Here is a 72,089-nt window from a genome sequence, read left to right as displayed (position 1 = left end):
GCTGGCTAATTAGCTAGTTAACGAGCTAAGCAAACAAGCCATGTATGGTGAGCGTAGACACCGATATCTGCTAATTACTGCGAACATATAAATAAAACAATACTAGAGTTTTACTCACCTCAGAAAACAGGAGCACAGACTTCCTCATGTTCTGTTTGTTAATTAACCAACAACAAGTCAAATTATCTGTCTGATATTTACATGAAAAATCCTCCAAAAGACACCAACACCACAAAAGGTCAAGAGCTCACATTCAGTGACTTGAATTAGCTGAGGTGACACCGAGCAGCTAGCTAGTGGTTATCCACCTTGGATGACATCCGCCTGTCTCTCAAAGCGCCCACACCCTTAACGTTGCATAACTTTAAGCCTTAATAAAAATTTAAACGGGTGAGTTATATAAAAATTCACCACATGGAGGTTGCCTCTTGTTGGAGACATGGGGAAACAGCTGACTCGTTCTCTCCAAAAGTGAGAAAATCCCCAATCAGCAACTCTAAATTTCATTAAGTAACAAATGGTTTATTTGATCAGTGTAAAAACCAACAACAAAAGTGAAAAAAACAAGTCTGCTGTTTTATGAGGGTCAGAAAATGGTCAATTGTCACTGACCACTTTGATTTTTGTACAGATTACACATAATATGTTACATAATGAACTTTTCAGAGGCACGAGTAGATGTATTTTGTTATCTTAACAGTGTCAGGCTAACTGTTTCCCTATGTCTCTAGTCTTTATGTTGACATAAACTAACAGTGAGCAGTAAATGTAGATGTCAAACTGCACCTTTAAAGGACAACATAAAACAAACATTCTTCTCTTTTATCCTCTGTTTATTTCATCCACAATACTCCCCCGAGTCTCTCCGCACCGACTGATGTTGGATGGACAGGAAATGTCAGCTGTATTGTGGCAGCGTATCTGGAGCCGCAGTGACCTTGAATACTCACTCACACAAAGCATTTGACGCATTTCTGTGCCTCCTTCCCAAACACGCATTATGTTCAATACAGGAGCTGCAAATGACTGGATTGACAATACAGAAATTTTTAGCTGCCTTTTGTTCAGATCCTCCGTTTCTGGTGAACGTCCACACTGCTGAAGTGTCTCTGAGCAAGACACTGATTCTCCACTGGCTTCGGGCGGGAGGGAGGGATAAATATGATTAACTCATGTGACCACAAAAGGTAACTAGAGGCTACCTTTGTCAGTCACATGGGGACAAAGTTAGCTAACAGTTATTTTTAGGTGTGAAAGAGAGAGGTCTGCTTGTTGGGTCTTGTGTCAGAGGCTTGTATTGCAAGGTTTGAATTCCCCCAGATAGTATTTATTTTTATATAGGAATGGTTATATTACAGATGGTGAACTCTTAATGGTTACGTTATTGCAGTGTGCTATACTTAGGTAGAAAGTTAGAGAGAATAGGTTATACGAGGAGATTTGAGAGTGAAAATGTCAGTATCGGGTTAGAAAAGGTTGGTATTCATTTACACTCAGTTTGGATTCTACAGTTTACAGTTTCAGTAGGTTGAGCTGGTATGGACAGTGAGATGGTCAGCTCACTGAGATTTCAGCTACATGACACTGATTACTTCTCAGGCTCTGCCCCTGCTGCACTGACCTCGAAAAGAAAGGGAAAAAATAAGTACCACATTATTAATTACCAGTTGAGAACAGACACTTAAATTCATTTCGCAGAATAAGCCAAGGATCGGAAAAGAAGTAAACACCTTAAAGTTTTTGTTGAAAAGTAAATGTTGAGTACACAATGTAACAGCCACTATCAGCATAAGATTAGTTCCCCATGTTTTTTTAGCTGTCTTTAACAAACAACATTTCTCATAAGGCCTTGATGCTCACAGGCAAAACATCAGGGTTCAACAGAAGAGGTGAGTCCATCAGTAAGACAAGGGCTTTCAGCTGGTTCAGACATAATACTAATACTAATACTAATAATAATAATAATAATAATTACTTTATTGATATAGGACACAAAATTCTTCATAGAAAAATGATGCAGCATTATGCAAAAGGATCTAATGATAGATGAAGAGTGGCAATAAAATATGTAAAAACAATAATTACGGGATAAAACAATATCAATTAAACATGTATCAAACATTTCCAAAGGCTGATACGAGTTTTAAGAAGAGATTTAAAAGAAGTTAATGAGTTAGAACATCTGATTTCAGTCGGGAGAGACGTCCAGTGTTGGGGCTCTAACAGCAAAAGCTCGGTCACCCTTAGTCACAAACCCTGACCTCGGATGGGCGCATACCATGTCAATAAATCTGAGATACAATCAGGGGCGAGGCCATTTAAAGTACAGTTGTGAGGTAGAAGGGATAAGTGATTTTCCCTTGAAACTTCTCATGGTTTCAAACAATGACTCAATATCCACCAAAACTCAATTTAGAAACAGATTTGTGTATTAGAACTTTGTTTTTTCTTCTTTCCTCATCATCTCATGACCCGTCAGATTGGTATCCCTGTATATAAACTGTATATAGAGTAGTTCAAACTAGCTCCACCTCCAGCCGCTACAACATTTACATGCTGCTGACACACTGATGATTCAGTATTAATCCTCTAATGATGTCATATATAATGATATATCAGTCTGAGGGACCAAACTAGTACTTTAATACTTTAAGTACATTATTCTGCAAATACTCATGTACTTTTACTTAAGTAGGATTTTTCATGCAGGCCTTTTACTTGTAATGGAGTATTTTTACATTACTGTACCAGATTGGTACTTTTACTGAAGTAAAGGTTGTAAATACTTTTTCAACCGCTGCTCCCATCAGCCCCGTTTCCAGCTGTGAATCATGTTTTTAGCCAGTGAAGAAGACTAAAAATCTAGCTAATGTTAGCTAACGATGTTAGCTAAAGACCCACACATTCCCACGTTGTTGTTGACAATGAAAACAGAGTAAAAAGGGGAAGGAATATCGGCCTTACATTAGTCAAGTTCATGTTCACACCACTTTTAATTCAGGTTTAAAATATCTGTGCCATTTATGGGCTACGTCTTCTTTCCTGCCTGTGTTTCCAGAAATGAATAAATGTAATAAACAGTAAAAACATGTCAGGGCTTTCCATTTCCCTTCTGACTTACTGTGACGCCATGAAGACACACAGACAACACCGACAATGTGAATCTAAATTTTAAAATGTCACAGCAGATGGCCTGTGAATCACTCTTTTCTCTGCTGTTTCCAAAGAGAATAATGCTAACAACAACAAAGCAGATAATGTTGACGATCAGGAGGACCAAGCTGTGCAGTAACTGACAAACTGCATGTGTCCCCTGTTTTCTCCAAACTCTCTGGGACACGTGCGTGCCGTGGCAGCGCACCCCCCACCCCCCCACCCCCAGACCCAGCCGACCGTTGGCCTGTTTGGGTTTGTCGCGGCCGGACCCTGACAGCGGGAGAGGAGCAGGGGGCTCCTTTCATGACCATGTGAATGTCAACAGAAGCCCCGGCCGCGAAACACCTACCCCCAGACCCATTAGCGAGCAGGGGCCAGAAAAATAGATGTCGGAAAAACACATTGCATAATATCTTATGTAACTAGCCTCAGAAATTAATAGCTGAAGCAGAGAAGCGGAAGAATCGGGAAATTATGTTGAGGCCTTCTAGTATTGTGTTGTCGCCCTGGCATGAGGGGCACACAGGAGGGCTCAGAGGATTCACGAGCATGAGCGCCAAAGTTGTGGCCAGACACTCAGAACATTGTACAAAAGTTCATGGATTTCCGAAATGATATACGCCATGATTTCTTTTAACATCCTTTCACTTTTTTTTTTTTGTTTGTTTGTTTTACAATAAATGGTGAAGATCACCAAAAATGTATCTAATCATTTATTTTCAGCACTTTTTCTTTTTAAGAAAACTTTTATCTAAGTTGCTCTAGTGTGTAGCTGGGGTGAAATATGTCATAAAAAAGCCTGTTAGATACAAGATCTGTGTTTAATGTTTGCAAACACACTTCAACCCACACTTTTTTTTTTTTAGATAAGAAGACAGTTTACTCACGTTGGTTTTCACAGTGTCAAAGGTAAATGACATTTCTTCCCTCGGAGGGACGTGAATGATTACTACTGATAATGAAGCTACAGGTTCACGTCCATGTGGTGCAGCACATGCATGCTCATGTGCAACACAAATACATGACACAATATAACACAAATAACATAATACTCATGGAGGAGGAGGAGGACCTGCTGCCACAGTGTATGACTTTTTTTTTTCAGTTGAATAGATCAACAAGATCAAAAGAGAAAAAAGTGACAACTCTGACATCTTCATCAGGTAAAATGACGACTATATAAAGTATTTCAAAGCAAATTTACTGACACAAGAAGCACCTGTTTAATAAGATTGAAATAAAGAGGGTCAGAGCTGACCTGCTGACCCACTTTCAGGAACACGGCGACACATCCGATGATCAGGATTCTAAGTGGGCTTTTATTTATTCTTTATGCTAATGGATGATAGTCGTGCTTCTCCATTGGTGAACAGTGCTTTGTGCACAACCCTAGTGACTGCTTCTCATGCTAAGACATAAAGCTGACTTTTAAATATTTCTAGCAAGTGCAGATGTGTCAGTCATGTTTATGAAAGACTTACGAGCACATTCGTACAACACATTCAAATATATCCATTGGTATATTTCAGTGAGGTCCACTGTGGGTGGCAGGACTCACCCATCAGAGCTTTATGACCTTAGACTGCGGTTGTATCGTGTGAGTCCCAATGTAACGTGTGGATGCTTAGCAGGTAAAGTTTAGCATGTTCACCATCTTAGTTTTGTGTGTTATGCTCAGGAGGTAGAGCGGGTTGTCCACTAATCGGAAGGTCGGTGGTTCGATTCCCGGCTCCTCCTGTCCATTTTTCAAAATGTCCTTAGACAAGATACTGACCACCAAACTGACTCGATGTATGATGGATGATGGATGGATGTGTGTGTGTGTGTGTGTGTGTGTGAATGTCGGTTTCCTAAAACTGGAAAACCGTTAGTTCAGTCCATTTATCAGGAAATAAAGATTTTCGGATTAGATCTAAACACACTGTACAGATGAGGCTAAATGTCAGTAGTTTTGCAGGTATTTGGTCATAAACCAAAGAACCGGACTGGTTAAACATGTGACCTAATGTTGGTGCTATAAGAAAAGTTAAGGAATATCAAAATCATTAATATTCATCCTCAGGGGGATATTAACATCTGCATAAAATTTAGTGTCATTTCTCATTCTCCCTCTCTCCACTGACTTTTCCATCTCTTTCTACTATTGCTATAAAATAAAGCAGAACTGCCAAAAAAAAAAGATTTAGTGTCAATTCACCCAAAAGTTTTTGAGTTATTTCAGTCTGAATCAAACTGGGTCCAACTGGTGGACCAACGAAAACATTCCTCCTCAGACACTGCTAGCACGACTACATAGGTAGTTTACTGTTTTTGGCAACCCTACATTTGGAAATGAATCCACCCTGTCACTGTTCATTTAAAATGAATACAAAGGCCAACGTGTGCACTGTAGACTGTTGATAACTAAGTACATTATTTATTCGCAGCAAAGTCTCCTCTGGACCTCCATGATCCGAGCTTCTGACAAAACAAGCCTCCTGTCTGTTGTTAATAACTGATGTTTAGCCGTGTTGTGGTGTGTTGGAACTTTTTGTTACTTACAAGTTAATTTGGTTTTGAGGTAAATTCCAGGATTTATTAGTGTTCGAGACTCATGGCTATTCTTAGACTGTTTTTGCCCTCATGGTCAAAACATCCATCTGGATAAACATCCATTAGTAAGAGGTGAAGGGTCTTTGTCGGGGTCTATGGTCTTGGCCTCTAACAGATGAGGACTTCTTTTATACTAAATCAAGCAGACAGATGTTGGACTCAACAAAAACACATTCACTGGGTCTTAGCATTTGCCCCTCTGTGTTGTTTGTCTGTCAGACTGTCAACTGCAGGAAAAACACAGATGTGGTTATTATGCAGGAAACAGGGGGTGATGACTCCTCTCTGACCATGAGCCAGGCACTGCCACAGTTAGAGGTTCAATTCCCCGTGCAAATTTCATATTTTACTCTTTACGCCTTTTTAAAGTGAAGTTTTCCCAGTGATCACTTCCAACACAAGAGCAGAAATTGTGTCATTTCTGTGCCAGTTACATAACGAGGGCTTTTGTTTGACCGGTTTGCTCAATGGGAGTTATCCCGCAGTAACAGGTATGTTCCAGTCTGAACATTATGTAAGCTCTATTTGTCACTATTATGCTTAAGTTCAAGCTATCGAGTTCAACAGTGTTTGAACAGAGTGGACAGGATGGCTGCCGCTGGTTTAGTTGCACGTCGCTCTTCGGTTTTAAGTCTCAGATACTTGGAGAAACGCCATTGCCGGAGCGGAGTCACACTCATCCACTAAAGTTCTTCACAAATTTAGGTTTTATTGCTAAATTTTAAACATGCTGATCTCTTGTTAAAGACTGTGTGTCTTACTCTTGGTCATTTTAATCCAATTTGTCAAGCAAAAATGAAATTAGGCCCAAGATGATGAACCTTCACATGCCTGTTGTGTGGAGCAGAAAGATATTTCCTCCCTTACAGTCAGACATGAAACCAAGGATCAATTCAATGACTGTGATAATATAAAGGCCTCAACATATATCTCATTAAACACTAACAAAAGAGAAAAAGGAGCGACAAAATCCACTACCACATGACTGGAGGCACCTTCATTGTATCTTTCATTATGTAGGTCCAATGTAATTTCAATAAAGAGCTAATGTGAGTTCATTGATTCCATTATCTTTATTGCAAGAGGCTAAAGGGCTAAAGCGTGCATGACTCCTGCAGAAGCTCACATTCATGCACATGAGGACTTTTCAGGTTACTCCTTTACTGCCTTCAGGTCATTTCAGTGTAAAGACAAACACTATTATTTTTATTAAAATGACCAAAAAGTGTCTGAAATTGTAAACGTATCCTCGCAATAAATATAAGTGCAAATATATTGTAAGTATAAACCAACATTTCATGCATTCTTGTGTTTCATTTCATAGCAGACAGAACTTTCACATTATAATTATATCACTCCTCAGCAAGTAAATTTGATCAGTTTCATTACATTTTTGATTAAATTAAATTAACTAATCAAACATAATACTTGGTCACTGCAGAGAGTCCAGCCAGAGACCATTTTTCAAACACGTATAAATCATTGCAAATGGGAGTAAAGGAAATGTACAGTCAAATTGTGTTTTGACTGGTTAATGTTATTAGTAAGTGGCTGTGTAGTAATCGTTACACTGTGTGTTCAAGGAAAATTCTGGCATTTTACAACCTGAGCCTCACTGTCATAGTTTAAACATCGTATAAGAGTATTAAAGGAGCTATTTGTATGTTTTAGTATTAATAGCTGTTTACTGCCAGACTTACAAAGAGCTTCAGCCATTGTTGCTTTTATGATTCAAAAGGTTATGATATGCCCTCTGAGCAGCTACTTCTTCAGGGCAGATTGGATGCTGCAGTGACTCCTTATTGGAAAGTGACAACCAGCCTGACAGGGCCTAGCTGGTTAGCATGGTAACTTCAGTACAAGAAAAGAAGTGATAGAAATAGAAAAATGAGAGTTAACACTAGCATTGCCTTCCACTTTTGGCAAGTAAAGGAATCAACTTTGATGCTGAACTCACAATGTTTCTTCCAGACTGCTAAGTAAACAGCTGTTAATATTAACGTTAGCTATGTAGGAATAGCAAAATTTAGATATAGTTCTGTTAAAAGCTTATTCTGTCTTTAAAAAAGAACTGAAAAGAACCAGCTACAGTGTTAGCTCCAGGTACTGTAAGGAAGGACGGAATGGAGCAGAGTAACATGACTTAAATGTTATTAGTTACACCTGTCATTGTGCTGCTCAAAATGCGACAGCCAGGTGTGCTTCTGTGAACTATCAGTCTTCAAATACAGCCTCTGAAAGATGCCTTAATATTGAAAATATTGATTAGTGAAGCTTTTGAGATTCCATGCCATAGGCGTCCAAATTTCTCCCATGATTAAATGTATCCCATCTCTTTATTATCATATAATATACACTCAAACTTAGTTTTAAAATTCAAGTTATTCACTTCAGCTTTTCTGCTTCCTTTATTTGCAGAACATCAGCATTTCTCCCCTGAGGCCTAGTGTATCTGAGAATAAAATCAGTGAGGCTCAGCAACTCATTGTATGGTGCCACCATGTCAATCCCAGCTTCAAGCCTCTCACCTCTCTCCGACTTCACAAGTGAAAGGCACTTTCTATTTCAGCTAACTAGGTCACCCGGCTTTGTGGGCCAGGTTTCGCACAGTTCGGACTCAGATATGTAGCTCCTTGCTCAGCAGCTGTCATTTAATAATAGTCCACAATATTTATTTGCTGTTGTACATTGAACCTCTAATTACAAAAAAAGATGTCACATGCAGAGATTATGTCTTTACACAGAGACTAAACACTATGGGTAGATGAACATTCAGCATTATTCACTATTGATACACCCTCTGGTGACCTTAAATGGTCACCAGAAGGTACTGATACTAAACCTGATTACTCTCAATGTTGGAGTATTTAATCATTGTCAGCTGAAGGAGACCTCTCATGTGAGACGCTTTACTGAGTTTCTATGATTCAGAACATGAGACAACTCATGTCACGTAGCATCAAAACCGCACTGACAGCATCCCTGCAGCACACGACAGCATTTCTCAACCGTGGAGACTCATCCACAGGTGATAATGGGGCATCCTGAGATTGTAATTCAATGGCTGCGTTAGTGTGTTCTTCTTTTGTCTGTCCATCAACAGAAATACATTGATGAGGACTGTCACCATGTCCTACAACGCTTTAAGTGCAGTGAAACTATGGTAACTATTTCTCAAAATCAGCAGTCAGTCGCACTCTTACTTTTCACTGCGCAGGCACATGGAGGTATCTTTGCTTCATGAACAGGGCTGAATCATTTGGACTTGTTATAATCTGCAGGTTGGCATCTATAATTTGAAGGTTTAATGTTGATATAATATTGTTTTTATAAGCTCTTGTAATAGGAAAGTTCTACTCTATAGGTTGACCATATCTGGCTACTGTGAAATGCAACAGAATATCATTACCGTCAAGAAAAATCTATGAGAAAAAGAAAAACACTCAAGCTCAACGCACTGCAACATAAGAAACAGACAAAACACGAGCAAATACAGAAACAGAGTGCGTGACGAAGGAAGTGTTTCCAGGGGACACAAAAAAGTGATGAACTGGCTGGGATGCACTTGTCCAATGCTTTGTGACTTTTGAAGTTTGTGCTAATTGCAGTGCATTTCTCTATTTGCTTGTGTTGCTTTGAGCTCTCAGGGCCTCCGTAGTTATAGAATCAGAACTTTCACTTCATCTCACTGAGAGCACATGAGATCTTAAAGTCCTGTTACATAGCAGATTCCATCCCCTCCCGGTCCAGTGGCCTCACAGACTAAATGTGATCATGGCAGCAGGAACTAGTGGTAAGAGCATAATGTTCTTATAGTGTTGACATGACCAGTTGCACTCTGCCTGAGAATGACTTCTTACCTTGACCCTAACCATTCTCACTCCTTATGCCTAAACCTAACCAATCCAACCAGCGAAGACAACTATCATTAGCCAATCAGAGGTAGTGTAGGGTGGGTCATGTCAACTCTATAGTAGGGTTCGTAAGTTTATATCCAGCTGCTGTAACATTGATTGCTAATTGGAGGTTAAAATCACAATGGAGAAAAAAGCGTATTGCAGTTATTTTTGGCAAACCACCAGCTAAAGAGAGCACAAATTAAGTCCAGCGCTCCCCGGAGAGCAGCTCCACCAGCATCGTTTTCGTTTGATTGTAGTTTTTCCCCGGAGACAGAGGTTGCCGCCACAGACACCTGCCACCACAGACACCTGCTGGAGTATCAGTGTTACCACTGAGGAGCCTGTTGCTAACAGGTGTCAGGCTAGGACTGAAGTTCGATTTTCAGCCATGCATTTACACAAACTTGTGTTGCTAAATGGAAGTGGCTTCATCACGTGGCAGAGTGTGGTCAGCTTGTGTGTTTTGCTTACGTGAAGAGGCAGCGGAAGAAAACCGGTTGATTTGGTGCCCCTTCACCTTCCGGAGGAGCTGGACCCAGGCCGTCCTGATCTCCGGCTCAAAGTGTGAGACGATGTCGCCAGAGTCTTGTGTCACAGTTCAAGATGAAGCAACATGTCTACCTAAGCTCCATCCACAAACAAGAAAGAGCTCTGTTTACAGAAGCTGAAAAACTCATAGTTATTTCTGTGCCTGCTCATCTCTGTGACCTCATCCAAGCAGACCTTCTCCACCTTGCATCGTGAACAAACTTGGCTACAGCGACACCATGACCCAGAAAAGATAAACTCACCTCTCCCTGACGCATGTCCGCACTGACATTTTGAACTCATTGGACATTCATGTCCTGATGGACACCTGAGCGCAAGGCCACATTTGGATTATTATAACTGCTGGAGCACCTGGCCTGCAGCTCAAGGTAAATTATTTGGTTTAAGCTGCTGCCGAGCAGTTTAATATTCAGTTGTCAATTACTTTTAACATCACACTTTTCCAACACTATCTGTGGTTCTGCTGCATCGATTTTGATCCTTTTTCAACCGACTCACAAGCTTTAGTGTCAGCACTAGCTTAGGCTAACTAGGCACAGCTTATAGCGCTATAGAAAGAAGAACCCTGCTTTTGTTTACTCCTGTGTGAAATCAAACACCTGTTGTTTCCAAAGTTCTTGCAAATTCTGAGTGGTAATGTACCGTTATCATCGGAAACTGAATATGAGCCATGCGAGAAGGAAAAGCTCGACAGGCATAGCAGCAGTCATGAACTTAACAGTTAACTCACCCATTTTGTACTGTACAAATGCATTTTCTATTTAATGATACAGACGACAACTCACATGAAGACAGAGCACGGTTATTTTTAGACACTGGCGATTCCTAAGTGGGGTCTTGTGAGGACGATTAGGAAACTGAAGGGATGGAAATGGTTTTCATGGGACCACACACACCAAAACATAGTCCCACTGTAAAAACAGGTTTTAGTGAAGTGGCGACAAGGTGTCCGAAGGTGAGAATGTAATGTGATGTCTGCACAGTATTGTCTTGTGATAGATGAGGTGACATTTACAGGGTGTATCTTACCTCTCGCTCAGTGCATGCTGGGATGGGATCCAGCCCCCCAAGACCCTGTTTAAATAAATGAATGCATGAATAGATGGAGATTAGGCTGTTAAAGCACAGTGAGAGCTCAGTGAGCTGTGTAGGTAGGAAGGGGGGGGGGGGGGGGGGGGGGACCTGTCAAACATTTAATTGTACATCCTAAAGGAAATGATGTCTGTCACAGTGAAATGCCTGCTGGCACCGAGAGAGGAGAGAACGTTCGGCGGATATTGTCAGCTTCCTCTCTCCACCCTGAATACAGTAGGAGGAAGAAGCAGAGAACCATTGCTTTTAAATATGTCACATGTTAAACTGGACGGTATGTCAGTCTGGTAGAAGAAAAATGGATTTGTTGAATGTGCTACTTTATAATAATAATAATAACTTTATTTATATAGCACCTTTAAAAACAAAGTTTACAAAGTGCAATGACAACAAAGCAAAAGCAATAACAGGCCTCAGGCTCAGGGGGCAACATGACAAGTCAGACAGTGAGGCCTGAGAAAAGCAGGACAGAAGGTGAAGCTACAGAGAAAATACTTTGAATATACTTTTAGAGAGACTAGACAGTAAAAAAAAGCAATAAAGATGATAAAAAAAGATTACATTACATAAAAGCAAGTCTATAAAATGGTTTTTAAGAAGTGACGCTCCGGCAGGGCGTCCCAAAGCCGAGGGGTCCTGTTGGTAAAAGCATGGTCACATTAAGATTTAAGCCTCGACTTTGGAACAGCCAGAAAGGCCCCGCCCCAGAGAATCTAAGGCTGCGGGCTGGCTCATGTGGGGTTAACATTTCAGTTATGTATCTCAGGGCGAGGCCCCAGCGTGCTTTAACAGTGATCAGTTAAATCTTAAAATCAATTCTAAACCTCACAGGAAGCTAATGAAGAAGAGGGAGGATTGTGTTGATCTGATGTCGTCTGTTAAACTCTGTAAGAAGCTGAGCTGCTTTACTGATAAGAGTTTATTTTGTTTTCTATTGTAAAAAAAACAGAAACTAATTCTTTTTAAACATGAAGACTACGTTTACTCCTCAGTTAGGCAGTTACTTGGTGAAAGCCTGTGAGAGGCACAGAACACTCCTTTATGAAGATAAACTAGCATTTATTTTCCTACTACTGTTATTCATTGTACAAGTTGTTTCACGTTTTCACTCTGACAGCACGGGGCACTTCTTTCAATGACTGGCTGCTTTGGCTGAGGCGTGAGGGAGAGCCACCATAGGTACTTCCTTCCTGTTACTGTCAGACTTTACAATAACAATGCTCCCAATAGACCATTCACACCAGACTGACAAATTCACTCATGCAATATCAATACTTTGATGTGCAATTATTTTCGTGCTATCCTCTCTGCTGTAACACTGCAAATGTCCCTGCTGTGGGATTAATAAAGGATTATCTTATTTTAAACATATATTATTTGAAAGTACACAGATATTTTTTCCTTTGTGTTTTGTATGTGTGTTAAGGGAAGTTATATTGTTTTTGATGTTTGATGTACCGTGGTGTTTTGTTTGCCGTGGCTCAATATAAAGACTAACTAACTGTGGTATATTATTGCCTGTTTTGCAAATGGAGTCTGCTAGTCTTCTTAGGACGAAGCTCCGGCACAGAGAAAGTGATGTGTTTTTTTTTCCAACTTTTGTATGTGTAGAGTAAACAAATATCCGGTGACTGAACAGATAAACAAAATCAAAGAACCACAGAACCTCCCACACTGTTTGACTGGTGGCTAAACTGTGGGAGGGGCAGTGCAGGACAAAAGGGCACAAAAGAGCAAGGTAGAGGCAGACTGTTAGTTATAGTGGTGATAATTGCTTCTAGAGCTATCATCATCTAGGTATGAAGTACCCATATATTTTGCATTTATTGGCACCACACTGTAGAAATACTCCATTACAAATTAAATTCCCTTATCATTGTTATATTCCCATGTAATTTATTATATTTGCATATTATTTTTACTTTAATTAATGTTTATTTTCATTATCAATTTGTTAGTTTCTTATTTAATTAATTAATTGTTTTGGTATTTACTTGTAAAAATGATCAGAAGTTCATTCACGTCAGCTGCTGTGGTCAGCGTAAGCCGACTTTTAGTTCAAGGTACTTTTCTTCAGGAACTAAAAGGTTCCTGTGGCCCACTGCTGTCTGCGTTTCCACCGCAGCCTAAAGTCCCAGGAAGATTATGCAAAACTATTACTTGACATTACATTATTCGCAGCACTTTGAGGACATAACATGAACGAGAATATAAAACACAGGACGCAGCATTTTATTTTCAAATACGTGACGATCCCGTATTATACGTGACGGGTGGTAACCCTAGCCACTCCGGTTGTTGTGGTCCTTTATTTTTATTTTTTTGAAGCCCTGTTTCATTTTTTTTTTTTACCTTATCCTGGACCTGTTTCGCTGTGTGGAAAATGTATTCGCTCGCTCACTGCAGACTTTTAAACATCGCGGGTGGACTCGACCAGTCAGAAATGTTCAGCACTGCAGACCACACCTCCCAAAGTTCCTGAACCTTTGAAAAGTACTACCCCCTGACCAGGTACCTTTTTAGGAGTCAAACAATTACCCTGGAACTAAATTTAGACCCTGGTTCCTGCAGTGGAAATGCGCATAGTTCCTCAAAAGGTTCCTGAAGAAAGTTCCTGCAGTGGAAACGCGGCTATTGAGAGGTGTTGCTGTGGAGGGAGAGCCCGACTTACAGCTTGCATGCAGAGCAGTATTGACGAATCCTTTCTATGCAAAGTAGCTAAAGTTTGTCCAAAAAGTTGCTAGATTGCTGCTGGATGCTTTTTTTCAAAGAAAGTAGTTAAAATAAACACTTGACCTGCCGACCAATGGTGTAACCTTATCAGTCCGTCATGCAGCATTCAGCTGACCAGTGGTGTAACTTCCTCACTCAGTCAGTCAGTGACATTCGCGTCTATAGAGCTAGTCCCACTGTGGAAGCCCAGCCAAGAATTAATCATTTAAACAGTATAAGAATACTCTGCTATTTAATATTTAGTTTAACATGGTTTTCCCACATAAAAAGTGGAAAAACAAAAATGAAAATCTGGGTCTGAAATTTATCTGCTCTTACTCCCTCATTGAGAAATCTGGATCATGCCCTGTGCCCCGCCCACCACCTGCTTGCCCCAGGTGGACAGGTGAAAGAGCAGAGAGTATGAAGATGGTTAGAGGAGGAAACATCAGAGAGACTCAGTCAGACCCAGACTCAGATGAGGAGTCTGTTGAGACCAGGACCAGAGACTAGCAGACGGATCAGAACGGTTAGCATAGTTAGCATCTTTTATTTGTTTATGTTGTGTGTTAGCTTGTAACTGGCAGTGACTGACACAGTGTTAGGGGTTGTGCTAATGCTAACTCTCTGTCTCTGTACTGACAAGGTTTCAGGTTTATTTAGCCCCGCCCCCCGTCCCCACAAGTTGACAGGATTGGTTCCTTAGGTTTGTGATGTATGAAACCCTGGCTGTCTGAATCTGTTTTTATGAGATTGTCATTGGTTCACTGCAGGTCAAGGTGGAAATCAGTCATGGTGTTGACTGATTTTTCATCATATTGTCTTGTGTTGTATAAAAAAACACTGTATGGATGTTAACAAGGTTAAAAAGTTGATTTTCATCAGAGGTGGTCTTTAATCTGAATATAGCTGTGTAAACACATTCAGTGGAGTTGAAGAAATGTAATAGATTTTAAGTATAAAGTAGCATCAACTGGAAATAATAAAATTGCACTGAAGCTCAGCACTTTTTTTGAGATTGTCCACCGCTCTTCGTGACCCAAATCGTAACGTTTATGAGGGAAACCACCTCTCATCATCCTCATGTCTTACTCCTATTTTCCCTTTAAAACATAATTGTACTTCTTTCTCCACAACGTGACCAGCCAGTATGTAAACAAAGCATCTCGGCAAGTAAACAGACACAATCATTAAAATAGACCTTTCTTTTAATCTTAAACATTGCGCTGCCGTGTTTTAACCCGTGTAGATATGCATACTAACACTCGTATCTCAAGTTAATATTTTTGAGATGGAGAAGTGTGAACAATTAGACAAAATAAATCCAGTCAAATCGTCAATTTAGGGGCAGAGGCTCGTGGCAGTTTGAGTATCTTTACAAACGAGTACCTGGAAAAGGGGGTGATCGGGAGAACAAGGAGCCCCCAGCAGTGCTTGGCGGTGTAACACGACGCTTCAAGAGTTGCCATCATCACATGGCAGATGGAAAATTCCACTCAGTCTCCTTGCTTGTTAAATGGGAAGGGTCTCCAACTCTTGTTTCCACTAGTGTGCCTCCTCCTCCGCACGCTGCAGCTGTCTGCAACGCCGAAACATTAGGTAAGACCCCAGCCTTCACTTACCCATTCTTTACTTTTATTTTTTATTTTTTTTACCACTCCCGCGTGTGATTTGCTGGTTAATGTTGACCACCATGTTTGATGGCGAGGGAGCGGGTAGTTTAATTCTCATAATTTATTTGACTAGGAAGAAGCGGCTGCGAGCTTCTCATTAGAGAATGTTAGAACATTTAAAAAAAAAAAAAAGAAAAGAAAAAAAAAAAGGAGCTTATTTGTGTGAGTTTGGCAGATATTACCGCCACGTTTCTTTTTTCGTTTACCCTCCATAGAGATAAATGAACGAACTACCCCTGAATGGAAGTTAAAGAGCAACAGTAGCTGTCCCTGGAGCGCTTCCTGCAGGGTGTTGTCTTTAAGTGTCCAGAAGCGCGAAGGCTTTTATTTCTCCAGGAGAATTAAGCTTCAGTTGCTGATTAAAAAGTCTGAAATAAATGTCTCCTCTGAAGTCACCAGTTGATCATATGCACTGAAGCTTCATTTTTGCTCAGAGCTGTTGTCTCCTGCACACTTGCACCGCTGCTTTCTTTTTTCCGCGTTGACTTGGAAGAAAACACAAAGGCGACTGTTATTGTTTCCACTTCGCATCTTTAAACCTTCATCGTGTCAGATCCCAGTGCGCGTGTGCAGCTCGTAAATTATAGGAATAAATAAGCAGCATTATTTTTGCATAGTGGAACAAACAATAAGAACAATGTGGATGGGTTTATATAACAGCAGACAGTGACACGCTGAGTGTGGCCTGCAGGGCTCCCTGAGGAATAATAAATATGTTATGACTGCAATCACAGGCTCAAACTGCTGTCATGCTCCTGTGGAAAATATTGTCCAAAATTGTTGAGTTAATTTTAACTTGATTTCCCAAAAACTTGGCATGAGTTCAGTCTCTCTCCCCTGTGAAAGGATCACCACAGAAACAAGTTTGTCCTTATTTCATCTCTAATGTTTCCCCCTTTTTCCTGCTGTTTAATTAAAGCCCTCCTCTCTTTGATTGACTAAGTGCCTAGTAATCACGCTGAGAAAGAAAATCGATGGATTTGATGATGCTATCATTCAGGTCTTAAGGGGTTTTTCCATAATGTTCCTTTTCTTGGATGCTTTTCAGACATGTGCTCGCTCTTTGTCACTTTGTTTGCTGCAACACTTCATCTTCATCCTTTTCATAAGTCAGTTTTAGCGAAGCATCTGAAGCAGAACACCCTAAATCCCAGTGACACCCAGCGCTGAACCGAACACTGAAAACAAAGACTAGACCCAGACAGGAGAATGTCTGAGCAGAGGCATATTTCAGCAGTGACTTCACTTTCTATCGTTGCCCTTCTGAATGCTAAAAATACTTGGTTGCCAGTTACACAGTGACCGTGCATGTGCCCTGTCTGTTCTCCATGCACCTTACTTACACAACAGTAAGAACGGATGTAGTAATGTCTTCCTGTAATGAAGCTCCACCTATGTTTTTGTTAGATGGCTTTTTAAATGTCTATAGTTGGAATAATACCCAACTGGGTGTGTTTGACTGTCTATGTTAAAGCTTTGATGTGCACACTCACAGAAGAGCTTTAAGTGCCACTTTACAATCAGACCGCCCTTGTAAAGGTTTTATGAATGGTTTATAACTAGTTAATTAATTAGGGCGACAGTGACCTGTAGCTTGCCAAATAGTGAGCCCACAGGCACTTTACTGTTCAGCCTCATCTCTCATTAGTTGCTGAGCTTTCTTTGTTTTCTCCATCATCCAGCATTTGTACCTGCTGCTTCATCACATATTTGTTAAGCTACTAGCAATTAACCACCGTCAGCATCTTAATGGTCAAAAAGTTTCTTTTGACAGATCAAATTATCACATCAAATTATAAAGTGTTAACAACTAATTTAGTAACATAATTATAAAGCATTTATAAATCCTTTATAAGGGTAGTCTTATTGTAAATAGTTTTCTTTAAAGAGATGAGCTTAAATTGGAATAAGAAACAGAAAAACAGGAAAGATGACAAATGCGAGAAAGCTTGTGCGTCTGTGACAGCAGGGTTATTTTTTCAAAACGTGAAAAAGCCTCACAGGACATTACACAACTGTCTTCAGGAGCTGAGTGACACTCCCCATGACCGGTTTACTGTTCTCTGTGTGTAAGATCGGGGGCGTGCCCCTTTAATGTTGCACGTGTAAACATTTTGTTAAAACACCCTTCACTCTGACTGCTCTGTAACTCTACAAGACTGCAGGTGAGGGTTTGAACACCTGTCAGCAGTCTGAGGCATGGTTGTGGATCCTCGGCCCTCATTGGCTGTCACGAGTCCTGAATGACAGATGTAGGTCAGACCCCGCCGGGTGGCCCCTGCTGGGGCGGCTGGAGGCTGAAGCGCTGCTGCTGCTGCTGGCTGATGTAACTTGGAACGCGAATGAGCAAATGAGCTGCGAGCCAGATGCCGAGTCAGTTTCGAAGCAGTGGATATCACTGACACAAAGACACAGTGAGGCAGCGGCACAAAGGGGAGAAGCATTTGGCAGTTCTCCAAAATGCTGTCAACACATTTAGTTGAAATCTGAGAAGGTGGTCCACCGTACGATGTAAGAATCTGCCTATTTTTACCTGCAGGTTGGCACAATTCAGAAACTCTGAATGTGCAGTGAGGACACTTGATGTTCACAGAGTAACAACCCCACACATGTCTGATTGTTTAGAAGCTTTGTTCATGTAAAACTTGTGAGGAAAGTCCCTTTTTTACTCAGCCATCACATGGTGGTCAGAGGTCAGCTACAGGGGTTCATTGTCTTGCTAAAGATCCTATAAATATGGAGAGATGTTTGCTGCGGGGGGGGAGCAGGTAGCACCTAGAGTCTTTACAGCTCACACATTTCTTCCTGTTGAGCCGCTCAGTATTTAAATGTAATCCTTTATCCTGTTTTAAAATCCCCTGAAAGTGTCAGTGTGATGGTCAGAGAAACCTGAGTGGACTCACTTATTCACTTTTTTGCTTTCTTGCTATGGGTCAGTACCGCTCTCATGTCTTAGCTTACAAACAGCTACCCTCAACCTGTTGTTTTTACACTTTGGTTTTTGTATAGATGAAACAAATCTGAATATGACGTATTCCATAGTTAGCTTTGGGCTACATCCACACTAATACGCTTTCATTTTAAAACCAAAACAATCTCCCTCCATACCATCACACCTCAAAACACATACATACATACATGACCATTCACGTACACTGGGCATGTAAACAGGAAGCAGACTATCTACTCTGCAGTTGATTAGTTGCAGAAATTACTACAAAGGAGGAACAAAGACAGTTGTAGCATTGAAATGCAGAATTTAACTGAATAGCAGCTGCTAGCAAAGACAATAGGGTCAGCGACACTTGTAATCCGTTATCCATCCACTGGTAGTTGAGGCCGGTGAGACCCAATCAGGGAGCGACCGTTAGTGTCTACGTCATCATTTCCTATAGTTCTCATTTTTGCCCATTCAGACTACAACACAGCAGTTTTCAAAATAAAACAGGTCCAGCAAAAGTCTCCGTTTCAGGGGCTCGAAAACTACAGAGTAGTGTGGACACCAGTAGTGAATGTAGCAAAATAGATGCATTTTAAAACTAAAAGGTAGTAGTGTGGATGGAGGCTTAGAGGTGCTGGTAGATGGGGTTTTTTTTTTTACCTTTGGACAAAGCCAGGATAGCTGCTTCCCTCTTTATCCAGTCTTTATGCTAAGCCAAGCTAACTGGCTAACTTTAGATACATGTAGCTACATTAACTGTCTTTGTCTTCTTCTACTGTTGCGTTACGCTATGTATTACAGTTCTCCTGTAATTCACAGCGACATGTTCAGAGAAAGTGAAACAGTCATACTTTAAGCAGCGTTTTTTGAGCCATAGACCCAGCGCTGCTTTTTACCTGTCACGGTTTCTAGTTGTCACTCCTCCAGCAAAACTTTACAGTGGCCAAATGCCCAACAACGGGCCTCTTAATAATCAGAGTGCAGCCAGTTCATGGTCACTGATGCAACAGAAAATGAGTGAAGAGTACCACAAATGGAAACACAGAAGAGAATGAAAAAGTGACCCATTTCGCATAATTAAATTGACCTAAAATATGAATTCATGCTTATGTAATGACATCTGTCAGCTTCTTCTGAACTTAATTTGACCTGCCAGAGATTGTAGAGAGGGTCCTGGAAGATTTTTTTTTTTTCTGATCGACAAAATTTTATTTATTTTTTAAAATTCAAAACTGTATGCTTTGATTACAGTTGGACAACATACACGGTTGTTAGAGGCAGGTTCTGACGACAGTCATCTGATATCTTTGGATAAGCAGTCACATTAGTTCTGTGTATTTGCCGCTTTGTATCCTGCTAATGAACTTGGAAATGTTGGATGTTCTGTACAGAGTGTTTGTCATGGTCTGTTTATGTTGGACAGAGTTCAACACGGTGCGGACCAGGGAAACAAGAAGTTTAGTAGATTATTCTGTAAATGTGGCATCCTGCTGAGTGAGCAGTCTGTCCCAAACGTGTGGCAGCCAGTGACATCTTCGTACAGGTGACTTAACAAGCTCAAAATATTTGGACAAAAGCACAAGCTGTGTGCTCTCAGATGGTGTTTTTCTAATGGACACATGGTGGAAAAGAACACAGACTGAACTTTGGGCTCAAATTAGGGTCGAAAACTTTCTGAGCTCATGTGTGATGAAGTGACAATCACAAATTATTCCGAACGTCAATTTTAAAAGCTCAAAATCTTGTTGGTCCTAATCTGAGCTCATATGAACTTTCTTACTCCGTCAGCTCCGGTTCAGTCAAACTTAATCATCGCTTTTGAAATAAGAGGAGAAAAATCTTCCTCCTCCTCCTCCTCCTGCTAAAGTCGAGGTCAAAACCTTGATCTTGTGAAGAATTGCATATCGTGGCAAAGCAAGATGCAGCCGTCGTCATCTGCACACATGAACAGGCGGATCGATACTGACTGATAAGATGAACAGAGCGAGCGTCCACAAACAAGATTAGGACACACCAGGATTATGTACAAAAGGACAATATGATGTTTACTAAAGGCCAACTGCTGTTTAATGTCACATGACGGCACAAGTCTGACTTTTTTGTCAATATGTTTTTTTGTCTTTGGCTCTGACAGCAGATCAGTTTTAGATCTGTCAGAGAATTCACATTTGCTTTTGAATGATCAGGGAAAGTTTCAGCGTCTTCCTGACTCAGACTAACACAGAGGCTCTTTTTCTGCAGAATTAAAATTAGGTGTACTTTTCCTCATCGGTTGAGTCAGTGATAAGAAACAAAGATTAGAGTTGTTAACTGTTGTGTCCTCACAGAGCCGCCAGCATGACTGGAGCTAAGGAATGATGCCTTCGTTTGAGTCCATGAGACAGTCTTGTCTTGTGCAAAGATCATTCATTCATCGTGGGTAAAGGTGTGGCAGAAGTCATTAAAAAACTGGCAAAACATACAGTACATCCACAGATTTTTATAGTTTAAAACACCACAGTTTGCAATCTGTGAATGCAACATAATGGCGTAAACTGAACAAATGAAAGGGTTTAAAATGAGCATACTATCAGGTGTTGGTCTGACACATGCTTTTACAGTACCTGCCAGGTGATAAATCACGACCCTGTCTCAAACACCTCCACACACACCACGTGTGCAGGTTTAGGAGTGAAGTGTTCAGCTGGTGAATCAGATATACGTAGCTGAATATTAGCTGATACAAAGCGATCAGACATTGGTATTTATTTACCATGGTCAAAAGATCTGTTTAATTAGATTTATTTTTATTAAACTTTAGACTTAACTTTAAACCTTATATAGAACAAAACCTTTTTGTGTTTGTACTTTAACTTAAGTACAAAATGCTTCCATTACATATGCCTCCAACATGTAAAATGTATGACTGCAGTGTGTCAGGGAGGAGAAGCTGAAGAAAGGAGGGGGGCGGGACTTTTCTCAATGTGCCACATATACATTAATAAATTCCTCCCAGTGGAAGCTCTGACAGACTGGATCATCTGGAGGAAGGTGTGCAGTACACACACACAGGGAGCAACATAACCTTTAGAGGCTGTGTGATGGTTAAATTTTTTATTACCACCGACTGTATATTACAGATGATAATGAGACCGTGGCGATTTGTGCTGAGGAGCTATTGTGCTTTATCACGTAAAGGAGTAGTTGGGCATTTCGGAGAATACGGTTATTTAATGTCTTGCTAAGAGTTGAATGAGAAGGTTGATACCATTCTGTTAAAAATGAGGCTACAGCCACGAGATGGTCAGCTTAGCTTAGCACAAAGACTCGAAGCAGGAAAAATTAGCCAGTATAGCTCTGTCCAAAAGCTAAAAAAGAAATCAACCAACCAGCATCTCTGAAACTTATGGGCATTTATGGGAGACTACACAAGTTACTTGGTAACTTCACAGTGAAATTTTGTTACTTTTGGGTAGAGGTAGAGCTAGAGCTAGCTGTTTCCCTGATTTATAGTCTTTATGCTAAGCTAAGCTAGGTTAAGTTTGTTGTAGCTTCATTTTTAATGGAGAGTGGTTTCAATCTGAACATCTAAATCTAAGTAAAAGAGTAAATAAGCATATTTCGCTAAATGCTAAATCCCCCGAACTTAAGTCGGGCAAGAATTTTAAAGGGCCGGACACAATCCAAAATGGACCACCCATGATTCTGTTTATATTACACTGGGAGTCTGTATACACTGGCATGTTCACACACTTGTTGGTGCATAACGTTTGTATGGTCTATGTGGAGGCTGGCAGATGAAGAAATTTACATAATGTGAAAAGTAGATATTTGCCTTAACTTGACCTTCATAGACTAAGTCCATTCCATTATTTGAAGGACAGATTTCACCCCTCATAAACTTTGAGAAACTTTGAGAAGCAGGCAGGCTGACCTACATTTTCTTACTTACATTTCTTACATTTATACTTCAGAAATGCTACTTTAGAGTTGCGTTGAGACTTCCAGTCGACAATTTGAAGCTCCTGAGTAACTTCCAAAACAAAATATGTTTTTTTCAGTGTCATTCATAGTCTATATAAAGTTTAAAAATCAAATTAATGTCTTCAAAAATATCATATATATCAGATGTGTGGTGCTTTTAAAAATTAACCCTTAATGTAAATGTCCTGAGTCTTCTCTTTAATGGAGGAAAAACAAGCATTTCTACTAATAATAATGACTTCAGTGTCACATGATGTATGTTACATCATATGGCAGTCGCCTACTTGCAAACAAGTGGAGCTGATACATTTTACACCCAGGGGACAGAAATATCTGATGCCTTAGACCTGAAAGGGGCCAGTTCATCACATTTGTTTGTGATATTATTTTAAAGAAGTACTGAATGTCATCTGGCCAGTGACTCACCATTCACATGGCACAGAGGTTGAGGCTTAATTCAGAGGCCTTGAGATTCAACCTCACAATGAGCGCTAACAAGAGTTGTTGGGAGTGTCGGCTGCACAACAAAGATACTGTGTGCCTGTATGTGGGAGCGATTGATCCATTCAGACAATCAGAGGTACAAATTATTGTCCACAGTGTCATGTTAGAGATGTTTTGGTCAAAGAGGGAGGTTAATAACCCCCAATAATCCATAACGGAAACATGCCTTGTGACCTCGTGTTTACCAGCTGATGACAACACTGTGTGTTATTCTCCTTCGGCACAAACGATCACATTCACACATCCATGTCAGGAAATCCAGTGTTCTGGAGAGGTGGAACTGAAGTGTAAGAGTAGACGAGCAAATAGTGTTACATCATCTCCTATTTGAGCAAGCACCCCACCAACCACTGTGTCAAAACGAAGCTTAAAAAGTAGACACTTCCTCACCGCATTGACACTTGTCTCTGGAAAATGGAGCTCAGCATCAAGTGTACTTGAACACAAAGCAGTCAGAATGTCTTGGCAGGCTGCTGCAGTAGGTTGGACACTGTCAATAAGATGACAAATTTTTACCAAAAACGCTTATTACAAGTAGGGTGGGTTCATGCACAAGGGAGGGAGAGGTGAGCACAGGGCAGACAGTGGGTGCAAACTTGATCAACATTTACTGGAAAGAGTCAGAAGAAAACCGAAAGAGCAGGAGAGGGACCAGACTGTTCCAGATGTGTCAGTAAATAAAAGTCCATGTTTTATTTGAAGGTTACAGTGTAAAAAAAAAAAAAATACTCCAAGCCTTCCCCCATTCCCCCATTCAGATTGTAGCAACAGAATAATTATTACAAATATGCAACATAGAGCATCGAAGAGAAATCACACGCTAACCAAACCTTTTTGTTCTTGTGTGCTCATGTGTGTGTTCACGTGTGTGTGTGTGTGTGTGTGTGTGTGTGTGTGTGTGTGTGTGTGTGTGTGTGTTTGACTGAGTGAGATTTTGTTGAGCTCGGTCACTTCTATAGCCGGCTGCTGCTCAGCTCTGAAGTTTGTGACCCCCCCAACCCCCCAAGCTAACCCCGTCCCTGTTTGGTATGTTGCAGGATTGGTTCAGGGACAGCTTTCTAGTCATAGGTGATTGGCTGAGTATGTGTGTGAAGCCCCCACACACACACGCACGCACGCACACACACACACACACACACACACACACACACACACACACACACTCTTCAAGGTGCCATTTAAGGAATGTCCCTGCAGCTGCAGAGACGATCATGGTGAGGAGTTCTCTGTTTGTGGGAATGTGGCTTTCACTGCTGCTCACTCTGGTTGTGTTCTCTCTGTAGTGATCGTTTTACAGAATATCTTGTGGCTTCCCTCCTCTCTCTCTCTTTCTCTCTCTCTCTGTCTCTCTCTCTCTCTCTTTTTCCTAACATACTGACGCCTGCTTGACTAAATCCAAAGAAAACTCAACATCTCTCATGTGGAAGGGGGGGGATGGGCTGCAAGTCAGTTGAAAAGCAGCAACTTTAACAGACTGCTTGTTTAGTTTGCTTGAAACCTGTTCTTGTATTAGCATGGTCGTTAGCACATTAGGATTTGCTGTTGTCATATAGTGTAGATGTTGACTTAAAGTAACTTTTACAAGATGATATATCACATTCTCCCTCTCACACTTTGTCTAATCTCGTCTGTTGTGACTAAACTTAAGTAAACAGATATTACTGGAGGAGTTCACTGACTTATCTGTGCTGTTGTTACAGTAGGCTTTAGCTGGAAGCATTATGTCATTATTGTCTCTGTGGACGCAGTGGGGGTTTATTCAAACATTCAAGCTTAATAAAAATCAAAATTGAATGATTCTACCTTTTTAATATCACATTACATCGCTGCAAAAAGGTTTCAAATGTAAATATCAACAATATTCATCCTGTAAATATTGTCACATACTTGACAATTGATACAACCAGCCCAATAATTGTTGGCTGTGATTGAAAGTGAGAGAAGTCTTACTGTTGTCTTTTGTGTTTTGTAGCTGTCTCCTCCACAGACCGTTATGAGCTCACTTATAGCAAAGTAAATCAAATACTGGACACTTTAAATTCAACCACACTGGTTGTGTTTTCATGAATGAACCCCAGCTAAATGCTTGTGGGTCGAGAAAATTCATCATCTCATGTTTGAAACCTGCTCAAACCCTCGTAGATAAACTGTTCATTACTTCGAATCAGTTCATCGTTTCATAGATATTCACTGAACAGCTGAGGAAAAAGATGGTGGTGCAGTGTGTCCACACCATGCCGCGTATGTGCGTGTGTGTGTGTGTGTGTGTGTGTCTTCGTGCGTGCATGACTGTGTGTGTGTATTTCTTTTTTTGAACAGAGTTACTAAGTGGACAGAGATAAAACTTCATCCTTGACACAAACATGACCTTGGGCACGGTGACATCCAGACCAACAGCGCTGGCCTCAGATTGGTCAGTTGGTGCCACAGCCTACCCCGAAAACCACTGACAGTTGCCCACAATGCAGTCGGGCATCTGCGTGTCTGTGTGTGCAGCTGCATGTGCAAACGTTCTTATGTGTCTTCTTTGTATGTTCAGGAGAGGTGGCACAGTGACAACACAGTCGGTTGCTCTCGGCGTGGGAGATGCATGTGATCTGTCTGTCCTCAGCCTCTCATCTGTCCACATGTGTCTGGTTTAGCATCAGTATAAAAGAGGATGGTCGTGGTCATGTGATGAGGTGTGACGTGACGTCGTGTGATGAGGTGTTGAAGCGACCACGGGTATTTAACAGCGTTGGTGCCCTGTGGTATCTGCAGTCTGATGGTGATGAACGTGTCAGTCTACCTATCTATCTATCTACCTACTTTATTTTTTTTTTGTTTCCACAAACTGTACCTCTGCTACAGTTCCTGCTTTGCCCTTATTGCTCATTTGTGTTGAGGCAGACGTGTGCATGTGCATGTGTGTGTACTGGGGGTTACAACCATGCTCAAAGGAGGGGCCTGAGTGAACTGTGTCTGTCTGCTCATTGGTCGATAGAGGCCCTCCCTCCTCCCTTTTAAGAGCCTGCGTATTCACCTGAGTTACAAAAGAGCTGCAGCTCCTCACCCATACGTTTCTTAAAGAAGAAAAAAAAAAAAAAGGGAACCTCTTTAAGGAAACTGTTCAGTAAGTGAGTATGTTACCTTTCCTGAAAGTTGTGGTTTATACTATGCATGAAAATACGGCTGCCAACATTCAGACGCAGATTTACGAAAAACAGCAACACGCCACAATATTTTGTTGTCAAGCGGTCTCTTCTGCAAACTTTCTGGATTTCACCCTTTTCTTCATCTGTTACGTTTGCCCCCGTTGGAAGGAATTTTTGGGTGGTGGCTGATGCAAGAGTTTGTTTGTGTGGAGGATGTATGAGCTGGAGTGTTTTCAGAGTGAAGACTTTAGGTTTTAAAATGATCTGTTGGATACAGGATCTTATGTTTCTGTTTTGAAAATGTTGTTTTATTTTGAAACCTTGTGCATAAGTTTTGAGAGTCAGAGCAAATCAGTGGAACTGAATGTATGTGAATTCTTCGTCGGACACTTGTTGACTCAGAACACCAGTCAGCTGTTTGCTCTTAAAGATTATTTTGTGAAACTTGTAGCAACAGGAAGTGTGATTACTGATACCCTTTCTTTGCATTTTCCTGTTTTCTAATCTCACCATGTGTACATTTGCATGCTTGCTTCTGCTTTTAAATCAGTGACAGGACTTTTGCCCTCTTGATTTCTTTTTTTGTTTTTACTGCTAATCATCTATCAAAACCTTGAAAAAAAAAAAGTTTTACCTTAGTTTGTGTAATCCTGCAGAAGCTATGAAAGTCTGGCTATTATTGTGTGCTAATGTTTGTGTGGCCCTGCTCACACTGAGCATTAAAATGAACAGCTGTTCGTTTTAACACTAGTGTGAAGGCATGCCGGGGCACCCTTAGGACAGAATGAGATCCGAATGTACAGTACAAGCATCCTCTCTCTCGTCTCTGCAGTATCATTGGTCACTTTCCAGCTGTTTTGTTAGCATGTAGCATTCATGTATGTGGGTTTCATCCAGTGCGTAAAAGGACTCAGCAGTCGCAAGGTGCAAATGTGTTTCTTCTGTTTGGGCAGATTAAATTAAAAGCAACTTCCAGTGATAAATTGTAAATCAAAATGGACATAACGCACATTAACTGTAGGTACAAACGGCAGTCTGTCATGCTATACAACTTTGTTACTACAGAGCCAGCCCTGCATGCTGCGTGGCACACTGCCAAACAAGTGCTCTCAAATATTATGATGGTTGTAACAACAGTGGCATTGCATTCTGGTATATAAAGTTAACCCACTTAGACAGGTTAATCCTCTTGGCAACAAGAAGTGAAAAACGTCCTCCCTCTCTCTCTCGCCTCACAGCAGAGAGCGACACTGAGAGATTAGGTGTACCGGTGTGTGTGATGTGGTTGTTAACGGTAATGTAGACGCTTAATCTCCGCTGGCTCCAAGATATGGAGGATTTTAAAGCGGCCTATTTCCGAAGAGGAAGATCACAGAGGGAGCAGCAGCCCATCAGTGACAACAACATTATTTAAAAGACAGCCCTGTCCTGTGGGTCAAACTGTTTTAGCCAGGTGGCGTCATGATGGAGAGTTTTAACACCTCGGACATTATTTGCATCTGATTCGCAAAATGGGATGCTCTGTGTGGGGGCATTGTTGCCTGTGGGCTGTAAACAATTCACACATTGAGATGCAAAGATCCTGCTGCCCAACAATTTCCTTCATTGGAGACGGTCTTTTAATTAACAAGCGTCCAAAGGTAATTTGTACCAGCTGATTTTTAAAGTACATTTACTCAAATACAATACCTGTATCAAGTAGTTACTTTGCAGAACAAGATATGCAGATTTACAAGATTTACATATACAACCAATACAACCAACAAAATTATGCATTGTTAAAGTTTCAACTACCCAACATGCATATAAATGAGTTCCACCTTTACCAGCTGCGACCAGCAGCAGTTCCCAGATATGTTTAAGGGAGTGGGAAAACAAGCAGACCAGCATATACAGTATATACACCTAAAAGTGAAACCTGTGGCGCAGCCACTCAGTCACATCCCTTACAACCTCCAGGAGGCTGCAGAGAAACAGATAAAAGAAGTGATAGACATGTATATTGTAGAAAGTGTTGAAGGCTCCACCCCCCTTGTTAAACCCAGTGGTGGTACTCCCAAAGTGTGTGTGTTTGTGTGTGTGTGTGGGGGGGGGGGGGACTACATTCCTAGAAAACATATACAGATATACAGATACAAGAGACAGATATTCAGCATGTCGTCAGCCAGTGATCAATACCAGCAAGAAATAGCAAATACACTCCCAGGTATTGGAGATGTGGAGAACATCTCAGTTGACCTGATAACGCACGATAAGCACCTGCACGCCGTCACAAGGAGACTCAGAATGTGGACTGACACTGAATCCAGAACGGTGAGTGAGAAGCTTCCCGGGACTTGTCGGTTACAGTAGTAGATTCATGTCAGAGTTTGCAACACCGTCAGAGGCACTGCGACGTCTGACCCGAAAAGACAAATCAGAGCATCAGAGCAGAAACAGGCATTCCATGGTCTAAGAGCTAGCTAGAGCTGTTGCCCTAGCATAGTGACAAGGACGCACCAACCAAGGTGATAGTAGATGTTTGCTGGAGTCCTGTAGGTTTATGACCAGGACTAGTGCAGGACCAGCAATTAGAGATGGTACCTGTGTGCTGCACAAGCTTGTGTAGGCTTGTGAGAGGCTACGTCCATATGTATATGGCAGGAAGTTTGATCTAGTCACAGACCGTAAGCCCTTGAATCTTATATACAGTCCCTGATCTAAACCATGTGCACATTAGCACAACGCTAACATGCTAAACATTGGCATCTCCTAATGCGTGTGTTAACGTGCTTACTTATTACATTTCAAATCTTAGCACACCAACATGCTAATATGCAGAGTGTCAAGTACATATATTTAAACCATTATAACATAAAATGACTTGTCTTAATAGCTTAACATTTTGGGAAATACACGTTTGCTTTATTGCCAAGAGTTAACTGAGAAGATTGACACCACTTTCAAGTCTGTAGGATGAACATAAGGTTACAGCCAGCTGCCGGTTAGCTTAGCTTCACATAAAGACTGGAAACAAGGGGAACAGCACCTTTGGATATAGTCAGGCCAGCTGTTCCCCTTGTTTCCAGTCTTTACGATAAACTAAGCTAAGCTAACTGTCACTGGCTCCAGTGTCATGCTGAATGGATGGGATCGAGAATGGTATCCTTCTTCTTTACTTGGCGAGAAAGTCAATAAGTATATTAACCAAAATGTGGAACTGTTACTTTGACTTTGCACTATAATGTTAAATTGTGTTTTGGCCACATTGCACAGGATTGCCACAACCTAATTACTTTTGTAATTACTTTAAAACAAAAGAGAATTTCAGAGCTACTGGTTTCTTTACTGCTCTTTACTGTTCTCTTTTGTTGTGATTGTGTACTTGTTGCCATGGTTGGTTGTTTGTCAGGGAGTAACACTTGGGATCTTTCCCTTCGGCCCAATCAATGGAGTCTTTGTGCGACAGTAACAGTCCTGTAAATAATTTGACTCTTAGTAGCATTTGTAATCATACAGGCTTCGGTCACTGCCTTACATCTCCTCCTTACATAACTTAATGATGAATGCTGCAGATCCCTGTGCGGTGCTGTTGGCTTTTTTCTTGAATGGTCATGGGTGGGACTGAGTAAACTGGCTCAACCATGAACAAGACAGCCTGTTGATGTTGGCGGTCTGGTGGCTTTATGAACCCTTTACATCCTTGACCTGGTTTCAAGGTTTGTTGACTTAACTCCAGCCAGCATACTCTACATACGTCAACACTGTAATACACCCAAGTGAGACATAATTTAGTATTTGCTTTATTTTGTATCAAAAAATTACAAGTTGTTAACACCACAAACAAGGTTATTATCAACTAAAACTAACAAAATAATGAAAAAATAGATATGAAAAAATATTTTTGTTGACTGAAATAAATATAAAAACAAGGCTTTTTATAAAAAAAAACAAAAAAAAACATCACTAACTGAAACTGTATTGTGTGTTTACAAAACTAAGTAAAATATACTAAGATTGTAGAGAGAATGTCTTTAGTTTTCGTCTTTGTCAGTTTATTTCATACATAATAATAGTATTTTGGTGGATTTGAAAGCTATCTTCCAGATCTTTAGCTGTGCAGATGAAGCAGTATCTCACAGCTGACTGGCTCTCAGTGTGCGACCAGTACATGTGCACTCTAAGTCTCTAAAACATTCACTGTAACAATGATGTTAAGTATTTTATTGTTAATTAACTGCAACTGCAGCACCTATGACTAGGCCTGGACAGTCCAATTCACTGATGAGTTCATTTTGATTTGGTTCATGTAGATGAAATGGTTTGATGTTTTGTTGAGTTTTTATACACAATATTACACAATACTTTTTCTTACCTTTTTTTAATCTGGCCTTGGCAAATACCACATATTACAAAAAAAACTAAAACTAACACTGAAACTCAGAAACTTACTAGTAAACCTGCTTGAAAAGCTAATTAAAACTAAATTGAATTTTTAAAACAAAAAGTCAAAACTAAATGAAAATAAAAACTATGAAAAATCAAAAACTACTATAACCTTGACCACAAATGAAGCTGCTGTAAAATGGAAATAGCAATAAAACTGACAGGACTTCAGCCCTGATGTGGGAGCTGCCATGGCTGCATCATATCTCAGCTTGGCTCTTCAAGGTAACATAACAAACAGACTCTCAGTTCCAGGAAATGAGACGGGCTGGTTTACTTGGCAGAGGGCCCCATCTCACTCTTAAATATTCGTCATGAAGACAAAAAGGCCTGTTGAGGACAGACTGTATGCGTCTCCAGGCCTGTACTCAGATGCAAATTGGCAATCCTGTAGTGAACTCCAGTGTTAGTGAGTTTTTAAGACCTGGACCTGTCTGCTGTTGCTGATAAACTGAAATCTGAATCTTCAACAGCGTCTTAGTCACTGACACTTCAACGTTTCCTCTCTTTGTTTCTTATAGGTAACAAGGTCTAGCAGAGATTGAGGGAGAAACCTATCGCCGACCTTTAGAACGTCTAACCCTGAAATCTTGAAAACTCTCATCTTGCTGTAAACCACCATGCCTGGAGTCATGGATCGTATGGAGCTAAGGAAAGTCTCCACGGAGGCTGACGACGACAGCACCGACAGCCTGGACGACCGCTACACAGAGCCCATCGACTCTGAGAAGGCCACCATCAACAGGTCAGCAGCAACCGTGATGTCAAGGCTTTTATTTCGTTCTCCAAATGAGTTGGCACTAAAGGATGGCGTCATTTGGTGTTGCTTTGCACTCTGCGCACACAAAGTTGAAATACATACTGTATATAAAGAGAACTGCCTACTGTGTATGCTAATGCTAATGCTAATGTCTTTTTTTTTTCTTCTTGGTTCCGTGCAGCCAGTTCATGGATGATAACGATGACGCAGAGAGCCAGAAGTTCCTGTCAAATGGGATGATGAAGAAGAAGAAATACGAAGAATACCATGAAGAATATGTAAGAGGATTCCCAAGTCGCAACGCTAATGTCGCCAGTGTCTATCAGTCAGCGTAAAAGCTTTATTCTGATAACACTTATCTGCAGATTTTAAGAGTAAATTACCAAAATAAAAACAGAAAACAACTGTAAGCTGTTATCTAATGGCTTCACCGAGCCTTGGTTTTGTTGGTTTAACATCAAAGACATGCAGAAAGAGTGTTTAACATGAAGGAAGTTGTGCAAGCCAATGTGTTGATTATGCAGACATTGATGTTATAGGTCACTGACTTTGCAAGAAACATCCTAGAAAACATCTGTGGGTGCCCTTCCATTGAGCATAATGCGATTCCTTAGAGGATGTTTGATACTAAGATACTAGAAAATCAGAAAAAAAAGTCCAATATAATTTATCATGCTGGTCATATTACTTTTCATATTTCATCTTTTTATTCCAGGTAGTTATTTAATCTAAGTTTCTTCTTCACATGGAAAAATCTCAAAAATGTGACGTCATGTCCGTGTAATTCAAGCAGCTACAGCTCAGTTGAGTGTGGCAGATTTGGGCCTCTCTCTCTGAATTCTGGCATTCTGGGAAATGTTGGCAGTTGACGTAGAAGTTGAGGGAGAATCGGAGCTGTCAATTAAATTTAATAACTACTGGAAATGCACTTAACTACTGGTAGCTAACAGTGCCGGAGAACATGAGGGTGTATTTTTCCTTGAATTACAACTTGTGGGTTCTTATGGCATTTTAAGTCTTGTGTGGTTTTGCTGCACTCTGCCAAATGTTTCCTCTCTTGATCTAATGCGGGGAAAATAGCTGCAATACTGACTTTAAATATGTCATCAAGGTTAAATGTTCCTCATCCCTCTGTCTTCTCTGTCTGAGCAGCATCCCGGCCACGCCTCCTTCGGGATGTCTGTCTTCAACTTGAGCAACGCCATCATGGGCAGCGGGATCCTGGGCCTGTCCTTCGCCATGGCGAACACCGGCATTATTCTCTTTACGTAAGTAGCACGACTGCACGACAACGAAACCGAACAGCGTGCTGTGCTGTGCTGTGCTGTGCTGTGCTGTGCTGTGCAGGTCGGACAGGTAGCAACAAACGTATTTAAAACTCTCTTTCTTTTTTAATTATCACATTACCAGCTGGAAAAAAAAGAGCAGAAATATTTGAACTCCTTTACCCTGTGCCCTCAGTCCCTCTGCCGTCTGTCTCCCGGCTCATTCTGTCCCGTGCATATGCATTATCAGCATTCATGGGTGACTTCCAACATCCGACACCCCGCTGTCACCTTACACCCCTCAGTCCTACCCCACTCTGTCCACTGTCCATGCCCCTGCTGCGTGTCCACCCCATGAGCTTGCAGTGCCACAGAGAAAAAGACAGCTAAGGGAAACATTTCTGTAGCTGCTGCAGAATGATAGCAGAAAGGGAATAATAGACTCCTGCCCTCTTGTGCCAGTTTAGATAACACACACCGCTCCTATCCTCCTAAACCTCTTCCATCCTGTTGCTAAAAATCACAATGAGCAGGGCGGGATTATTGCAGGAAGCCATAAAAGTAATGCTGCGCTCTTTGTACATCCAGTATTTCCCTGTTGAGACACAATGTGTCATCTGAAGAATGCAGCGGACGAGATGCATTGACGTAGCATTGACGTAGCACTGTACTGGTCATGTTAGAGCCATGGTGAAGTCGAGTTGACAGCTCGCAGCCTCTCCTGAGAGAAATCCCCCAAACAACTAAACGACAAACACGTCTGAGCAGCTGCAGTGTGTCACAGATACTGTGATGTTCAATATGTCAAAGACTAAGCCAAAGCAAACACATCAAAGTTTTATGGACTACAACTTTCTCTCCCGTCTTTCCACTACTCTTTTTCACTCCCCATTACCTACGTAAAAAAAAAAACCCATAGTTGACACCGAACACAACATTTCTTTGTCTCACTGTAATTGTTATGCGTCACCATCTTGCACTCAGCTCTGACCTTTGCTTTCCTTCTCTTTGCAGAGTCCTCCTCGTCGCTGTGGCGATCCTCTCCTTGTACTCTGTGCATCTTCTCCTCATGACGGCAAAAGAAGGAGGTTGGTATTTCACCTAATACTGATCACACACTAGAAGACTTTAAAAGACTAAAGACTAGAAAAGACTGAGGTCTGACTCCCTCTCACATCTAAAGACAATGTGTCATAAGTCACACTGTAAGATTTTGTGAAGACTGGGGACCTTGCAGGGTCAACCCTAAATTCCTTTTAGATTATTTCCCATCATGCTCCTGGTGGAAATTTACAGAAAGACTTTTTTAAAGATTTTTTTCCCTATTTGAAATTCTACATCATCATTATTATTATTATTACATAAAGAACTTACTGTACTGGTTTAACCACCTAGGTGTCGTTCTGAGAAATATGGAACATCAATCAATAAAGACCTGGCATAAATTTTTTTAGATAGTAGTGTTCATACACCAGAAATACAGGTTATGTACAAGTAATAATTTTAGGTATGATATTTAATTTGATGTACTGACAACTAAAGGTCCTCACCCTTCTCTAGAGGCATTATGGGAAAGGCAGGCAGCATTAAGAGATTAAGTAGATTTCTGTTCAAGGAGGAACAAAATGCACCTGATTGTTCTACTGTATCTTGTTCTTCCTCATTGTGAAGCCTTAACTTTTCATGACTAATTCTCCATCGTCTTGTGTGTTCTGGCAGGATCCCTCATCTATGAAAAGCTGGGCGAGAGAGCGTTTGGTTGGCCTGGGAAAATGGCAGCATTTGGATCGATAATCATGCAAAACATTGGAGGTTAGACAGCACGTCAGTGTGTTCACAGATTAATACTGTAGTGCAGATTTCTAAAATGCAGTTTTCCGAATTAAAATACAACGACTTCAACTTGTTTGTTGCATTTCAAATGAGGATTTCTTCCTTGTTGTCCTCCTGCAGCCATGTCCAGCTACCTCTTTATCGTGAAGTATGAGCTGCCTGAAGTGATCCGGGCCTTCTTGGGTTTAGAAGAAAACTCTGGGTGAGTGTGTGTGTGTATGTGTTTGCATGCTTTTGAACATGAAGGCGCACTCTTATGTTCGTGTGTGTGTGTGTGTGTACTGTAAGTATGATTTGAACCTGTGTGCCGTGTTTTACAGGGAATGGTACATGAACGGAAACTACCTGGTGGTGTTTGTGTCGATCGGGATCATTCTGCCTTTGTCTCTCCTTAAAAATCTGGGTAAGGACTTCATAAATATGTGTGTGTGTGTGTGTGTGTGTGTGTGATGTCTCTACACCACTGCACTTCTAATATCACTACTGTATATTGAGGATCTGATGTTCACTTCCTGCCGCCTGGTGCTAGATCTCTCGGTGCGTCCGTGCTCTTGCAGCTGTCTGTAAACCACAAGTCATGTAACACTAGCTGAGCCCTTACTCAGCTCCAGCAATTAGGAGTTACAGTAACGTAACACTCTCTATTAAGCCTGCTGTCAGATCACATGTGATCTATGAACGCGGTAGTCAGATCCTCCTCAGCTGACCGCATTATGTTATTAAGACAATTAGACATAAAAAGGCAAATGAGGTCAAAACTGTGTGTCTGAGCTGATTTTAATGTAATAAGTGACAACAGCAGTGATGAGCGTTAGCTCTGTATTCCTGGGTGTTAGGTTTGGTCGCTGGTACATACAGATCTTAAAGGCTTCATTCACACTGCAGCTCAGCCTGGAACAGGACGTGACCTATATTCTAAAATAGACATGTGATTTGACAGAATGCAGACCAGCAAACTATAGCGTCTGCAACTGTATCTGTTGTCGTTGCTGCAGTGTGTGTGTGTGTGTGTGTGTGTGTGTGTGTGTGTTTCAGTTACTGATGTTTTCTTCTCTTTAGGCTACCTGGGCTACACCAGCGGTTTCTCCCTTACTTGCATGGTCTTCTTCCTGGGTGTGGTAAGTTCAGCCTTGTAATGGCGTGAGCAAAATACACACAATTCATGCACAAAGAAGGGCCCCTCACAACTCCTCTAATGGGAGCGCCGTGTGTCTGTTGGCGGCACACATCCAACCCCTGTGAAAATAAGGAGGCGGGGTTACGCCTTCTCAGAGCGTTAATTGAACATTCAAAGATTGAACTGAAAGCAGAGGAGGCTCCGTTTTTCTTTTGTGTTTGACACGGGAGAGATCGCTTGTTGATCAACCATCTGTGTCTTTACACTGTTCTTTTTAATTCTTCCTGTTGCTAACGAGCTATCCAACCTGATCCTCAGTTTTTGCCATGGATGTAATCTTTTAGCAAGACGTCAGACTGAGATAGAAAACAAGTCTAAGATAAGTTCATGGCTAATATGAAAAAATAACAATGAAAGGAACATTTTTAATGTTTTACAGATCATTTAATTTTAAAACATTTAGAAACATTATTTATAGTTTTATTTTTATTCTTTAAAATTATACCATTTCACCAAAATTGTACTGTTTTGCAAAATGATTTGTCGGCCCACTTGCAATACCTTCGCAGCCCAGCGGTGGGCCTCGGCCTACAGGTTGGGAACCACTGTCCCACAGCCACACATATGCTAAAGATATGGATTAAAGCTGCTTTAATTCATATTTTTATATTAACAACAATTGAGTAGACTATGTGTAATGTGAAAGCGGTCGCTTGTAGTGATGAACCCACAGAGAATTATGACCCAGCTCTGACCTGTGTCAGCTCTGTGGAACATGTTAGCATCTTCCAGCTCATTGTTTTGGTGGTGCAGCTTTACTGTTTTCCTTTTGTTTCATTTATTTTTATGTGCAGCGCTCAGAACACTGGTTCCCAACCTTTTCCAACTCATGGCCCATTTGAAAATCTCAAAAACGTTGGTCATCAACGTCGAACTCTGTAATAATACAAGTATACAAAGTGGTCTGAACTGAAAGGAGTTCTTTAAGGTTGTTAATGCTGTTAAGGATCATTTATTTATTTATTATTTATTTATAATTTACATTGTCTATAATTATTTTTTGCAATTAAATTTTTTTCCCCCAAAATTTTACTGTTTTTCAAATGATTTGCCGGCCCACTTGCAACACCTTTGCGGCCCACCCACCAGGTAGAGAACCACTCACTTAGAAGAACATAATGTGACTTAATGCTGTTATTTTCCAGATGATCTACAAGAAGACCCAGCTGCCCTGCCCTCTTCCTTTCTTTTACCACCACTCGTCCAACCTCAGCGTGAACGGCTCAGATATGCCGGGGCTGTACAATCTACAAAACCGCTCGGCACAAATGGATTTCTCCCGAGCCGACGTCACCCCGGCGGTGCTGGGCAGCCACGACGCTCACCACTCCACCAGTGTCCACTTTGAGCCCCACCCCGACGACGAGGAGATGTGCACACCCAAATACTTTGTCTTCAACTCACAGGTACGGCATGGTCGGAGGTGGCCGACAAAACTCTCCCGACCCTAAAACGTTCGTCCAGCTTGTGAAATTCAGCACAAACGTTCCCCACACTTAACAAAAAAAAAAACAAGTGCAAAAGGAGAAACACAATATTCATTCATATGAAACATCCATGTTTGTACAAAATGCATTTATTCGTGTGGCTTTCACACAGGAATGCGTTTTACAATCTTCAAATCTGACAGAGACAGAATGCCAAGTATTTTGCAAAGAAGCGGTTGGTAAAGGCGTGGCTCGTCAGGGTGTGTTCTGGCTCCTGTGAGTCCAGGGATTTGTCTGCGCCTGTATGATCATGATGAATCAGGAAGAACGCAGCAAACAGCTTTATCTTGACACAGGGACACAGTGTTAGTTATGTTAACTAGATTCACCAAGAGTTTGTCTACTGCACTTCACTGTCCACCTGCTTCTTTTGTGATATTTGGGAGTTGTAAGTCAGAGTGGAAACGTTTTATTAAAGGTGCCCGAGCGTATCTCCGCAACATCTACAACGACCGTTTGTCTAATCCCTGATGACACTGACGCACCGATGCCAACTTCAGAGAAAAGCTATTCCTGACTAATCAAACACTTTTCGCTCTTTTGTTCAAAACTGCATTTGAACGTACGTGAGGATTACAACCGACAGTAGCTGACATGCACATGCAGTAACGTGCCTGTGTGACAGGAATAAAATATTCAGGATTAAGTGTTACTAACCAGCCGTCCACTGTCACGCCGCAGTGATAGTCTTGTTATGTTTGGCGTGCCGTGGCGTGGCGTGACGTGGCGTTTCGTTGTCAGTCAGTGATCCTTTGATTGTGATCTTTCTCACAGCATATGCATGACAGTCCATCCAACCAACAAGCAAACAAGTTACAACCAAAACCAACAGTGGTGGAGCTGAACCTGATAGATCATAATATCCCAACATGTTTCATATCTCGAACTGATGTAAAGGAAAGGGTTTTTTTTTCTATATCCTCTGAGGCACAGCACTTAAATAATATATATATTAAAATTTAAAGAAGATATTTCTGACAGACATCACATAGTTACATATATAGGTAGTATATTTTTATTTAGTCTAACTGCGCCGTGATTGTCTTTTCCTGCATAACTGAGTGTGTTTCTGTGCATTCTTATCTTCTTTCCACAGACGGCATACACTGTGCCAATCCTGGCCTTCGCCTTCGTCTGCCACCCTGAAGTCCTGCCCATCTACAGTGAGCTGAAAGAGTAAGTGCGCTTCTTCTTCTTCTAAAACAAACTTTGAGGGTCAGTTCATCCAGATGAAAACCATTTTCTCTCTATGGAGCCAGGCACATTTAGAGATATACACACACATAAAGGCACATGGACTGAATTTTTTATTTTATTATTTTTGTATTATTAAAAATGTCTCTATGATTTAAGGAGTCATTGAAGTGTATGTTCACTTATCATGAAACCACGCTTATTAAGTAATGACATTTTGTCTTTATAATAAGAGCCAAGTTCAGAACATTTCAAAAGAACAGGGGAGTGCAGGGCGTTACACAATGAACGCAAAATGTTTTTGTTTGTGTCCAACTGACTCACTGCACATTATCCAATTTATTTATTTGAGCGTAAACCCTCTAAAAGTGTGTGTGTGTATGTGTGTGTGTTGTTTCTTCAGTCGCAGCAGGAAAAAGATGCAGAACGTTTCCAACCTGTCCATCTTGGCCATGCTTATCATGTACATGCTGTCGGCGCTGTTTGGCTACCTCACCTTTTATGGTAAGAGTGAAGATACACACCAGCAGTAACGGTCAACTGTAATCATAGACAAAAAAAACACAATGGCTGAAACTCAGTCAGCTCCTTCAAAGGGGCAGAAGATCAGTGTGAAGTGATTAATGTGCACTTGTACTTATTTGACACTACAGCGGTTATTTAATTGAAACCACCTGAAAAGTTTAACGAAAGCAGCGAGAACCTCAAAGTGACAAGGCAGCAGCAACCGATCAGAATGTAGAAGTGGACGGGAGAAATCTGGAGAACACGCCGTGTAAACTTTGGTTCCCATCAAACTTTTGTTCCCAAGCACAACGGAGGAGATATTGATAACTAACTTTGCTTACAGGCGCTTAAATTTAAAAAAGAAAACGATACATGCAAACGTGCAACTAGAACAAACATGTCTGTTCGCTTTGCCCTTTAAATAAAGTTCTCAAGACCAAGCATTAAGCTGTCTATTTCATCTACGTCATCTCACGTCAGAGCGTCCACAAAACTTCAGCAGCGTCCTCGCCGGAGCGAAATTATTTCACTCTGGCCGCTTTCGGTCTGAACGTACAGTGAAGTGGAAATCTCTCACTGATGCACCTGATAACAACTCACAAACATCTGAAATGTGACAAAGAGCCACAACTAAACACGGCTTTTTTCTAAGAGGTGGAAAAAGATCGGAAAAAGGTTGACCTTGTGTTGGTCAACATGGCACCTGCGCATTAAATGGCTTCACTTTACCCAGTGGTAGAAAACCGCCCACAGACGAGTCGTTTTGATCCAGTGACCCGACACTGAAACACCAACACCGAACAAAATGCCAGATAAATGTAGCGGAATTACAAGTACAATGTTTCTATGTATTTTAGTTTCTTTCCACCTCGTCTGTTAGCTTCTCTTATCCTTTGTTCACAAATTGTTTCAAACCATTGATGTGTCTTTTTTTTCCTGTGTTTCTCAGACAACGTGGAAGCAGAGTTGCTCCACACCTTCACCAAGGTTTATAAGTTCGACACCATGTTGCTGCTGGTGCGCTTGGCTGTTCTCACTGCCGTCACTCTGACTGTCCCCATTGTGCTGTTCCCTGTAAGTACATCGTACAACACACAGTCTGTCTCTGTCAGCAAGTGTCCTCCATGGACAAGTAGGCACTATAGTTGAGTTTGGAAAGCAGAAACTGTTTCATTATTGCCAAACATCGACAGGGCTTCTTTTTTTTTTTCTTTTTTTTTTTTTACTGCTTTTGCACTAATGTTCTTATTTTTTTTTTTACTTTCATCCCTCTCAGCTTTATTAAATGTAGCCTTGTTTAAGTGCTGATATAATTTGATTTACGTCAGAGTGCACAAACACGTTACTCAGTAACACACAAACATTCACCGCCCTTGTAATTTGAAATATCTGGCTGCTGCCTGCCCCTAAGCAGCTACTTGTAAAACCATTTCCATTCATTCAGTCAAACACTGCTGCTGCCGCTCCGTGTCATTCTGCACACAGACGACACTCTGTGTGTTGCTGCAAACTCAGCGTCTTTTTTTCTTTTTTTCTTTTTTGTCATTTTCTGGATGCAGCTGTTTTTTCCTGGCAGTTTGGTAAAAAAGGAACACACTGTTCAGTTTGGCACTTTCCTTGTATCGTCATCTCAAATCCCAAATCGCACAGGCTGAGGTCGTAAACAGCCACACCTCTTAATTACACCAACACACACATGCACACACACGCTTTCACAGTGAAGCCTGTTTTACTTTTTGTGTCCATTCCCCATTTTTCTCCCAAGATGGGGCCAAAGGTCAGTGTGTGTGTGTGATGGCCAGTTACCAAAACTTATCATCTCAGTCACATTCATTTACACATACGTATACACACACACACTGTTCTCACTTCCCTCCCCATATATGGTCACAGGCTAATTTTAGTTTGGCCCTTATCTGACATGAGGAGAACAAAAATGGCTGCAGGCCAGAGGAAGTTTCTTGCCCCACTTTAGTTTCCATGTGCGCATGCACACACACACACACACACACACACACGCACACACACACACACACACACACACACACACACACACACACACACACTTGGTTTAATGCAAAGACAAGCAGCTGCTTATTTTTGACTCGTTTCTGAAGTGGCTGTAGTTACAGTCAGCTGCCACCAGATGGCAGCAGCTTTGTTGATATTGAGTGAGAGGAAAGTGCTGACAGAGAATGATGCAGCATGTCATGGTAACACAGTTAGACACCACACACTCTCACACACACACACACACACACACACACACACACACACACACACACACACACACACACATTTATACTGTACTCTTACATATCCACTGTCTCACAATGTGTGTCTCCACACCGACACACAAACCAAATTCTGTCATGTTTTTTATTTAGCTGATGCATTCTCACACATGATGTTCCTGTTCTCAACCCATACCTCTGACTAAAACACACACACACACACACACACACACACACACACACACCCCTCCTTTAGCAGACACTGCTGTTTTTTCTGTCGCAGGGAATGTGAGAGAGGATCCCCCTCTCTCTGCAGTGGAAGTTTACAGGCTCAGAGAGGACAGTGGAAAAACCCTCACCCTGACCACTAGCTTCACTGAGGCAGGGGAGGGTGGAGGGAGACAGAAACACAAACCTCTGCCAGGGGTGCACAGTCGTTGTGTTAGTGATGGATCATGTTTAGAAATCTGCTTCTGGATCAAAGATAGTGAGGAGAGTCTAATTATTGGCTGATGATGGCCATAATATTTCCATCAGGGGACATATTTATTCCATAATTTAGCGTTGTGACAGCCACATTTATAGCAGTCAGTCAGTGAGCAGACACTGGTGGTTTTCCTTCACATGAATCAAATGACAAACTCAGACATTGCGGTGATTTGTGATCATGTCTAATGTGGTTAACTGCAAACATGCAATTATATGTGTGTGTTTTCTTCTTGTTGTCTGCCACAAACCTAAACCACTTTGAACGGCGCTCACAATAAATACGTCTTGGTACAGAGAAACAGAGAAGGATAAGGCTGTAAAATGAGAGTGAGAGGGAGGAGGACTATGAGAACAAAGGAGATAAAAAATTGATAAGGACAGAAGACAAGCCCCAGATGTGACAGCACTAACCAGCTGTGGTGAACTGTAGCTTAGTGAAACGAGCAAGTCAGGGTGAGGGGTTTGAATCCTATGGCAGCTGAATGCAGCACAAACCTTAGTGTTCATGCTCCTCAGTCAGCTTTTAAATATGTTAAGCCAATTAATTTTGCTTTGGTTTCGGCCTGCCTGGATTCCTGTTAAAAGGCGTAGCCGTAGCCTGTGTGCCAGTGTGTCAGTTTTGGTGATAAGCACTAGCTGCAGAGAGGCAGTAGTATGAATGGCTCTGCTGATGCTGTTTGGGAATTGGGAGAAAAAAAAGTTGACCTGTGCATGATTTTCTGAATCAGAAATGCGCATTTGTGCAGAGCTGGGAATGTTTAATTAACTGACCATCGCTACTCCTGCAGTAAATTAAACCATCGTTGCTGCAGCACGGTCGAAAGATTGACTAACTTGGATGCATGTGAGGCATCGGATCAAAAGAACTACTTAGTCACACATTGCTGTGCCAAGTTTCCATTTGACATTTGAGAATCTTGCCTTGAATCCTCCTGACCTTCATTTTGCAGAAAAATGCTGCCGACCTTCAGCTAGAGATTAACATTAGCTTTGTCTGTGACTGTCCTTCGCGCCAGTGGGGAAGTACTATATGAGAGAGGAGAGAATATGTGTGTGGGGCCGTGCCTTTGGAGACACGTGTTTAGATGTGAAAGAGTATATACCTGTGTGTGTGTGTGTGTGTGTGTGTAGGGTGGGGTGGGGTGGAGGGGGGGTGCAGTCACGTGAAGGATAGATGCTAACAGAGGCCAGATCACACAGGGCTTTGGCTGGATCCAGTACATAATGAAAGGGCTTTATGTGGAGTCAAACATGCCCCAGTTCTCAGGCTCCAGCTGGTTATTGAAACCATGGGAGAGCGCTACAAATGAACTGATTAAAATCACCTTTACATGTTACCAACATGTAGTGAACTTTAATAGGGACTTTGTGTAGCACTAACTTCATTGCGTGCCTCTAAAGCCTCACAAGTTACTAATTGGTTTTTCTTTATTTAAAAAGTTGTTTTTGGACTTTTTATCCGACTGTTTCAAAGGCTTTGATAATGAATATATCACTGTTCAGGAATATCTGCAGGTTAGCTAATGCCACTAAACATTTTCTGTTTGCTATGATTTTTTTTCTCTTATATAAAAAAAAAACTGTCTATTCTTTTCTAATATAGAACATTAAAGCACTGTAACTACAACACAATTTCAAACACAGCAATATAAGTTTACATTAGCTAGTTAGCTGTTATCTGTTAGCTTGCATACTGTTAGCAGCATTATTCACCACACTGTCGTTAGCTTAAACCTGTACAGTTAGCTTAAACCTGTGACTGCCATTTGGACAAGTTTAGAACGTTTTAATGGTTTTACAGATGTTCAAACAACTAACTGTGATTTCTGAAGGTTAAATGTTGCCTTTAAGATTGTAATGTAATTTATGGCTTAATGTTAATAATGCATCATAAAAATTGCTCTCATGAAAGGTAATAGATCTCTGAAGTGGCATCACAGTTTCTGTTTTACCTAATGAAACTTTAGTCAAAATCGGCTGTTTGTCAGGATGATCAGGTTTGATATGTCCATGTGCCTGTTGGCTGTGGAACTGAAAGGCTGCGGAGCATTTGTTTGGGTTGTAGTAAAGCACAGTCTGTTCATCTGTTTGTTTTTTCCAGTCAAAAAGGCCGTGATTGGCTCTCTAGTTTCAAGTGATGGTTCAGTGCCCGTGCAGTTGAGAACACTCCGATACGTCTTTCCTGTTGATATTTTTACTTGAAAAGGGACTTTTACCCTGCTGCATACACTCTCAGTTCACACTCAGCATCTGTGAAAATTCAAACATGGTTGTAAAAGAGAAAAAAAGCAAATGGGTTTATGTAGAAATGACAGGTTCAAGGGGGAAAACATTGACTTTTAACAGCTCTGACACATGTCTGCCACTTTTTTCTCTATCACTTTCATACTGTATGTGCAAATCTTGACTTGGGTAAAACACAACTTTTGTTTTCAGTAAACAGGCGCAAATGCACATGGTTTGTTGTGATCTGAGCTTGGACTAGCTCCTGTAGCTAAGATCTTACTCCCTTGTTTTTTGTTAACTGGCTGGTTCCAGATTCGACTGCCTACAACTAGTCTGTCCACTAGTCTGTGTGTGTGTGTGTGTGTGTGTGTGTGTGTGTGTGTGTGTGTGTGTGTGTGTGTGTGTGTGTGTGTGTGTGTGTATGTATAGAAAGTGTGCAAATATCACATAGTGAACTCCAAAGGCTTTGCGCCAGGTAGCAGCCAGGTGCTGAATAGTTTGGAGCCTTGGGGAGAAATGCCACATCCAGGCTCTAGTTTTCAGCCTAATTATGCAACAGTTGGTGGGAGGGAGAGGGCAGGAGGGTGGGGGCTCGCTCGTGGAATTTCAGGAGAGATGCGCTTAAATTATCGTCATTATTATCTCCCACATGAAATGAGTTTTGGCTAAAGTGGTGACACTTTTTTGGCAGAGGACATTAAAGGTCAGGCGTCATCCTGGTGCCTCCTGACAGTCGTGATGGAGGTCACTTGGTTCAATCTGACAGCGCAGAAAATCCAGTTAATGTGATTTTTTTTTTTCCTCCACTGTGCCATGCTAACTGGATATAAATCTTGTACTTAAGTCAGACTTGAAAGGATACAAAGAAGGCATGTGGTGTTCTGCCAGCAGCGGCTCTTAAATAGAAAAAGATTGCACATGTCTCTTCCTTCTCAGGTAAACTAAATAAAAAAGTTACCTTCTCTGAAACTCTTCTGGTAACTTGTATATCATTCTCCACAAACTGTCTGCCACAGCTGTAATTAAATGTGTTGGCTTAATGTTGGACTAGTAAGTCAACAGAGGAGGGAAGACAAGCTTGCAGAAAAGAAAGTCCACTACAAGTGACAATAGCAGCTTCGCGTAAAGACACACCTCCCCCCCTGCAGGCGAGTCCGCCCTCCTCTCACTACCGGCTGATGCAATCCCATGGTGCCATTGCGCTGCAGGAGATAATCCCCTGCCTTTTTGAATGGGCGCCGTAAGCACCGCCCCTCGTAACCTTTCCCCCTGTGGCCTGCGAGCAGTCGGTGCCTCAGGTTTCACCTGATACCCACAACCTTTCACCCACTGGAGGCTTGAACAGGCTGTCTGTGGCTCAGCAGCACCAGGCGTCTTAGCTTGGATCTCCAAAGTTTCCCACTCTCTCACACACAGACACTCACATACACACACACACAGACACACACACACACACACACACACAGTCTCACAAAAACACAAACACTTGCCTCGTAGCACTTGACACACATCAGTCAGTGGCCAAGTGTGGGAATCAGACACAGGCCAGCAGACACACAAACTAGACTGTTGTTGTTGATTTGTTGCATTGACCACATATTTCATTATAATCCAGTGTGAAGTCAGTAAAATTAAGTGCTGGAATTGAATGTAATATTATTTTTATTTCAATTCAACTAAACTGGTACTTTTGTGGTCACAAGTCGTAAACGCTATGATAATTCCCTCGTTCTCAATCAGAACTTTTTACAACTTTGTTATAATATCAATAAACAGATTTGTCTGGTTCTGTGTGATCAAGCCAAAGATCTAAATGTCAGTACTTTGTGTTTTTCCCAGATCCGCTCCTCCATCACCACGTTGTTGTTCAGCGGTCGAGAGTTCAGCTGGACTCGCCACATGCTGATCGCCGCCGCAATCCTGGCCTTCAACAACATGCTGGTGATCTTCGTCCCTACCATCAGAGACATCTTCGGTTTCATTGGTGAGTCCAGGCACTGAATACCATTACAAGCGTCATGATGATAACATTTCCGCTTTTTCACGCAAGACTCAAAACGCTACTCTTTGGAAAGGAAGTTTTGGTTTAAAGGGGATAAAAATGCAGAACATGAGAAAAATCCCAGAGAAAACCATGTGGAGAAATACGAGTTAATAAAAGAGGGAGCGAGGCAGTTAAGGACTGATTAGCACCTTAAGTTCAGGGGTCGTTTCATTAAGTAAAGAAGTTGGAAGTACAGGAGCTTAAAGTGTCGGGTTGTGTCAGCTGTGCGGTCGCGTGAGCTGTTTGTGACCACTGGATATAAACACTCACAATCGTGATGCCAACACACACAAACACAGAGAGAACTCATATTTAGGGAAGTCGCCTTCAGAAACAGCCTTCCTGCAAAAACCACACCTCAGAAATCAAAATGTATTACACTGTATCAGTTGTAGTTGAGCAGGAAAATAGTCTTAACTTGCCCAAACCTCGGGGAGTGGAAGCATTGTACCAAATAAGATTAGAAATAACATTTTGGCAATAAATATTTATATTTGTTGGGATGTCAAAGAGAGAGCATGGTTGTAAAGTCTGAGATCAACATAGCTGCAACAGGTAAAATACAACAGTAATGAATCAAACTTTGATCATCCAGTCATCAACTTCCACTAAGATACATTCATGCGTTGTGTGTTAGGATTGCTGATGGTGCCCTATACAATATTTGTGAGATATGTTTATGTTTGCAACATGTGAAATACTGCACACTATATGCAAGATGCAGCACTATTATCAGTATTTTAAAAGGATGTGACTGCCACGTGAAGCAGTCAAGTTAGTAGGCAAGTATTTACTTTGCCTATTATGTAAATAACGCGTTGGCGTCATACTTTTATGACTTGTGTATACAACCTAGATAACGCTGTTACACAAATTATTGGCCTGCACACATCAGAATCTCAAAAAACAAAGTTGGTTTTGTCTGTATTCATAGTTTTAACTCTGTCTAATATTTGAAATTGAAATATTTGAAGTGATTTAAAGTGTAGGAAACTTCATAAATGTCTTTGAAGTGCAGGTTTGAAATGTTTTTTTTTTGTTTCTGATTAGTCAAATCTTCCTTCTGGTTTTTGTTGCAGGTTCTTCTGCGGCCACCATGCTCATCTTTATTCTACCTGCTGCCTTTTACCTCCGCCTGGTAAAATCACTGCCATTCCGCTCCCCGCAGAAGATCGGGGTAAGTATCCGGGAACACACACACACACACACACACACACACACACACACACACACACACACACACACACACACACTCAACAGCTTTCTCACTGTATCATTTTTCTCACTCAAAATGTGACTCCTGTGTAATTTCAACAGACACCTGCTGTGCATCATCACACATCCAACCACATTTAATCCCCTCCTCTGTCTGAATTCTCTGTACTCTCTCTCTTCAGGCGACCATCTTCCTGGTCGTGGGAATCATCTTCATGATTGGCAGCTTGTCACTCATCGTCCTCGACTGGGTTCACAACCCCTCGGGCTCCCACGATGGTCACTAAAGCTTCCCTCCTCAGATTCACAGTAAAGAGTGCAGCAACCCCACCACCACCACCACCACCATCAAGTCTGTTCTCCAATTGCCTCTTCCCACATCAGAGGTTCCCTTCCCTTCATTAAACATCAATCATAAAACCTCAACCTAAGGACATGACGTGCTGCACTGGGTTAAGACATCTTCAGTTTTTCCCCCCACAGAAAATCACTGGAGGGAATTTTCTTTTAAGCTCAGTTCATATTTTTTTGTTGCTGTAAAGTTCTTGATGTGACACAACAGAAATAAGAGAATCAAAACCCAGAGAGGGGGAAACCCACTCTGGTTTAACGTGCCACCAAGACATCCTGAAATCATCATCATCATTGTTATGATGACCATCATGAATGCGAGTATTTCCAGCTATGAAGAGACAGTACAAACACATACTGTGTAGCCCTCACCTGAAGCAGATCTGTGAACTGCAATTCGCAGGGCTGGAAAGACAATGCGAGTCCCTCAGTCCCCTGTGCACTTGAAGGAGACAGTTGGAGGTGGAGTGTGTCGTCCTCCGTGAAACAAAGAGCACCTCTAACATTACATCTCATGCACATGCAAACACACACACACACACACAGACACACACACACACACACACATATACATATATATATATTCTTTTAAGCTACTACCCATGAAAAATACCTGAAATTAATCAAGCAGCAGTTAATCAGTGACTTAATTCAATCATGCAGAAGTTTTATTCAGGACATTTTGGTTTAATTTGCTGCTGTGCCTCATGTTAACAATCAGAAGCTTTGCCAAAGTCTACATGCACGTACAGGTTTAGTCGATCGGTTTCATTCTAGAGCTTCCCCAGCTCCACACTCTCAAGGACCTTCCTTGCTGGCTGTTTTCATCCTGGCTGTGTACACGAAGCGAGGCGATGCTTTCAGTATTACTGTCACAGAGGGATCTGAACATGCAAAGTATGAATGTACATAATTAAGTGTATCTACTGAAAAAAAATTAGTGTTGTATATAATATCTTACTTGACCTCATACGGCTCTTTGCCATTCAGGTTGTATGAAGTTGAATGACCATTTCAACACACAGTATATACACCTGCTGGAATAATTTAAAAGGCACTTGATAAGGCTGTACATCTAAGTATAGGCTACATGTATAAAAACGTATTCAGTTTAGAAAATGTAATTGGACATTTCCAAAATGAATTAAATTCAACCAACAGAGCCAAACTGGAAATTATTTAAAATCTATTCAAGATCCCAAGATTTTAAGTAAAAGTAAAATATTTTCAACTTGTGTTAAACTATATCTTGGAATGAAAAAATGCTCTCTCTCCAAAAAGTCATTTAACATTTTTAACATTTAGCTATTCAGCTAAAAAAATAGTTTGAAATTTTGGGAGGTGACTTTTTGAGGGACTGTTAGCGCTGTCATGTCTGTATGCTATATATGAAATTAGCTTGGCATAAAGACTGGAAGCATTAACAGCTATCTAACTCTGACATTTTTGCATTTAGGTTTTCATACAAATTAGACTAATGAGATATTTCAGTTACTGAAAGTTTAAGTTACTAAGTTTTAGAGCTGCTACTTGGTTGAGCCAGGCTGACTGTCTTCCCACATTTTAGCTAACTGTCTCCAGGCGCTAGCTTCATATTTAACAGACATAAGAGTGGTACCAATTTTTTCATTTACATCTCAGCAACAAGTTGAATAAGGTTTTTCTCCCCAAAATGTCAAAGGAATCCTTTAAAGAGTAGTGACTTGGAAGAAGCTGGATGGTAAACAATACCACACACTTCATCATGCTGTTTGTAACAGAGAAGCTAGCTACAGAACTGATACCTACATTAACATTCAGAGGATGTGACCCATGTGTGCAAGACTGTAAACCAAGCTAAAAAAAATTTTGCTTCTTTTTAAATTTCAGTTTATCTGTACAAAGGTGTATCTTTAAATAGTCATGGTTAATCTTCAGATAGTATGTTTGTGAGCACTTGAAGCAGAGCACACTGGTCACGTCGTCTGTCTTGTTCACAAGTCATTAAGCTCCGTGGATTGATTAGTATTTATATAATTTTAATTTACTCTGTTGTTGTACACTCATACCCAAAAATTAAACATATTTAAATTTCCTAACATTTTATTATCTAAAAATTTTAATCAGATAAAAATTGCACCAGGATAATTCTTTTTACTTAAACCTTTTGGATTGCTCTCATTATAATTGGCTTTTAGTTCTGGTGCCTTTTGGTAGAACATCCATACCCCAGATTTATTCATTTCACTTGTTCTCCGATGCCGTTGCGTGTCTCGAACACGTCCAGCCAAAGTGGACAGCATTTATAGATCCTTTGTGGATCTATGTACATGAAACAAATAGATATTTCAAATGAAATAGTGTATTATGTGCATGTTTTTGGATTACAAACATGGTCTTTTTGGACAATTGTATATGCTCTGTAAATAATCTTTATTTTATGGTACACTGATACTCATTGTCTGTGAGTGGGTTGTTGGGGGATTCTGCCTTACAAGTCTTCTGCAATCCAGTGTTTGTTTTAGTATATATATAAATATATATAACTTGTATTAGACATTTTTTTCCCTTGCTGTATGACAGTAGTTTTTTTTTTCTTTATTTGAAGCTTGTATATTTGTAGAAAATTGGGTCTCTATATATCCATTTTCATTTTTTAATGTTGTCATATCAGGATGAATTAATCAACGGCCTACTTCATAACAGTTTATAACACGGTTTTCCCAGAAGTCTCAGAAACAAGGAACCACGTTTCTGTTTCTTAATGACTCCTGTTGAACAACACTGGGTTGAAAGTAAAGCCACCAGTAAGCAGTATCGATGTTGAATGTGTTTCTTGAAAACAGTGCTGTAAGGCAGAAAGAAGCAAGACGAGATTATCCGAAGTATTTCGTACCCACACTACAGGAAGGTTCTTACAGGACAGAACATTTTAACAAGTTGTTGTAAGAGCTTATGGTTTTTCTGTTTTTTATCAAACGGCACGCAATAGCATGTGTATGCTAACGTGTAGCTGTATACCTCTAGGACAGCATAACAAAATGCACAGGAACTTTCCCTGTTTGCCAGTTCTGAAGCTGGTTCCAGGACAATCGTACACAGTTGTAGTTCTTACCTTACTGTGGCTTACAATGTATATCACTGCTGTCATAAAAAAAAACCCAGTTTTGTTGAGGTTTTATTTCCGTGATGTTACTTGAACTGAAGCTTTCCACGGTCTGATAAACGTCAGCACCGAAGGGTCCACACGGCCCATTCAGTACCCGCTATGAATGTTCAATAAAGACTTGTTCTCAGTTTGAAAATCTGGCGTACTCTTTCTAAAATAATTTTACGAATGCTTGGCTGCAGTTTAATTAGCCTCCTGCCATCAGTGGCTTATTCTCCGTGTAAGAGATTCATCTCTTCCTCAGGTTGGATTTCATCTTTTTAAAAGGCTGTTCTTACAAAGAAAGACAAGAGGCGGCAGGTTTTTAACAGAAAGCTCCCAACACAACACCTCTACCCCCTTTAGTATCTCAGGTATTCGGTCAGGATGAATTTTTCATCTTACTTTTGGACAAATTCAGATCTCATCACCTCTTTTGCATGATTGAGCCAAGATGTACAATGCTGTTGTATATTGTGCTGGCCTAGGTGAGAAGTCGTCTTGTGGATTTGTAAATGCAGACAAGTCCCCAGCTATAACGTTGACAGTGTTTAGAGAGGAGTTGTACAAACCACCTGCCTTATTTTTCTATGGACCCTCAGCCGTGGAGAAGCACTGGCTCAGTGTTTCTGCTGTTCACAGTGTGCCTGCCTCCTGTGGATCAGGCTGAACATTCACATTTGTAATTTTACCCAAACAAAGGGGATGTTTTTTTGTTTTTGTTTATGTTTTGTTTTTTATCAGTGATGCTGTTTCATTATGATGACCAATAAAAATGTGAAATACAAAAAAGTTTTTTCAGCTGCCTTTATTTTGAAGATGATGCACTTACAAGAAATCCATGCCTAATTATATAACACAAACTACCTTTTCAAGATCAACCAAGCTAACAAATAGAGATACACTGATGGTATTGGCGTACTATTATATAAGTCAAATTTTGTGTGTGTGTAAATGTTAATATATTCAAACGCTGTGTAAAAAAGAAAAAGGTTTTTTGTCACACCAGGGCTTACATAACATGTTTTTGTCCAGACTGGCATCTCGGGATGTAATGACCAAAGCCATATTTCTGGCTTAACGATCAGATGATATTAGGCCTCCAGAAATAAAATAGATCCTCCTGTTCCTGTCTAGCTAGCATCTACTGCTGATATGTAACACCAGCTTGTCATGTTCTCAGACGGTTAAGATGAGGGGTGGGGGGAAAAGAATTAGGTAACCTTTGCATTTCTGTCCAAATACATATCTTCGGGTCAAAAATCAAGCTGGACATGATAACCTGTGGGAGATATTTCACTGTGTGGAACTGGGTGCTTTGTATATTATAAATACTACCTGTATATGGAGTATTTCAGTTATAAAATAAAACGTCCAACCTCTTCCCACACAGAACACTGCGAATATTATAAAGAACTATTTACTGTAACTGGACAAAAATAGGGGTTAATATTAAATTAATTTATCCTTCGGCGAATGCTTCCTAAATAAAAACAGATGAATAGTAACTCCATCCAAAGTCCAGAAAGACCAGAGGAGGTCCAGATTCAGCCATCCTGACATTCTTTTGTGTCCTATTGGGTGAGTAGAATTTATAGTTTTCCAGATTTAAGGATGCATGTAGTGTTTCTTGAAGATGTTTGTTTCGCTATGTGGGTCAGGTCTATATCTACTGTCTCCTTTTGGTTGGTTCCAGAAGTGTAATTCATTTAGTCATTTAGTCAGAAATTCTTTTTTTTTTTTACTACACTACATTTATCTGATAACTTTAGTTACTAGATATTTTCAGAACAAGATTTTATGTTAAAAACATGAAACTTAGGTGTGCCCTGCTGGCCTGTCGGTTAAGGCCTTGGTTGCATGTGTGTGTGTGTCCCCTAATTTCCTTCATCTCTCTACTACTCCATATATAAATAATAATTAAAAACATGACTATAACATCTTATGTACCTTTTATTTCTGCCCATAAATGTAAAAAAGTAGTAGTGTGTACACTCTAAGGTCAAGGTCAAATGTTTTCCATTGACAGAATGTTTCCTCTGGGTCTCATGTACAAGAGAAACTGACGAGCAGCTGTCAGTTTTCACTGGAATATGATTTTTATCCAACTCAATCAATCACAACAGTTGAAAAGCTTTAAGTCTGTGTTTCCTCATCTTCTTTCATATAAAGAAACTGCACAGTGGGTTTTGGTTTTGGCAGTCTATGTCAAAGACTCACTGGGGTTGTATTTGATGAGTGATTATAAACAGTGTGTATCTTCAGAGACACTGACCACTTAACAGCAGCAAATAGAAGATGTTAATTAACTTATACAATACAGAACATGACTCATGTTTTAGATTTTCATTAAATTAGAGATATATAAAAAAAAAAAAAAATCAGTGCAAAGATACATGGTGCACCAGAGGTTAGATGAACATGTTTGAATGGCTGAGGCTGCAGGTGTGAGTGTGTTATTGATTTCTGTGTGTTCACAAGGGAGAAAGACGTAGAGAGCGAGAGAGAGAGAGAGAGAGAGAGAGAGAGAGAGAGAGAGAGAGAGCACAGCATCACCAGATCAGGATCCAGGTCACATTCCACCACATGGTCTTGTTGTAAATCTGATTACACAACACCTTGAGCTTCGCCCTCTGGATGATAACCTGCTGTATCCTCCCTTCACCTCGCCGTGCTGGAAGCGCTCTCCTCCACGGTCAGGACATCTTTAACACAGGTCCATTCAACTCGCCCTCTGTCTGTTACCCTGCAGCTGTCTATCAGTGTGCATTTTCCATTACTCTACAAATACTGTGCACACAATTTATGATTCAATTAACCGTACAAATGAGATCCCCAGTGAGAAATACAATTCTCTGTTAGTTCCTGGGGATCTCCTTTGCTGTGAGTGGTTGATTTATCCTGTTTGCAGTGGCAGATAGGAAGGTAGTGTTGCCACAAAGACATGCTAAAACAAATCATAACACAGGATACAGGATGTGTTCAACCCAAGTGTGACTCAGTGTACACAAACAAAGCACATGCTTGAAGCATTATGAGTGCTGCCGCTGGAAATCAATCATCAGAATAAAAGAATAATGGACTTTCCGACACAGTGTAACCAGCCAGTAAAGCCACCAAATTAGTGTTTCTGGATGTCTAATACGAAGCCATGAAGACATTCAGAAGTAGAACTTAGTTCAGTAATTTAATCAATTAAGAAATCCACAAGACACTGAATCCAGGCTCATCACCTTCTCATGAAAATGATCCAAACCAACCAACATGTTGTTTGTGAGTTTGGTTGAATTGAATGAAGACATGTTGTTCTGTACAACCCACCTTTACTCCTGCACTCTTGTTCTTCTTCCTCCTCTCTTTCAATTTTTCATGATTCCCCACTTCTCTGTTATTTTCTTCTCCGCTTGGACGTTCGTCTCTCTTCTTTCTCCCTTCACTAAATTCCTTCCCTTCTCCCTCCTCTTCCCCTCTTTGCATCTACAACCCCCCCCCACCACCACCACCACCACCACCACCACCACCACCCGCTCTTTCCCCCCAGCCCCCTTCTCTCCCTGTGTTCCCCCCACCCCTTCTATCTGCTTTTTATGAGGATTAACTGTACTGTTCTGTACAGTGTGGTAAATTCCAGGAATACGGTCACCGTTAATAACTTACTATCTGTGTGGGAAAAATCCTCAGCAGCACCAATCCACAGAGATTTTCAGTCAAACACGCCACACAGACAGTATTCGCTGAAAAACTCTTTAGGATTAGCCTGATTTACGTTACTGAATGAGAAGGGTTGACGATGAGAGAACCATACAGCAAAAAAACTATCTGTGAGTCTAGCTAGTAGCTAATTTTGGCAGTAGTTTGCTGCTGGGCCTTTTCATTCATGAGAGCTGTGAGAGTGAATCAAAACATTAAAGTTGTGAGCCATAGAAACAATTAGAAACTAGAAAACTACCTTGTGGTTGTATTCCTCTGCCAACCAGCCAAGTTACAGGAGATATAGTCACAATCTCCCCTTCCTGAGTGTTTTTGTAGAACATTATGATGTCACAGTGAAGTTGACCTTTGACATTTTGGATATAAAATGCCATCACTTAATCTCATCCTTATAGACATTTAAGTTAAATTGTGTCATAATTAGTGTATGAATTTGTGAGTTCTGGCCAAAAACATGTTTTGTGAGGGCACAGTGACCTTGACCTTCGACCTTTAACCACCAAATTGAAATAAGTTCATTGAGTCCAAGTGAACGTTTATTCCAAATCTAAACAAATTCCCTCAAGGTGGTCTTGAGAAATCACATTCAAGGGGCCAAAACTGTGTATTGTGAGGTCACTGTGATCTTGGCCTTTGACCCTTGACACCTAAAATCTAATCAGTTCATCCTTGAGCCTATATTAATGTTTGTGCCAAATTTACAGAAGCCTCCTCAAGGAGTTACTGATATATTGTGTTCACAAGAATGGGAAGGAGGGACGGAAAAACATAATGTCTCCTGCATGGAGTCATAATAATACTGAAAAACTGAGGGGAAGGAGGGTGATAATTCTCTGTGGGTTTCACATTTAACATAGTCAACTGATTTGTTGTTAATATGAATATATTGATTACAGCAGCTTTAAAAAACGCCCCTGTCTAACGGTTAGACAGTCTGCACCAGCCAACATTGATCAGTTTTCAGACAGTGCTGCAGATATGGGTCATGTGGCAGCAGATTTAGCAGAGCAGTCACAGTGGTTATTTTGGTGGCCACATTCTCCAGCTCCTCCTGGAGGATCCAGGTCCTGGGGTCCAAAGCCATTTGGTACTTTTATAATAATGTCATAGTATAGTAAGGCATAAAAAATGTCAAAGCATAGTAAGTATCAAAAACGACATATATATTAAGGCATAAAAATGTCATAGTAAAGTAAGTAATAAAAATGTCCTAGTATAGTAAGGCATAAAAACAACAGCGTATATAAGGCATAAAAACATGGCAGTATAGTATGGCATACATTTTTGCTTCAAGCACCAATTTTGCAGGGGGACTGCAGACCCCACCGTTTCCAGGTGTTAAGGTAGCTATAGTTTGTTAAAAACACTGACAACTTCTGCTGTGTCTTCTATGAAATTACACGACCAGCTAGCACATTAGCGAACATTTTGATCAGAAGCTAGCATGCTCGTTTGGTCTGGACCACACTCATTACTCCAGGGGGCTCTGCCCTGTCCCAGAGGTCACATCTGGAATGCCTCCATGTCTGAAAATGAACTTCATGGTTTATATAAAAACACTGGAGGAAGTTTCATGCTTTAGTCATAAAATGCACAATACTTTCCACATACAAGCTTATCTGCTGCAATATATGTTCTGGGTTTATCAGCTTTCGGACACAACCCAAATCACGGATGATGCATCGTCTGTCCTGCAGATGAAACACCCACTCCTAATCTAAAAACGCACAGAAGAAATGGATGGGTTTTGTAACACCCACCTAAAATGATGAAGTCAAAGATGTAATCCTGAGGTCATCAAAATGACCGCTCTCCTTGTGAAAGTCATGACAGCATACTGTAGGTGATGAAGGACATCTTTAGCAGATTCCAGTCCTCACCACTGTGGCTGTTGTGTAACACAGCTTCAATCTCCATTACAGCTGAGTGGAGTCAAAAGCTGCCCTGCTCTCTCAGAATGAGAGCATCAGCTAAATGCTCATAAATGTCACCACCGAGCGACTTTACAAAATCACATGGTATGAATTAGATTTACTTACAGTTTAGAGGAAATGATTTTGAGTGTGTGTGTGTGTGTGTGTGTGTGTGTGTGTGTGTGTGTGTGTGTGTGTGTGTCTGTGTATTTGAAATGCGTCTGCATTGTTCAACATTACATAAGCTCAGGCTGCTGGTCAGAAGCTGGTGGCTCCTCCGAGAGCAGCATCCTGCATCCATTAATACAATAAAAGGGTCACATGTGGTGGACGTCACACACTCCGTCACACACTCAGTCACACACGCTGAGGCACACACATGCTCAGTGAACACGTATAACATACAGTGTAGTTACAGTAAACACAGGTTCTCATGTTCCACTGGCTAACGTGTGTGTTGTTGTTGTGACCATTTGACTTCCAGGATCCTATGAGCTTTCAGCACACATACATACCCCATATTATTCATTACTATCATGGAGACATTTCTATATTTGTGGAGGGCTTTTGAACAGTTTCTATTTTTTATAGCTGACTCTGTTGACAAGATGTTTTTCTTTCAGATTTATCATCTATTTATTTATGTCTTTCATTACATTTTTTGTTACAGTTGTCTATGTTTTGTGATTTATTGGGCTGATTAATATTTCAATAAATATTATTAATTTATAATTCATATATAAATAATTCACCATGTGCAATAATTTACCTTACCATCTGCTATTTTTGTACATATTATATCATTATATTATTTTATAATTTATTTTTTATAGTGTTAGTTTAGCACAAGTATTTGGTATTGTCATTTGCAGTTTTCTTTCTTTGTACTGTCACTCTGTTGCTGTAATACTGCAAATTTACCCACTGTGGGACTAATAAAGGAATAACTTATCTTATCAAAAGCCTTTTTTTCCATCCCAGCAGATATATTAATTGTAATTGTGTTCCTTTGTAAAATACAATACAATCTAGAGGCTTTTAAAGAGCAGCTTTCTTCATTTTTTTTACGTTTTAATTTGTTTTTTGTGTGATCTTTATCTTAATGCAAACTTTATTATATTTGCCTATGAAGACGGTGTGATATGGTCAAAAGCTGTAAATCAAGCAAGTAAGGGAATCTTAATTTGAGATTTTTACTCATCAAAAAAAAATTGTCATTGTTGTGTATAAGCTTTAAAAACCAAGTTATTCTATGTTGATTATATATAAATTTATTAGTATGATGCACTGCGTATTTATTTGCTATATATTGTACAGTCTTACAAAGTGAACATCAGATTTTTACAGTTTGTTCATTTTTATTCTCTGTTTTCACAATAATGAACAGCATTTCTGTTGTGTTCCACATTACGTTGAGTATAGGGTGGGATTTGGGTCACCTCCTCCCAGGTACGTGGCAGCTCCCCAGGCTCCCTGGGTGTCAGAGATCAGAGCCGAGCTGTTTGAGTTGGTGTGATTTACTGGAAGGTGCTGCGGGACACACCAGCGGTGGCAAAGATGGCGACACGGTGATAGAAACCACATTCTGGTGTGAGAGGGCAACCGTGCCAGCCGAGGACACACACCCCAACACACACACAAAGAGGGCGGTCTTGATTCTGACCTCTCAGGCGTCTTTGGGACAACTCAGCAGATGATATAAGAGTGTAACAGTGCAGCAGGTCAGGGGTGTGTCAAAACAGCAAAGACACAAACCTCCAGCATTCCTCTAAGGTGACACTTGTGTCTCTGGCCAGAAATAGAAAAATCCTCTCAGTACAAAAAGGACAAAAATTAATCATCATTATTTAGCTACTGGAAAGCAAACTAGACATTTGGAAAAATAAAAAAAAAATAAATCAAGACAATACCTCCACCTTCTGAATGCTGTAATACTATAATGTTTGTGGTTTTGCACTATGAAGCAGATTTGTGTTTAATTCCATGTGCAGAGATGATGTTGCATTGAAGTCCCTCAGCCTGTGGATATACTGCTACAGACTAACTGGTCTGGGATCAAATCCAAACAAGGACCTTCTCTGCTTTCATCATATCTGTGTTCTCCTACTGTGTCGGAAAATAAATGAATTTTATTTGCAGAGAGGACTGTGGGAAAAAAATGTAGTCGGTAAAGCTGTGACACTGAACGTTCTGTATCTTCAGTTCAATGTTTCCCGCTCACCTCCCTGCTCCTCACATCACACGCTTTCCAAGAAAATGCAAAATGTTTGCTATCATTGGAAACACTGACCATCAGCTCTACAGTTTCATATGACTGTGTGAAACATACTGAACACAGTATGATGAGAGTCTCTTCCCTTATGTGTTCACATGAACAAGTAACTTAAACATTTACCCATTGTCCTGAAGATAAAAAAAAAATATTAAAGAGACAAATCTTGTGCATGTACAATTTTTTTTTCGACAAAAATCACAAAATCATAATTTCATGTCAGTGAAATTATTGAGCGGTTCAATCCCCTAAGGAACTTAATAGCTTAATTTCCACATCAAAACTTACTAGTGGTGTAAATCATGGATCAATTCTAGTTCTGTTCTTCTGTTCTCCATTCACACTCTTCTGCTTGGTCACATAATCATTAGACATAATACTGTATATTTTTTAATTTCTATGCAGATGATACAAAATTATACCTACCTGTCAAATCTGCTTATACCAGTAGCTTGTTTTGAAGATTATAAATGTTAAATGTCTTTAAACTTAAAACTTTCTCCTGTATAATTAAGGTTAAAACTGAGACTCTCGGTTGGTTGGTCCATCACTTTAGACTGAAATATCTCTACATCTATTAGATGACTTGCCGTGACATTTTGTACAGACCTTCATGGTCCCCAGTCTCAACAACTATTACATTGATTGTCATTAAAATTGGCAAAACAAACAAAAACAAAATGTTAACTTTGATTCATGACCAAAATACCCGCCAAACTAGTGACCTGAGCTGAGAGCCTCAGCCACACTTTGTGTTTACTGCTAAATAGCCAATCTAAGCTAAGGTGGTGAACATGTTGATCATTGTACCTGCTACACATCGGCATTGTCACTGTGAACATGTTAGCATGCTAATATTAGCTTTCAGATCAAAGCACTACTAGCATGACCCTTAATCTTGTTAACCTACCAAACTTATATGTCAACCAAAAATTATTATTATATTTGGTTTTATAATTTTACTGTATAATTAGATTCCTGCTTGTCATTTTCTGTTTCTACTATATATTAAGAAAAGTGATGCTGTAATAAGAATATTGTACCACAGATAGACCATTACTGTGACATAAACCCCTGATGATTCAAGGCTGCTATGTTACAAACACAAACACAAACACAAACACAAACACAAACACAAGCACAAACACTTTATGAAACAAACACCATCAGAAAAGTTTTATCTACAATTGTTTATTCTAATCACCATTTTATGTGTTTATTGTGATTACTTCCTTCGGAGAAGATCCGACGCCGTGGTGATTTGTGACTCAGCACAGAAAGTTTGCATTCCACAGTGACAGACTAACAATGCCAGGTCATTGTGTGCTGGAAATGATCCCTGATGAAATAGATAGCTCAGTTCAAAGGTCACTTCTGGGGAATTTTGGTCTTTGACTAGCTCCACATAACATTAGGAAATACCATAAATCCCAACTTGAATGTGCAAAAAATGTACTGAGATAAGTTGCTAACTCTACAAGGATGAGGTAATAAACATAATCTGCTGTGAGTCACTGACATGTCTGCTGTATTGTGTTTTGTTTTGTTTTTTGTCTTTGACTGGATTCTAGTTTCTGTCTTTTTTGTCTTAGGATGCAGGTTTACATTATTGTTTTTTCTATAGAATTTTGTCCGAAAGAATTTACAGTAAAAAGATGGTATCTAATTTAAAACTAAATGTGAACTTCTCATAATCATCCTGGCTGCAGTCCATCGACAGGTAAAGACATGAAATATCAAATGAAGCAAAACAAACAAAGCAGATTTATTTCTTTGTCACAGTCAGGGATTAGTTATGTGTCAAGACGTCTGATTTTGGCACTCTGTTTAAAAATCTGTCATTTTTCACAGTCATGTAGATGGTTGGGATTTGGCACATCATCAGGTTTAAATTCACTTAACTTCCTGATGCCCGATCTGGCAACACAACCCAGAACCTTCAAAGCAACAACAAACCTTCAAATGTAAAAAATAGTGCGTAGTGTTACTGCTGTTGATCCAGTTCTCCAGACTGCAGGCAGAATTTTTTTTCATAATGTTTCTTTTTCTTATTTTTTTACAGTGTTAAATTGCTACTTTTAATTAAGTAAAGGATCTGAACACTTCTTTCCACCACTTTTCCTTGTTATATTATGTAATGAAAGGGCAGAAAATCTTGTTTTATTTTTCTGACTTTAAGTGGTTTAGCTTAACCCTTCTTGCTGCAGTGTGTCAGTAAACTGTGACATCACTGCTGGGTGTGGTCACACTTAAATACAGAACTGTCGCCAGGAAAAAGAGTGATAGTAAATGGTATGAATTTAATCTTAAAAAAATATCTATACAATATGGATGGCTGATATGTCCGTTTATTTATTTATTTAGTTCGTTACTTTTTGATTTTGAAAACAGCAGCTGGCCAAAATAACCCCACTAAAATGTAGGTTTTTAAGAATCAAGGTTCGGTGTAGGTTTTATGCATCCTTTTGAAAAATTGTATTTGACTTACTTTTTAAATGTATTGCCCAATCACAATCTATTTCAGCAGCACTGACAACTTACAGTGTGCTATACTATGTGTGTACACCATACTTTCAAACTGGTGCAGGGTAGCATCCCTATGAAGCTCCAGAGGCTCCATTTTCAAGAATTACATGAGTTTACATGGTTTTCTGAAGCTCCTCCAGACATGGCTGGATAACGTAAAAATGTGTGGCGGCAACAGACCAGACACTATATTAAACCCTTTTGAAGCAAAAACAATATCTTTGGAAATTCCAAAATGGAGGGGAGGATTTTGTTAGAACATACAGTTGTCATTTAAAAAGGCTTAGTCGTGCTATTTTCATGAAAGAGATGCTCACAGCCAGGAGAAAATATGTAAGTTATTGTACAAGCAGGGTCTCAGACAGGGTCTGAGTGGAATTCATAATGTAAATCCATGGAGCAGCCGACCCTCTGATGATACTTTATTAAAACAAAAAGGACCTCTGGCACCACAAAAAAGGTACGACTTAATTGTGAATGACTGTAGAGTCAATAATACAGAGTTCTGAAGTTGTGTTTGTTCAGCTGGAGCGGCTGTTCTCTCTCTCTGCTCTCACCCTCTGTGTTTTTGGATGTCCCTGTTCAGGTGCTGTATTTCCTTCAGGTGATTTAATCCTCTCATAACCTGGCATGACTGCGCAGAATTTGCCGGAGACGCTGAGCTGATGTGAGCGGTGTGTGAGAAAAAGTACGGAGAACGAAGACCGGAGCACAATGGACCCTATTGTTTTTGTGTGTCAAGTGAAAGAAAAAAAGTTTATTTGTTTTATTATAGGCTATTTGATTTGGAGCCAAGTGGATTTAAGCATATCTGTGCTGCATTTCTAAGAGATTACTTGTCAGTCAAACTCTATTGTACCATAAAAGTCTCTCTTTTTGTCTAGTCACCAATGATATCCAGGTCATCTTCTGTATATACCAAAATATGAAACGTAATACACAACATGATACATCTCTCAAATACCTCCTCAGACAGAAACTCCTCAGACACCAAGTGCACATAAACCCGCAGGATGAAGGCTTTTTAGTATCTTTACCTGTCGGTGCCATTTTGCATCGTTACCATGACTGTGCACATGTGCACTGTAAACAATGGTGTGTTATAGTGCTCTATGCAAACATGAATTGAGCGTCCAGATCTTTTGAAGATAGAAAGCGAGGATTCTCTCTACATCCCTTCATCATGCAGGCTCGTCTCAAAGTAGCCTGCAAACGCCTGGTTAAGTTACAATTAAACACAAAAAAACAGTGCAACATAATATGAATTTCAACAAAATGTTCTCCTTCAGATGCAGCTGGGAAATGCAACAACCTGACTTTCACCTGAATTTGGAGGACACAAGCACCTTTCAGTATCCCATGGTGCATTGTGTCACGGTATGTAGTGTAATGGAGCATTTTAGTGAACTTGTAAAGCCATGAAATGTCACATAATCAAATTCTATCACAGGTATTTGCATTCAGATAGTCATCAGTCACAGGTAAATATTGAACTTGAAAACAGTGAGTAAGCCACTGTAGGATGTCAATAATGGACAACAGAAATGTTTCTTCAGGGCCTGTACTTATCATAATTTACAAAAAAATTTTACAAAAATTATTGTAAAATTTGTATGTGATGCAACATGCCATTAAACAAATTTGAGTTTGAGAGTTTGAGTTGCATTGTGGGTAAAATAACCGCCAGACTTTAAACAAGCAGCAACCTCCAAGCATGTTTACAGCCTGGTACAAAAAATGATTTTGGTCTCTACAGATAATTTCCTTCTTTGTGACAACTGTGCGGGACAGAATTGTTATATAACTCACCTGTTTACATTTTATTATGATGTCTAGCCGCTAGCTGTCACTTCAGCTAATTCAGTCAGTGAACATGACCTCGCAGCTGTGGTTGTGGTGTTGGTGTCTTTTGGAGGATTTTTCATTTAAATATCAGACAGATAATTTGACTTGTTGTTGAGTAATTGAGTAATAAAACATAAGGAAGTCTGTGCTCCTGTTTTTTGAGTGAAATTCTAGTATTTTGTTTATATGTTAGCACTAATTGTAAATGGTAAATGGACTTGCACTTATATAGCGCTTTTCTAGTCTTACTGACCACTAAAAGCACTTTACAATACTTGCCACATTCACCCATTCACTCACATTCATACATCACACTTATACACTGATGGAACAGCCATCAGGGGCAATGTGGGGTTCAGTATCTTGCCCAATAATACTTCGACATGTGGCCTGGAGGAGCCGGGGATCTAACCACCGACCATCTAATTAGTGGACGACCTGCTCTACCTCCTGTGTCTGTGATCGTCATACCTAACTTGTTAGCTTATCTCTTTAGCTAGCTAATTAGCCACCAAATGAATTATAAGTCGAGCAAGATGCCCAGCTGTGTTCAGATGCTAATGGGAGCGTATGCTTGCAACAGTTATTTAGCCAACATGCACCATGCACCAGCTCCACACACGCCCCACCTCTTTGATCATTTTTTTATTAGCCAGGTGGGAGTTTGGTGGAGTCAGACACTGACAAGATGTCAACAGTGGATCAGCTCACTCTGAGCTTTGGGTGTGTTTGTACTACAAATGAAGCAAGATGCTCTCTGGCTGCTGTCTCAGCTACACTCACTCACGACATTTTTTTGTTATTTTAAGACTTGTTTTGAGTTGAGTCTTGGTTCCCTCTTTTGGAATGTAATTATAACTTGCAGTCATTTCTGATTAATGCTGCTTGTATTTCCTTGATTCAATTCAGTTTCATGTTGAGCGTTGCTTGTGGTTAGTCTCATGATGTATTTTTAGTGCTAAAACACGGAAGCAGAGTGACTTTTGCTTAAATGTGCAAACCAGTTTGTTCATATAATGAGGTGCATTCTCCATTCCACAAACAGCAGCATTTTCTGATGACATGAGGTGGTCAAGAAGGGTTAAAATGCTTCACCAAAAGTTAATCTTTCATTAAAATACCATTCTCTTGAATCTGACTTATTCTGTAAATGCGGTTATGTATACAAAGGAATGCTTAAATCTGTGAGCCTCTGAGTATTTGCAGCATTGTTACCTAGAGGCCTGTTCGGGTACAAACAGTGGAGTTCTGTACACTTTGCTCATTGTGCAGAGATGGTTATTATTCTCAGATAATCAAGTGATAAAAGTGATAAAATGCACATAAGAAAACTAAATACTTTCTATGTGTGCTTCTCTTTCAGCCCCAAGGCTACAGCAGGAGGTTAATTCCACCAAAATGAAGAGATGATTTATTCTAATCTTTCAGGAGACATTCACAACACCTCATAGTATCGAATGTGTCTCCCAGGGGAAAATAGTGTCTGTTTTTGTTTTCCCAAACTTTGTAAGATCAGGATAAGTAACAAGTTTCATCAAGGTCTCGAGCCCACATAAGTGTTGTGCAACAGCAAGGTAGTTTAAGTAATACAGTACAGATGAAGATAATAGAAGAAATGTTTGGAGTTGAATTGAATCACACCTCGCACAAGTTTAAGACAAGCAAAGTAAATAACCTTTTGGCTCAGTCAATAAAGGGAGATGTCAATCAATGGGGGACAAATTTGTCTCATGTTACGTCTCACCGTATGACTTAAGATTACATAAAAAGATATGGACCACAGGGCTGTACTGTGACTGCAGCCATATGACTCTTGGTGTTTTATGATCTTTGTCTACACACTGAGGAGAACTTAACACAGCAACAAGTTGGGTAGTCTGCAGAGTCATGCATGTCTAGACTAAACCTTCACTTCTCATTCATAAAATGTATAAATCATTACACCAAACCAACATTGCAGACCTCTTGCAACAATGACATAAAAAATAAAAAACATAAACATAAAAATGACATGAAAAATAAATGACATAAGCTCCTTCCTTGTGCTGCTGTGAGTGTGCAGCTGAAGCAAAATAAAAAAGTAGGATCAAAGAAACATATATTTATTAAAGGTCCCATATAGTCTAAAGGTGGATGTCCATGTGTTGTTTGATTATAAAGCAGGTCTAGGTTCTATATTAATACTGTGAAAGTATCAAAGCGCTCAGTCCACAGAGAAATGCACACAGCCTGTATTCAGAAACTGAGCCTTAAAACCAGCCGTCAGGACTTCTGGAACTTTGTGATGTCACAACAAAGCAGTCACCTCTCTCAGCCATGTCCCAAGCCCCGCCCACCTGGACCCAAAATCTAAACTTGCAGGATTTGGTTTTTCTGAGAGTTTACCTGAAATCCGTTATATTTTTATTTCGATCCTTCAGAAAACAGTCAGCCAATCAGAAGAGAGGCTCAGAGCCTCCTCTTTTCTGATTGGCTCACCAACCTGCTGTTACTAGAGCTCCAGAGAGAAGCCTGAGAGAGGAGATGTAAAACTACATTGAGATGGTTTTTGGTTCTTAAAACCACAAATATATACACATAAAAAAAAACACAGGAGAAGAGGAAAATACGGGACTTTTAAAGAAACAACATTTATTAACAATGGCAAAATACAATATTGAGTATATGTGAAAAGAATTGGGTGCACCTTGGTGGCTCACTTGAAACAGTGTGTACCTCCTAGTCCTAACTGCAGCGGCCATGGGTTTGAATCCGTCCCACAGCCCTTTGCTGCATGTCATTCCCTCTCTCTCTCTCCCTGACTTTCCTGCCTCTCTCTCACTGTGACTATCACAATAAAGGCAAAATGCCCAAAACAATACTTCAAAAAAAAAAAAAAAAGATTGACACGTCAATCTATATTTAAGATATATGCCTTTTAAAATAGAAATCACCAACATTAGTAACCAGAAATGAAAATTACTAATGGTCAGATTACATTTCAGATCAATAACATTTATGATGATACTCTCATCCTACAACATGCCAAGGAATCATAATTAATATTCTCTATCACTTATAAGTAATAGAATGTTTGTGTCTCTCAACATTAAGATCTAGATATATTGCAAAGCCCTCTACACGCTGCCAGTAAGACATTTTTAGTGTGGGGGATCATGAATCTTCTATGTTTGCATCTATAAAATGTGACGCATTGCACCGTGGGATTTATAGCAGAGGGCAGTGTTCAATGAAATTTTGAGGGAACTATATAGTGCATGCATTTCCCACTCAGAATTGGACACTACACTATACTCACTGAATTTGTTTACGGTATGCAAAGACAAAGTTTTTCACCCACTGGTTGTAGTTGGAGAAATGGATGGATAAAGCAGGTAGTTCCAGGATTTGATGACTTAGTATAAGATTTCCTTATTTGACCCTCTTGTGGTGTGTGTTACATAAATGTGCCACAGTCTGTAGAGCTCCTCAGCACCTGGTAACCCAGCTCTACTTTCTTACTTCCCCACAGACTGGGGAACAGTCTCAGCAGTTTGGCCCACTACCTCACTTATAACCTCTTAAAAGATAACACTACACACAGCCAACAGACCAAAAAAAAGCTTTGAGGAAGTCTGCAACAGATCAGTGTATCATACTCCACAACAAGGATGTAAAAGTTATTATCTTTCATGTCACAGTAACAGATATGCAGTCTAACCTGCCATACAGGAACGGTGAGATCTGCAGCAGATGGTGGTTATGTTGTGGTTATGTTGTTTTTTTGCCTTTACACCATTACTGCAGGGCACACCTGTGGTGCCACTGAGAAGGCATTTATGTAAATCCTCTCCATTGTTTTCAGTCAGAACTGAGACAGGATTCGGGAAACTGTGATGGTAAATACAGATAGACGGAGCATGAATATTTTGGATATTTCATTTAGCAATATTTAGTAAGTTCCAGCAACTTTCATTGACATATATTGACAATTAGCCAGTCATAGAAAATAAATCCAATTTCATCAAATATATAAGAAAACAGTGTTTGACAGTACATGAAGTAACAAGCTGTCGCCTGTAGGACTTGCATATTGAAGGCTTTTTTATTTTTTATTTATCTATTTTTCCACTCATTTGGAGTGGAAAGCAAAGTATCAACAGCAAGTTTCCACTCAAAGCTCCCCTGAGCAACACTGTACCACCTCCATTCATTTTATTTATTTATTAGACATCTATGACTGATGTTTCATTCTGTGTAGAAATGCATCATGTGTTTAATATTCAGGACATCTATAGTTGAGTTGTTAAATCTGCTTAAAGAAAAGTGAATCGTTGTCTTGGCTTCTAGTGGGTAGGAAGATATGGGAATATGCGTGTGTGTGTATGTGTGTGTGCGTGTGTGCGTACGTGTGTATGTGGGGGTGTGTGGTATGGCCTCATTAGAGGAGTCTTTGATACGGCTCCAATAATTCACACGGATGTCAGATGAGGGTCAATGAGAGTCTGTACCAGAAGCCGCCTCTCGGTGTGTTCACACCTGGCTGAAACCAGGTCAGATCAGATGAAAAATGATGGATGAAAACTCAGGACCATCCTCTGTAAGTGTACTGGTCTGACTTTGCCTGAATGAGAAGTGCTTAAGCATATATTATTATTATTATTATTATTATTATTATTACTATTATTCCTGTGTAACTTATTTTGTCATCATCATCATCATCCTTAAATTTTCTTTTCTTTGTTGTTCAACCATATTAGCAATCTCATGCTAACTACCCACTGTGTTTAGACTGTGTTTTAGTGTGGCTTTGTTCACTGTGGGAAGTCAAACAGGATAAATGTGTTTTTGTTCTTGTGTATTTGAGCCACCAAAATGGAAGAAAAAATCACGGACAGCAACATTAAAGTCTTTCTTTCTGCACATGAGCACCAGAGCCTGTAATTACAGCTTTAAACAGCTTGCAGTACTTTATCTGTATGCTCACACATTTAATCAGGTTTAGAAGTGTTTTAAGAAGATGTGATGTGATAAAAGTAATATTTGATACCTGTTGTGGGGCCGGCCATGTTTATTTGATGTCGCTTCCAAGTAGAAAGTGGGGAACCCTGACTTTGGAAACTTAAGATAGATTGCATTTGTTCCGTACTTGACCTTCATTATTCAAAACTTATCCTTGAATCCAAAAAAAAATTACATAACATTACATAATTCGAGGTTCAGGTTAAACCATTTCCCTAGTCAACATAGCAGGCCTGTACATGGAAGAGCACTGGTTAGCGTACACACTAGAAATCAATCAATCATACTGTATGTACTGTATCACATTGCACTGCTAAATACTTGCACTCATAGTAACACACATCCACAACAAACTGTGTTGACTCACCACAGTTAGAAAGTCATTTCCAAGAATAGCTCTGCTGCACTAAGAGATCTAGGCCGTTAGAATCTGGCTGATGCTTTTGTTGCGTAAGCACGGTTACATCTCAAAACGTCAACGATCTTTCAAAGTCAATACACTTTTCACGTTAGCTTTGTTTTTTGCCTTTGTAGGTACTTCTGTTTTCTTGTTTCTCTCTGTGCTGAAACATTTGTGTATGTAAATCAAAAATAACACTTGATACAAGAGTACATGTTAAATTAGAATTAGAAATAGAATTGCAGAGAAAATAGTTGTTTGCTACTAAATTGTTTAAAATTTAAGACAGGAAGGAAGAGGTCAACAGCTAGCCTGGTTCAGTGTAATAATTAAAATAGAATAAAAAAATCCAACTTAAAATAAATAAATAATACATACATTTTTTTTTAAATCACCCTAACAGCGCAACCAAAGCTCCACTGACAACATCACAGATGACAACCTGTTGTAAACCACAAAGGGTCACTTTTACATGTAATTTTTTTGCAGATTAATTTAATGATTGAGCTCTGGGGCTTTGAACCTTTGTACCGTGCAGGACTACTTGTTTCCCCCGTTTTCAGTCTTTAAGATAAGTTAAGATAACTGGCTGCTGGTTCTAGCTTTATTTTTTTATATAGACACGAGAGTGGTATTAACGTTCAAACCATCTAACTCTGCAAGAAAGTCAATTTATGTATTTCCCAAAATGTCAGACTATTCCTTTATTTTATTATTGGTGCAGTGCATGTTGTCAAGATATTTTGCCTCTCAGGGCTTTAGTCATTTTCTTTTTTTTTTTTATCATGATTAATTTCTACACCTCCGTGTCATCTTGAAACCCCACACCTCTAACCTCTAACTGTTTTAATGTGAAACCGTTCAATGTGTGACTATTTCACCTCTGCTCTCTTTTCACACGACATCACAGCTCTTATTTTCATCAGCCACTCCGTAACAACTTTTCATCATTGCATCAATTTTCTTTGCATGGCTCTGGTATATATTTTAACATTATGAGTTGGCTGGGGGAGGTAGTATGAGTTGATGTCAAATCCTGTTTACAGTCATATTAAATCACCCTCTATTGAAACTCATCTCTGTTCTTTCTTTGTGGTGTGCACACAGTGATAAGAGGTTGCTCACAAAGGCCGCCAGAATCAGTGTTGTGATTCTTAAAACATTTCCCAGTAAAAGAAACACATCTTAAAAAATATAATTTTCAGACTGCAAAGTAGTAGTAGTAGTAGTAGTAGTAGTAGTAGTAGTAGTAGTAGTAGTAGTAGTAGTAGTAGTCCAAAAGTTAGAGATTGCAACTTTAAATCCTACTGTTGGTGAATTATAGGCTGCAGACACCATTTATATCATATGCAGCTTCTGGACGTTACTGGAACATTGTCTTATGGTAGATGACATTTGGCCTCATGGGGGAATGCCTCTTACTGGCATTAAGTCCTGGCTTGTTTGCCTCTGTCTCACTTCCAGCTGCAGACAGGAAACTGTCATAGCAAAAGCATTTCATTGAGCTTCCTGTGTTATAGAGACATTACCATACTGAGAGTGGCAAAGACACAAAGACCAGACAGGAATTCAGAGGTTATCATGTACTGACTACATTTTCTTTCTCGCTCAACAGCTAATTTATCTCTTAACTATATGAACTCAGGACTATATTTGTTTTTGGGCACAAAGGTCACATATGGAAATTAGTTTTATTAATTAGCGCCCTCTCTCAGTTTATCCCTCATATCCACTGATCCGTTTGAGCCAGCATTTACAAAGAAACTCTAAGCCATGACAAATATGACAACACTATCTCATGCTAATCTCATTACCCCGTCTTAATTCTTGTAGGGACTGTAAGAAAGTGATTGAGGACGGGTGTTGGGCTTATGTTTCACTTGATTAAAAAAGAAGACCCTCCCAAGCAAAATTATCATTTTTTCATCATGCTCCCATTGACCAAGATAGAAATAGAAACACAATCTAAAAATAATGTAATAATAATGATAATGTAATTGATACAATTTATATTATTAGATTGTGGGTCTGCCTCTGAAACAAGTATGAATTCAATAGTCTTACTACAAAAATGAGTCATACTTATTATTAATACGGCTGGTTACTCACACTAATCCAGTGTTTCAAAATTCCCATACAATGAAATTGAATGATTAAGTATTTTATAAAACAATGAAAACAATGTTCAGAGCTGTAAATCTATGAGTCACTCACAAACTGTTTTTAAATACAGGAACAAATATGATCTGAGAGCTGTTTGATAGTTTACTGAACAAAAAGCTAAAAAAAAAAAAAAGTGTAATTCAGTTTTGGTTTTCAAAACAATGATTGGCTGACTGTTTTCTGAGTGATCCAATAAAAATACGACGTATTTCAGGTAAACACTCAGAGAAACCAAATCCTGTGAGGTTGGCAGGTCAGAGAGAGGTGACTGCTTTGTTGTGACATCACAAAGTTACAGAAGTCCTGACGGCTGGTTTTAAAGCTCAGTTTCTGAATACAGGCTGTGTGCATTAATCTGTGGACTGAGGCTTTGATACTTTCACAGTATTAATATAGAACCTAGACCTGCTTTATAATCAAACAACACATGGACATCTACCTTTCTATTATATGGGACCTGTAATACATAGACTGTTGACTTTGTTTCTACATTGTTTATATTTACTGTATTATGTGTGATGACTGAATAAAATAGCTCCTACTACTACTATACTACACCTTATTCTACATTGTCGTTACTGTCATAATCATACTCACTGTAGCATTCAGAGTTTCATCCTGTGAGAAAAAACATGTCTGTTCAACATTAGTGAATAGAGACAGAGATGTGAGTTACATCCTGACAGAAATACGAGCAGTCAGCTAAAACATTAGTCATGATAAGGCCCACAGGCTAAATGAAAGCTAATGACAGTCACGAGTCTGTCAGTGTGATGGTGTGTGTGTCTGTCTGTCTTTGTGTCTGCTGCTGAATAAACTAATGTAAGTGCTACAGATTCTTTTCAGTAACAAGCCGCATTCTGGAGAGAAGCTGTATACAGTGTGTCTAGTTGTGTGTGTGTGTCTGTGTGTGTGTGTGTGTGTGTGTGTGTGTGTGTGTGTGTGTGTGTGTGTGTGTGTGTGTGTGTGTGTGTGTGTGTGTGTTTCTGTGGATATCCTCTTAATCCTCTCAGTCGCTGCAGCCCCACTAATTCCAGTGCCCTAACTTTACCCTGCATTGTGAACTGAATTACCTCTATATGCCCTTTTTTCGTTTAATTTTTTCCCCCCGCTGGTTGTGTGAGACATTCGGACTCGATTCATGTTTTAAGAGCTACACTATCACGTACAAATACACAAACACACATGTACTGCCCCACAAAGCCAAACAGCTGGAGCCGTGTGAGTAGTGAAACTGAGATAACTAACTTCACAGTTTTACTTCTTTGTCAGGTCAAAAGCACTCATGATGCTGAAGTGAAAGGTGTCGTGTTACATTACCTACAAAACAATATGTTCTGGTTACAATGGAGCAGCACCTCTGGAAATGCATTTAACAGAAAAGGAGAACAATGTAGAGATGTTCAAAAAACAAAAACAAACTTGAAATATCGCAATAAAGTTTTACCACTTGGCTGAGGTAGAAATAGCAATGAACACAAAATGCGACATAGTGCAAGTCAAACAAATTTTGCAAATAAATCGCGATGCACATGGAGCATGTTACTTAAACAACAACTTAACATTAGTGGATGGAAATGGAATTATTTTTGCATGTTTTCTGGAAGACTTTGTGTAAGTAAGGACATAAGTTAGCATTGGTCTAGCGTGACCTCTGACACATTTCCCTTCCCTCTGTCTGTCTGTTTCATTCTCTGCCTCTCATTGTG

At 40.1% G+C, this 72,089-nt stretch overlaps 1 protein-coding gene across 4 annotated transcripts; it reads left to right on the top strand.

The window, feature by feature from the left end:
• Positions 1 to 15,554: 15,554 nt before the first annotated feature.
• On the top strand, positions 15,555 to 50,706 carry slc38a4 (solute carrier family 38 member 4). Of its 4 annotated transcripts, none has more exons than XM_022749204.1 (16): positions 15,555 to 15,599; positions 31,162 to 31,385; positions 31,582 to 31,678; positions 32,553 to 32,668; positions 33,680 to 33,753; positions 34,385 to 34,477; positions 34,619 to 34,700; positions 34,819 to 34,901; positions 35,558 to 35,616; positions 36,821 to 37,081; positions 38,259 to 38,338; positions 38,760 to 38,860; positions 39,813 to 39,937; positions 45,652 to 45,796; positions 46,936 to 47,033; positions 47,254 to 47,358. In XM_022749204.1, exons 2-16 carry the CDS (start codon positions 31,261 to 31,263, stop codon positions 47,356 to 47,358), a joined length of 1,644 nt encoding a protein of 547 aa, XP_022604925.1. In that variant the 5' UTR covers positions 15,555 to 15,599; positions 31,162 to 31,260. The 4 variants fall into 4 exon arrangements, with proteins under 4 accessions (XP_022604925.1, XP_022604927.1, XP_022604924.1 ...); XM_022749206.1 differs by lacking the exon at positions 15,555 to 15,599 and adding an exon at positions 26,123 to 26,193 and having other exon boundaries at positions 47,254 to 50,706; XM_022749203.1 differs by lacking the exon at positions 15,555 to 15,599 and adding an exon at positions 26,129 to 26,197.
• Positions 50,707 to 72,089: the final 21,383 nt, after the last annotated feature.

Source organism: Seriola dumerili, unplaced genomic scaffold (genome assembly GCF_002260705.1).
Source record: "Seriola dumerili isolate Sdu_G_001 unplaced genomic scaffold, Sdu_1.0 BDQW01000138.1, whole genome shotgun sequence".
NCBI classification, from domain to species: Eukaryota; Metazoa; Chordata; class Actinopteri; order Carangiformes; family Carangidae; genus Seriola; species Seriola dumerili.
Note: the sequence above shows the minus strand (reverse complement) of the source record. Positions and strands in the feature narration are given on the sequence as shown.

Bases quoted from the DNA above. Each gene is read 5' to 3' on its own strand.
- slc38a4 (XM_022749206.1), top strand. From the start codon at position 31,261: ATGCCTGGAGTCATGGATCGTATGGAGCTAAGGAAAGTCTCCACGGAG. The intron at 31,679-32,552 runs GTAAGAGGATTC...CTGTCTGAGCAG, and splicing joins AAGAATACCATGAAGAATAT to CATCCCGGCCACGCCTCCTT. The intron at 34,701-34,818 runs GTGAGTGTGTGT...CGTGTTTTACAG, and splicing joins GGTTTAGAAGAAAACTCTGG to GGAATGGTACATGAACGGAA.